Source organism: Spinacia oleracea, chromosome 3, assembly GCF_020520425.1.
Source record: "Spinacia oleracea cultivar Varoflay chromosome 3, BTI_SOV_V1, whole genome shotgun sequence".
NCBI classification, from domain to species: domain Eukaryota; kingdom Viridiplantae; phylum Streptophyta; class Magnoliopsida; order Caryophyllales; family Amaranthaceae; genus Spinacia; species Spinacia oleracea.
In genome coordinates, this window is record NC_079489.1 from 61,366,295 (window position 1) to 61,438,383 (window position 72,089).

At 38.6% G+C, this 72,089-nt stretch overlaps 1 protein-coding gene and 1 long non-coding RNA gene across 7 annotated transcripts; both read right to left on the reverse strand.

Annotated features, from left to right (window-relative positions):
* Window positions 1-19,053: 19,053 nt before the first annotated feature.
* Window positions 19,054-46,996, reverse strand: LOC110783210 (uncharacterized). Its single transcript, XM_056839170.1, has 4 exons — window positions 46,358-46,996; window positions 20,482-21,242; window positions 20,088-20,369; window positions 19,054-19,741 (listed from the first exon to the last, which is right to left on the reverse strand). The coding sequence occupies exons 1-4, from the start codon at window positions 46,994-46,996 to the stop codon at window positions 19,054-19,056; spliced, it is 2,370 nt and encodes a 789-aa protein (XP_056695148.1).
* Window positions 46,997-67,869: 20,873 nt separating this feature from the next.
* LOC130470363 (uncharacterized) lies at window positions 67,870-71,339 on the reverse strand. 6 transcript variants are annotated; one of them, XR_008930561.1, is made up of 6 exons: window positions 70,926-71,339; window positions 70,215-70,259; window positions 69,749-70,134; window positions 68,874-68,978; window positions 68,397-68,461; window positions 67,870-68,115 (listed from the first exon to the last, which is right to left on the reverse strand). It is a non-coding gene; the product is annotated as an uncharacterized lncRNA (long non-coding RNA). The 6 variants fall into 6 exon arrangements; XR_008930560.1 differs by having other exon boundaries at window positions 68,889-68,974; window positions 70,926-71,338; XR_008930557.1 differs by having other exon boundaries at window positions 68,889-68,978; window positions 70,926-71,337.
* Window positions 71,340-72,089: the final 750 nt, after the last annotated feature.

Here is a 72,089-nt window from a genome sequence, read left to right on the forward strand (position 1 = left end):
TATTTATGCACCTATAGGCTCATTGGGTCGTTATAGGTCATATTTAGGCTAAAATGACATTTTCGCTCCCAACTTTGAACTAAAGAACCTAAGGACTCATTTTAGACTATTAGGACATTGTCGTTAGTTTCTTGAATGTTAAAATGTGATATTTAATTTGTATTTAATCTAATGTTTAATTTAAATTTCTGTTTTTGTAAAGGTCTACACTCCGAGGATTGCGCCTTATGCGAGGAATTTGATGTGGTTCGTGAGCAATGGGCTAAGTTTTTTACCAGCAAGTATTTATTATTGGCTTTAGCGCGCTTGATCGAGTTGGTTTAGTTGTTATAGAATAAATTTTATATTAAAATGTATGTTTATGTTGAAATTGGAACATATATTTAAATGTAATATGTGCACTTTGGTTTTGGGATATATAGTATACAAAACTCCAGTTGTTGTTTTTATATTTGTTATACAGGTTGCGTTATTCTATTATTGTTTTGACAGGTTTCTATATTTGGTGCAAGGCACTCTAGGTATCCCTAAACAAAATTAGAATTTTCCCGCCAAAAGTGCTTTTTTGCAGCGTACATATATGTTGTACGCTGCAACAAGGGAAAAAAATTTCGCAAAAATTCAGACTTGTTGCAGCGTACAAATAAATGTACGCTGCAAAAAATTGAGTAATTCAGACTTGTTGCAGCGTACAAATAAATGTACGCTGCAAAAAGTTGGGTCTGTTGCAGCGGGCTTTTATATGTACGCTGCAACAAGTCCAAAATTTTGCCAATTTTTTGGCACTTGTTGCAGCGTACATCTAAAAGCCCGCTGCAACAAATCACTTTTTGCAGCGAACATGTACGCTGCAACAAGTTCAGACTTGTTGCAGGCCCCCCAGTTGCAGCATACGATGTACGCTGCAACAGGGGTCTAAAAGCCCGCTGCAATAAGGGTTTTTTCTACTAGTGTATAGACTGTATAATTGCTAATTCAACTTCTTGGGTATTAGATACAGGTTGTGGCTCACACTTATGTTCCAATCCACAGGGACTAAGAAGAAGTAGAAAGTTAAGCAAGGGTGAAGTCGACCTACGAGTAGGAAATGGAGCACGGATTGCTGCATTAGCTGTAGGAACTTACTATTTGTCGTTGCCCTCCGGCCTAGTTTTGGAACTGGAAGAATGTTTCCATGTTCCAAGTCTTACTAAAAACATCATTTCAGTTTCTTGCTTAGATGCTAAGGGATTTTCCTTTTTAATAAAAGACAATAGTTGTTCGTTTTATTTTAAAGAGATGTTTTATGGATCTGCTAGATTAGTCAATGGACTTTATTTATTAGATCACGACAAACAAGTATATAACATAAATACCAAAAAGGCCAAAAAGGATGATTCAGATCTCACCTATCCGTGGCATTGTCGATTAGGCCATATAAACTTGAAACGCTTAGAAAGACTTCAAAAGGAAGGAATTCTAGAACCATTTGACTTAGAGGATTATGGTAAATGCGAATCATGTTTACTTGGCAAAATGACAAAGCAACCTTTCTCTAAAGTTGGAGAAAGAGCAAATGAACTATTGGGTTTAATCCATACAGATGTATGTGGACCAATGAGTACAAATGCTAGAGGTGGTTTCAGCTACTTTATCACTTTCACTGATGACTTCAGTAGATATGGTTATGTCTACCTAATGAAGCATAAGTCTGAATCCTTTGACAAATTCAAGGAATTTCAGAGTGAAGTAGAGAATCAATTAGGCAAGAAGATTAAGGCACTGCGGTCTGATAGAGGCGGTGAATATCTGAGCTATGAATTTGATGACCATCTGAAAGAATGTGGAATTCTATCAGAATTGACTCCTCCTGGAACACCACAATGGAACGGTGTGTCGGAACGGAGGAACAGAACCTTGCTAGACATGGTCAGGTCAATGATGGGTCAGGCCAAACTTCCATTAGAATTTTGGGGACATGCACTAAATACAGCTGCACTCACTATAAATAGAGCTCCGTCTAAAGCTGTCGAAAAGACTCCATACGAATTATGGTTTGGAAAGCCTCCAAATGTGTCTTTTCTTAAGATTTGGGGATGTGAAGTATACGTCAAACGATTAATTTCAGACAAACTTCATCCAAAATCTGACAAATGTATCCTTGTGGGCTATCCAAAGGAAACAAAGGGGTATTACTTCTACAATACATCTGAGAACAAGGTGTTTGTTGCTCGAGATGGTGTCTTTTTGGAGAAAGATCACATTTCCAAAATGACAAGTGGGAGAAAAGTAGACCTCGAAGAAATTCGAGTCGAACAACAAACTCTAGAGAATGCTCAAGATGACATTCAGGATGAAACTCAGAGATCTTTAGAAGAATCTGGTGAGAATCATGGTCAATCTAGAAATGTTACCCCGCGTAGATCGCAAAGATATAGATCTCAACCGGAAAGGTACTTAGGTATTTTGACGAACGAGAGCTATGACGTTCTATTACTTGAAAGTGATGAACCTGCAACTTACAAACAAGCTATGACGAGCCCTAGCTCCAAGCAATGGCAAGAAGCCATGCAATCTGAATTAGACTCCATGTCTGAAAACCAAGTATGGGATCTGGTCGATTTGCCAGATGGCTACCAAGCCATTGGAAGCAAATGGGTTTTCAAACTGAAAAAGGACAAGGATGGGAAACTTGAAGTTTTCAAAGCTAGATTGGTTGCAAAAAGTTACAGGCAAGTCCACGGTGTGGATTACGATGAAACCTTTTCACCAGTTGCAATGCTAAAGTCTATTCGGATAATGTTAGCAATCGCTGCATATTACGATTACGAAATATGGCAGATGGATGTCAAAACTGCTTTCTTAAACGGCGTTTTAACAGAAACTGTGTTTATGACACAGCCTGAAGGTTTTGAGGATCCAAAGAATGCTAAAAAGGTATGCAAGCTAAAGAAGTCAATCTACGGATTGAAGCAGGCATCCAGGAGCTGGAATATACGTTTTGATGAAGCAGTAAGTGACTTTGGTTTCATCAAGAACGCAGACGAATCTTGTGTATACAAGAAGGTCAGTGGGAGAAAAATTGCTTTCCTAGTATTATATGTCGACGACATATTACTTATCGGAAATGACATTCCTATGTTGAACTCTGTCAAGATTTGGCTTGGGAAATGTTTTTCGATGAAGGATCTAGGAGAAGCACAGTACATATTGGGCACCAAGATTTACAGAGATAGATCTAAAAGGATGATTGGACTTAGTCAAAGCACTTATATCAATAAGGTGCTTGATAGGTTCAAGATGGCGGACTCCAAGCGAGGCTACCTACCCATGTCTCATGGAATGACTCTAAGCAAGACTCAGTGCCCAAAAACACTTGATGAGCGTAGACGAATGAATGGGATTCCATATGCATCATTGATTGGTTCAATAATGTATGCTATGATATGTACACGCCCGGATGTTGCGTACGCACTCAGTGCTACGAGTAGATACTAGTCAGACCCAGGAGAGGCGCATTGGACTGCTGCCAAGAACATTCTGAAGTACCTGAAAAGGCACAAAGATGACTTCCTGGTCTATGGTGGAGATGATGAATTAATTGTTAAAGGCTATACGGACGCAAGTTTCTAAACCGACAAAGATGATTTCAGATCACAGTCTGGGTTTGTCTTCTGCCTCAACGGAGGAGCAGTAAGCTGGAAAAGTGCTAAGCAAAGCACCATTGCGGATTCTACAACTGAAGCGGAGTACATTGCTGCACATGAAGCAGCAAAGGAAGCTATATGGCTAAGGAAGTTCATAGGAGAACTTGGTGTAGTCCCCTCCATTAAAGGACCAATAGCCCTGTATTGTGACAATAACGGAGCTATTGCACAGGCAAAGGAGCCTAGACACCACCAGAGATTCAAGCATGTACTTCGTAGATTTCACCTTCTACGAGAGTTCGTTGGAAGAAAAGAAGTCGAGATAAGCAAAATTGGAACTGATGACAACATATCAGATCCATTGACTAAACCTCTGCCGCAGGCGAAGCACAACTCGCACACTGCAGCTATGGGAATCAAGCATATTGGAGAATGGCTTTGATGTCTCTGTTTAATGTTTTAAAGTTTTAGAGTTTAAATCTTTGTAAAACATTATTGGTTAATCATTCACAATAAATGAAAAGAATTCATTTTTCCATTTAATTTGTGGTTTATTAAATGATGAGTCCCTTCAATTTGACGATATATTCAAGATAGACTGTTAGGACCAGTCCTGTGACTAAGAAATGTCTATCAAGTGAACTTGAATGTCAAAGGTTGAAAAAGGTCCCTGGTCGGAGTTTTCTATAAAATTGGACGCATAGAAAACGTTAGACGATTAGAATGCAAGATGACTAGTAGTTCTGTTTCTTGAACTATGTGGACATGGCAATGTCATAATCATTTGCATAGATACTTACTTTGGGAAGACTAGTATCGGACAAGACCTATGAAACTTTACTGTAAGAGATGAAAATCTGTCATAAGTAAATTTCATTAAAATTATTAGACACTAAATCCTCAATAACTGAGTGATTTGAGATTACTTGTTTGAGAACTGGTTGCTTTGACGTTGACCAACCGTCGCACCGTAAAAGGAGGCTATAAAGGCAACGCTCAGGTAATCACCTATCAAACGAAGTCTAATCTCAAGATCGCAAGATTGGGATTGTCCTCCCATAAATCAGGATGAGATGCTTAAAAGTTGTACAAGGCCACTCGGAGAGCTAGAAACTGTGAAATGCATGGCCGTGCTCGGATGAATCATAGGCTATGATTATCTGTCTATTTGATCAGTTGAACTCTGAAACCGAGGAACACCTCTGGACATAATAAGGATGACAACTCTTACCTTATGTTCAAGAGCAAGCATCGAGCGACAAAGGAATTAGGAAATGCACACTTGTCCCTAAGGACAAGTGGGAGACTGAAGGAAATAATGCCCTTGGTCCAAGTATGCATTCTATGTTAAGTCTAATAAATGCGGTTCAGTATTAATTAAACAAGTTAATAATTCAGTGAGATCAAATGAGCTGAATGCCTAGCTAGAGGCCGCTTCAGTTCAAGTGGAAGTAATGATATTAATCCACAGCTTACTCTTGACTGAACCCGTAGGGTCACACAAATAGTACGTAAACGGATCAAGTATTTAATGGCATTAGATACTCCATCTATGGATATTCGGAATCGACGGATCTTGGTTTCAGTGGGAGCTGAGATCGTCACAGGCAAGAAATTAATACTCCGGAAACGATGATATTGCCGGAAACGGAAATATGGATCGTATCGGAAATATAAATATTATCCAAGTCGTAGATGTTGCCGGAAACGGAAACATGGTACGTATCGGAAAATATTATCGGAAATGGAAATATTGCCAGAATCAGAAATATTGCCGGAAACAGAAATATTGTCAGAATCGGAAATATTATCGGAATCGGAAAATAATTCCGGAAACGGAAATATTAAATATTTGTTCGAAACGGAAATTAATTCCGGAATCGGAAATATTAAATATTGTTCGTATCGGAAATGAATTCCGGAATCGGGAATTTAATCGGAAGCGTATCGTACGAATTAGCATCGGACGAGGCCCGCTAGACGAAGGCCCAGCACGAAGCCAGGCCGTCGCCCAGCGAGCCAACGCACACCAGCGCACGCCAAGCCTCGACCAGGCCCAGCGCAAGGCCAGGCCCAGCCAAGGCCTTGGGCGCGCGCGCGGAGCACAGCAGTGGGCCGAGCGCTGTGCGCCTAGCGTGGGCCGCAAGGCTTGCGCGGGTGTACGGTGCTCGTGCATTGCTTGTGCGGGAATCCTGAAGCAATCAGGATTCAAAGTGTGATTAAATCCTAAAACTATTAGATAATGATTATTTAATTAGAGTCCTAGTAGGGTTATAATTAAATAAATTAGTATCCTAATAGGATTCCAAAACCCTTTCCATAACTCTATAAATAAGTGCCTAGGGTCACATATTTTCAGAGATTATTCAAGTATTCAAAGTGAGTTTTTGAGAGAAAATTCAGACACATTTCTTGACTATAAGTGCCGAAATTCTTTAGTACCTTAAGGGCGATTCTAGTTGGTCAATCTTAAGGCGGATCCGGACGTGCTGTGGACTATCTACGGAGGGACGACACTTGGAGTCCTAAAGACTTGTTCTTGTTCGGTTCGGGCGCAGCTAGGGAAGGCACGCAACAAAGAGCGTGCATCTAAATTATGCTATATGATTATGTGTAAATAATATGTATTCCTGGCTAAATGGTTTTTTCCGCATGATTTATGAATTGTCATATGTATCATAACCTAACAGTCCGAGTCTACGTGGACACTAGAAGAAGGAAATATTTTTGGGGAAACACTAGATTGAGAATTTTTTTTATTTTATACACTATTTTGGGAAATGGTTCCCTATTCCTAATAGGATTCGGAAATAAGAGTTACGTATTAATTAAAATCCTAACGAGCCTAGAGTTCGTAACGGGCCCAGATGCATTCCGTCATAAAATTGATACGCGCTAAAAGACTCGAATTAATCTCAAACTCTACGGATTTTAGGAATCCGAATCTGACAAAAAAACGGCCCAAACAGCAATTTCAACGCCCAGCCCTGGGTGCTGAAATTGCCTGGATCATATTTTCAACGCCCAGAGCTGGGCGCCAAAATCTTTGACGCCCAGCCCTGGGCGCTTAAAGTACCTGTGTACGTGTTTTTTCCTAATTCTTTGTGGATTAGAACTTTGCAATTCTATCTTTCCACGAACTCTTCCCTATAAATAGACCCCTAAATTCGACGTGAAAAGAACACACAACAACACACAATTATATTCTGAGTATTGACTCCAACCCTTAGCCTAAGCCTCTCGCTGCGAAATTGTTCACGCGTTCTGTCGCAAACGATCCATAAATCGAACAGAACGTATCCTGTCCCATAATTGAGATTCGTTAAATAAAAAGGAGAAATGGCAAAGTCAAAGTGGTTAGTTTTCTGAGAACCGTGACGCACCTCTCAAGGGTGCGTCGTAATGTGTCCCTTTTCGATGATTTAACTGCTTCCTTCGCCCTTTTTATGAACTGTTAAACTAACCTAATCTGATTGTTCTATCACGCCTAACAAATATAATATTTTTGAGAAATCGGATTATCATGCTAGGTCCCTTAATGCTATTTAAATCAGATAATCACGATCGAATTAGTATTATATGTTGCATATTGCTAAAATCAACTAAGATTAGTTTAATAGTTAACGCATGTCCCTTCAATTATTTATGCTGAGCTAGTAAGGATATCCTGCCTCTGGGGTTATCGACGAGCGAAGTACTCCTCTCGGTAGTTACAGTCCCCCGAACCCTCAATCTCTACCTTGCGGGTGTATATTGAGAGATCCCCACACCAGGGATCACAAGGGAACCTACGGTCGTCGTGGTCAAACATAATTGCACTCTCTTTATGTCACGATAACCGGATTTTGTCAGTTTTTCTCATTGTCGTTAAAAACTGAATGGCGACTCCTATATTACTAGTCAATTGGGTGTATACTCACAGGAAATCCAATTACACTTGATTGAATAAAAAGAATCGTCACACCCACGAGGGACGAGGTCACGCATTAGCCTCGCTCTTTTTCGACCCCCTCACAGTGGCGACTCCACTGGGGATAGTGAAGGAAATACTCGTGCTTGTAGGTAATCAAAATAGCCGAAGGGTGAAACGATCCTACCCCGCGTTTATTTCCCCATCAAGTTGGGACGACCTGAAAAATCAGCATATTAATGTGAACGGGCAGAACCGCATAACGAATCTCGGCTCCCTCGGGAGTTGGGACTAAGGATACCTTTTTTCGCCAATAGGGGGGTGCATACGCCGCGCATGTTTCCCACTCGGTACTTGTGCAGGTAGTACACCTATCCCGAACCCAATCGCTCGCCCATTAGGTCCCTCTCGCCTGCATGCCCCCTTGGCTTGCACTTGCGGGTTGGCCTCTTGAGCGAAATTCGTCTGTTGAAGACACTACCTCGACCGGGGCATGTGTTGGATCTACGATAGAAGCGGTACCAAGCCAGGCGCAAATAACTACCCATAGAAGCCTATCATAAACTACGTGACATATTTAATTTTCAAATCCATGTTTGTAATGTAGTTATGTGTAGCGAACTATGTGACTATGTTATGATTGTGCATACGAATAATGCTAGACAAACAATCCTAGAAAAACCAACGACCTTAAAAATTACCCAAACATTCATAAACCAATTGGCCAAAGAGTTATACCAAAATACGTGTTCCACAAACCCGAACGATCGCCACAAAAATAAGCGACGCTCGGGATGGCCTGTAACGAATCCCACAAACGCTGCACAACGCGTAAGGACATTATTAGGCAAGCACGCAAAATCGAAGTCGCATAAACAAAAGTAGACGCAAACAGAAAACGAGAACCAGCCAGGGACGCATTTTTAACGCCCCTGGCTGGGCGCCGAAATTTCTCACGCCCACTGCTGGGCGCTGAAGTTGCTGCCTGGCCTTTTGGTCAGGCACAACAGCCTCGGTGCCCGTGCATAAAAAATATACGTAGCAAAAAAAAAAAAAAAAACTTTTCGAAAAAAATTGCTGCGAGGGCGTATGAAAAGGCACTCGATTCTAAAAGCGACTAAAAAATAAAAATAAATAACTCTTTGTGTCGTTGTTAGGCCTCCTACGACGACAATGCTCGGCACCAAAACCGAACATGCTAATAACTATGAATGTCACATGGGCAAAGTATTCAAAAAATAATGTTCAAATAGAGTCTTCAAGAAAAATAATGTTCGAATAAAAAATAAATCCGAGTCTAGACTAGGCTATGCCAAAGTACAATCTAAATCCTAAGTCTTAGTTGTCTTATCCATAGAATCGGTCCCAATGCTTGGTGTCGGTCTGCAAGTTAAAAGGTTAAACCGTATTGAGTCTCCCCTCCTAACATTTAAATCAATAAGCACCCATATGTAATTGTCATCCCTTGCTAAGAATCCACGGCCCCAATACTCTCTCACCAATAAAAAGAATATACTATAGTATTTGCAAAATGGAAACAGTCACATTCTGGAAATCATCCCCCATAGTCGCACAACCCCAAAGTGAACCTAAGGTGTCAATACCATTGGCAAGAAAAATTAATGGCCTCAAGGCTTATAATCACATTGGGTCACGACTATCATAGTCCTCTCGAGTCACTCACTCCTTGAAATACTATTAAGTACGGACTAAAAGATTTTCCATGAATGCAACATGACCAACCATGAAAATACCCAAATCGGCATACCAATAGGGCTACCATTAGGGTAAAGCAATACACACTAAGAGAGAAGCCGCACTAATGATTCTAGTCTTGCAAAAATAAAAATTCGATCTCCCCAATTAACTACCTTGCCAACATTAAACAAAATGGCGCATGACAAATGAACACCCAAGGGTTAAAATCTAAAGTGTCAACCAACGAAAGTTATGGTCCAATTAGCCTGAGTCTGAGAGTTGCTTGGTCAAGTATAATAGGCTTACGCCACGTCATTATTTTGAGTCTAGGCCACCTCCTTGTATTCATACATGGGTTATAATCAGAAAGATTAATGAAAGTTTGAGTCTAAATCACAACTTCCAATTAAATCCCAGAAACTGGAATCTGAAAAGAAACAAAAAATTACTTTCGATGTAATTCTTTCGTTAAAATTCAATAAGGTAAAAACAACATTTTGAATCTACGCTATTTGCATATTTTAAGAAACGACTAAATACGCTTGCAATGTAAGACAATTTAAAGGTCCACCCTAGGCCTACTAAAATTAAAGGTCCACTATAGGCCTACCAAACGAGGCTCACTCAGTCTCGCCTCGTGACTCAAAGACCACAACCATCTACCTTTTAGCTCAAATTAAAAATTGAAGAATTTATGTTGGGGAGGAATCCCAAGAAAAAAGAAAGAAAAAATAGAAAGAGAAAAGGGAGAGCGAAAAGAGCAAGCCATGGAATACTTATCCCGTAGTGCAACATTTACCTAAGTAAACGAAGGAAAAGAATTGAGTCAACCAATCTAAATCATAAAATTCTACGATGTCTACCCTTTCCAATCCTTATGCTCTTAGACGCCTTCGCTCTGAGGTCCCTGTTCAGCTCATTTAACCTATCCATGTTTTCATTGCCATGACCCAAGAAACCATTACCTCGACTCTTGTTCTTGAACTCGTTGTCAACCGCAAACCACACACGGCCATTGACACGTGCGTCATACCCCTTATTTCCAAAACCTGCTCTTATACCACCATTAGCATAATGACCATATAACTTGTTTGGATACGCCCTGCTGATATACCCTTGAGCCGTCCCTATGCTACTCATTGGCCTTGATTGATGTAAACTCGTGACACTAGCCTGAGGCCGTAAAAAATGAATCCTAGCAGATGTAATCCTTATGCTTGACCAATACCTATACAAATTACCCTATCCCATTCAACCCATCTTTCAAGCCGTCTTGAGTCACAAATAAAGAAAACAAATGAAAAAAACATTCTACGCTTAACATAAAAAAATATATAAAAAATGTGAATAAAAAAAAAAGAACTTTGCAAAGCGCCTCTAAAGTTAGTCTAAAAAGAAAAAGAAGCATTTAGCGCACCAAAAAAGAACCCCCAGGAAACATTTCCAGCGCCCAGACCTGGGCGCCGAAATCTTTAGCGCCCCTGCCTGGGCGCCGAATCTCTCTGCTTGCCAAATTTTGTCCAGAAGTGCTCGTCATTTTATCCGCACATACACGGAAAAATAACGAACACTTGGAGGGGTACAACACGTATTCAGACATACGTACCACCAAAAAAAACATGTACTCAAAAAAAAATATAAAACAAATTTTTGGCTTACGGCAAGGCAGCAGATTAAAATAATAATAAACTTCACTTATTCTACCATTTCTAATAATATGTTTCCATCTCAGAACATACTTATCGAATTCGGCATTCTAAGAAACCATTTTCTAGGCTAAGAACTACGCAAGACCTGATTCCAAATTAAATCTATTTAAGGTGGATACGTAGGCAATCCATGATTCGGTCCAACCAATTTGCAAAAATATTAAAGCCTATAGAATAACAAGAATAAGAAATAGAGTCCCTTATTAAAATTTAATTACTTGCAATCCAAGTCGAAAGAAAAATTTAAATCAAAGGAATAATCCAAGTCATCAAAATGCAAAAATTAACGAGCATACATCGAAAAATAATAAGGGCACGTACCCTTGCCAGAAGGAGCACTCACACTCCTAGGCACTTAGCCAAGACTCAAAAGACCGCTTTGCCTCAATTGAATGGGGGCTAGCGCAAGCGTCCATGACCTCTAAAAAACTCGACTTGACCCTCCCTAAAGCAAACTAACTCACTTAAAGACTTTCTTTCACCACCAGACATAGTCGTTCGCTTGAAGACCTTCTTTCACCACTAGACACAGTCATAATCGCCAACAAGTAGTAAAGGCAGTAAGCTTGCAATAAAGAGAATTGTTCTACGGCATCGCCCCATCGTTTCTTCGAACTCAGGGCACCCGTTCATGGTAATTCAAATGCTTGCTAATCCCCTTTGAAAAAAAGAAACAGACATTGTGAATAGGACTTGGCACTTAACCAAGGCTCACCCTACTCAGACATATGACACGGGCATCTAAAATCGAAATCTGAAAACATTATTAATGGGAAGACATAACAGCAACTGGGGGCTAAAAATTGAAATGAAAGAGCTAGGGAAAGAACTAAGTATACCTTGACCTTTTGTGCGGACATACACCAAGTAAATCTAAGTCAATTTGAAAACGGTTTATATTCTCGCAATTCTGGATGGCCCTAAAAGCCTAAAGCATTCGCCAAACGGGCACAAGTATATCTTGACGCCTGCACCCTGGCTTCCAGCAAATCCTTAGACAGCATTCCAAAAATCGTAACAGTATTCACTCATGAAATCCTGTACGAACCCTTCTATAAGTCAACCTACTTAGGACACCTCGGATTGTACACAGTAGGACTCGGATTTTAAATAATTTTCAAATGATTTTTAAAGACTTCTTGAAACATAATAAAGTGTCGTTGGTTTAAGCTAAGTATGCGTTTATCTCGATGATTGCAAGTGAATCAAAAGATTTCTAAATATGGTTATAGGTAAAGAAAGGCACCTAGCTTTTGGCCAAGGCATACTCAAAACATGTGACTACCTCAACCATGGCAATGTCGCACAATACGACGTTTACAAGAAAGTAGCAAAATCACTACTCGAACGTACCCCGCACTAAACGAGTCTGGTTCAAACTATTCATGATCCATGTCACCATGAATGCATAAAGACGTATGCAAAGCATTATAGCACCAAGTCAATCCCGTAGCTACAATTGGGGGCTTGAGAAAAACACTCTAAAAATGCTCGAAATGACGATTTTATCGCAAATTCTCGACGCTAATGCTATACATACATCATAGGGGCACAATCCTAAGCTTTAATCGTGCAAAACGAACCTTAGAATGGCTACAACCCCTCCCAAATTCTAAAGCACTACTTAGAATATATAAAGTCACCCCACTAACAAGGGTCACTGAAAATCGCGAGTCACCAAAACTCCGATCAAACTACTGCACCTAACGCTCGCCCTATAAGCGCCTGTTACACAGTCTACCTCGTTCCAAGGCAAAAGCGAAAGAAAAATCAAGGATAAGAACCGTCAAAATATACCCAGAAATCATTTTCAACGCCCAGAGCTGGGCGCCGATATCTTTAACGCCCCAGCCTGGGCGCTGAATATCTCTGCTTGCTAAATATTGCCCTGATATAAAAACAAGAAAGAAACACCTATGAATCCTCGCATCGAACGAAGTAATAAGCCGTGCAAACCCACGCAGAAGGTGCTACACTTATTCGAGCACCTGAACAAGGCATGATGAAATACTCCAGTGCAAAAAAATAATAACGATATCCCAACACCTGGAGGAATGTTCTAAGACACGCCGTTAGGCCACACAAGCCTACGTTGCACCATAAGTTCAGCCGTCCCACGGTACAAGTCCAAAAAAGAGTAAGGCATATTGCACTAATGTAGGCACGACCAAGAGCACGTGTAAAAGAGGCAAAGACTACTTATCACCCAAATTCAAAATGCAAGCCACACGACTTCTACATTAAGGATTAAAGGTAGCAAAATATTACCTACCACGAAAGGGATAGCTCGCACCTACACGAGCGGAACCCCAAGGCATATTTCTCGAAAGAACCTACAAAAATCGTACGCCAAAAGGAAGCATCCCAACATGAATACTTGGGGGCTCCAAGCTACGAAACAACCATAACAAAATAAAAAATCTCGAAGCAAATGTTTGAACAATCGAAAGGGCACGATGTTTAAGCCCACTTCATGAATGGGCCTGAACCCTAGCAAGCCTCTAAGCAAACTATTCAAAATCAGTCATTGCTAAAAAAAAAAGTGATTCAAGTGAACTGATTAATGGACCGCACGCAACAGCCATTCAATGAACGCTTGTTCGCACATACATATCATCATTCACGAACGCGTTCAAAAGGAAAAATATATACAAGAGCGATCAAATTCTTACGCCTCAAGGTATGTTCATCGGGCCATATAGACTCGCCCAACTGTTGCAATAACTGTACGCCTTAAGAAGCAACAGTTCCTTAAAATAATCGCCCCAAAGCGACAAGCACCGTAGTCCACCAATCGGCTACGGCTTCTCAAGGAAATCATCACGTTCTAAAAATAAAGAAAAAACAAAAGAGAAGAGAATACATAGAACTTCCAAGTGAAATAAACGAATGAACAAGAGGCCGACTGTGTCATCCAAAGACCAGCCCAAACAACACTTTCAACGCCCCATCTGGGCGTGAATTATTTCAACGCCCCACCTGGGCGCCGAAAATGAACCCAGGCTCAAAAAAAAGGCCCTAACTTCTATTGGTCCCTACCGCATCCATTTGACTCAAAAATTACCGATTTCCTTACTGAAAGTCGCACCTCACGACTTCGTCAAGAATAGCACACCACTACAAAGATCGCTCGCACTTACGAGCACCATCCCAAAACACGATCAAGGACATTACAAAATGCGTATCCCCAAGGAACCTCTTTGACAAGAAATGACCGTCAAGCACGAGTGCTTGGGGGCTCGAAAGAAAATATATATTTCAAAAAAGGTATGCAAAGTTAAAACAAAATTCACAGACTACGCTGTACAAAGTCCCGTGTTTGGATGTCTCAAAAAAATGAAAAATAAACCGGTTTACGACCTCAAGACAAAGGTCGCCGTTGATACCTATACATAGTCCCCTAATCAAGGACCCAGGTAGTGGAAAAATTGAGCCGTAAGGACTAACTCAAAACCATAAAGGATGATGACCACAAGACAATGGTCCGTCTAAGCATGTTGTCAACCCACATTCAGGTTGCAACTAAATCCGAGCATCCCTCGAAAGAATTCGCTCCTGCAAGAATAAATGAAAAGAAATTCTCAAAAGAAATCACAAGAAAAGAAATAAAATAGGGACTTGCCCACCTCAATCGGGCAAGATCGCGGCACACGAATCCCAAATCAAAAAGACGAATTCAGGTTCGCTCACTTCCAGCGAGCGGGGCGTCCACTCTTAGCGGACAGGGCTCGCCCACCTTCAGCGGGCGGGGTCTGCGTCACTAGCCGCGCAGGTCCTCAGTTTTCGAAAGCAATAAAATCTTCAAATTTAAAATAGGCTCGCCATCTTCAGCCGGCGGGGTCTACGGCGCAAACCACGTAGGTCCTTATTTTCAAAAAAAAAAGCAAAATAAATTTCAAAATAGATTCGTCCACTTCTATCGGACGGGGTGTCCACCCTTAGCAGACAGGTTCGCCATCTTCAGCCGGCGGGGTCTACATCACAAACCGCGTAGGTCCTTATTTTCAAAACATCAAAACAGATTCGTCCACTTCTATCGGACGGGGCGTCCACCCTTAGCGGACAGGCTCGCCATCTTCAGCTGGCGGGGTCTGCGTCACTAACCGCGCAGGTCCTTAGTCGCTGCAGCGATAACTTTTGATGGATTTTCCTTTGTTTTACGTCCTATAAAAACAAGGGTGCTGGATTTTCCTTCGTTTTACGTCCTATAAAAACAAGGGGGTTTTCTCGTTTAGCTAGCCCTGAAAATGAGAATCTTTAAAAAAAAAAATTCCTCGTGATTGGGCTTGGCCAGGCCCAATTACACTTTATAGCTTTGATTTCGAAAAACTCTGTAGCTACTCCCAATGACAAAGTGAGGGAGTTTCTACGCACCTTTAGATTCTTCCAATGACAAAGTGAGGAAGTTTCTATACTATCAGTTGACAAATCCCAATGACACGTGAGGGATATGTCGACACTTCAAGTGATGACCCTTAAGTCTAATGTTATCACTCGGGGGCTCGTGAGACCCTCGCAAAACAGGTCACATACACCATGGCTTGTGTGACGCACGCCGTCTAATACTTTGACCATCGTCTTACTCCAAGACTCAGTCAAAGTGGGGGCTAACTGTAGACACCTACTTTTGTCCCCATTCCCGAAAGGGAAAGGTTCGATGATGAAGACGTAAAACCTCCACTTGACAACGCATCTCCTATAAAATAAACGAATCTCGATTCCCCTTTTCATTTCACCCGAAACCTGCTATTTATGAAAACCTGCTAAAAATAGTAACTGTCGTAAAGGGTAGCTTCTAAAAGTGGCAAATCATAAAAGATAGAAACCTGTCAGAATTAGGTGTTGCACTCCAACATAAATCCTAAATGAGATAGAAAACTGCGAGAATCCTATTCCTAATAGGATTCGGAAATAAGAGTTACGTATTAATTAAAATCCTAACGAGCCTAGAGTTCGTAACAGGCCCAGACGCATTCCGTCATAAAATTGATACGCGCTAAAAGACTCGAATTAATCTCAAACTCTACGGATTTCAGGAATCCGAATATGACAAAGAAACGGCCCAAACAGCAATTTCAACGCCCAGCCCTGGGCGCTGAAATTGCCTGGATCATATTTTCAACGCCCAGAGCTGGGCGCCGAAATCTTTGACGCCCAGCCCTGGGCGCTGAAAATACCTGGGTACGTGTTTTTTCCTAATTCTTTGTGGATTAGAACTTTGCAATTCTATCTTTCCACGAACTCTTCCCTATAAATAGACCCCTAAATTCGACGTGAAAAGAACACACAACAACACACAATTATATTCTGAGTATTGACTCCAACCCTTAGCCTAAGCCTCTCGCTGCGAAATTGTTCACGCGTTCTGTCGCAATCGATCCATAAATCGAACAAAACGTATCCTGTCCCATAATTGAGATTCGTTAAATAAAAAGGAGAAATAGCAAAGTCAAAGTGGTTAGTTTTCTGAGAACCGTGATGCACCTCTCAAGGGTGCGTCGTAATGTGTCCCTTTTCGATGATTTAACTGCTTCCTTCGCCCTTTTTATGAACTGTTAAACTAACCTAATCTGATTGTTCTATCAAGCCTAACAAATATAATATTTTTGGGAAATCGGATTATCATGCTAGGTCCCTTAATGCTATTTAAATCAGATAATCACGATCGAATTAGTATTATATTTTGCATATTGCTAAAATCAACTCAGATTAGTTTAATAGTTAACGCATGTCCCTTCAATTATTTATGCTGAGCTAGTAAGGATATCCTGCCTCTAGAGTTATCGACGAGCGAAGTACTCCTCTCGGTAGTTACAGTCCCCCGAATCCTCAATCTCTACCTTGCGGGTGTATATTGAGAGATCCCCACACCAGGGATCACAAGGGAACCTACGGCCGTCGTGGTCAAACATAATTGCACTCCCTTTATGTCACGATAACCGGGTTTTGTTAGTTTTTCTCATTGTCGTTAAAAACTGAATGGCGACTCCTATATTACTAGTCAATTGGGTGTATACTCACAGGAAATCCAATTACACTTGATTGAATAAAAAGAATCGTCACACCCACGAGGGACGAGGTCACGCATTAGCCTCGCGCTTTTTCGACCCCCTCACAATAGCCTATACAAACGTTGCATAGTATCTACGAATGCATACATCTTCAAGTTGTGATTGGAATCTTTCACTTGAAACTTATCCTACACGCCAAAATAATATATACATATTATAAAAGAACTAAAGTTGTTTCTATGGCAGAGCAAGTCCTACGCAATAGTTATAAGCATCATTTTACAAGTAACAAAGATGGAAAACTTCATCAAATTGGGTGTATGTGTAACTTGAAGATAATAAGAGTTCACATATAGTACTAGATGTTTTAAACAAATATACCTGAATCTCCTTCCACATACTGTCACCAGCGACAGATAAAGCTTCCTGCCAATTCTTCACATTCAATGGAGCTTTAGTCCTCACTACACAACCACACTCATTCACCAAATGTCGTGCATTTTCTCCAATAGCTCGATCAATTTCATCCGGAATGTCAACCATTAGTTTTGAGCCTTTTCCTTTGATTTTCATATCGACCACAATACTCTTATACTTCCCTCTATTACCTCTTGCCCTCGTGTCACTTGTAGCTAATAGCGTTCAATGAATGAAATACATTACCTCATTTATTCCTAGGATCACATATTCACAATCCAAATTTAAAATTAACACCAAAAACTTTCTGTTTACCTTCATTTACACTCGAGCTCCTGTTTGTGTTTCCTTGTTGATCCTCTACATCATGATTAACGTTTCCTTCCCTAGGAAGAGGATCTGCAGCTTCAGTCACTTGCAATGACGTAGCCACCCTAGCAACTAGTTTAGTCATCCTCTTTCTTTTACCGAGTATACCTACAACCATATGTACGTACATCTATGAGCTAAAACAAAGTTAATAAAGTTATTTCATGATTTCTTGCTTCTAGTCAACGTATGGTAGAAGTTGTTTTGGTTTAAAGTTAGACATTTTGGTATGCATGCAATACATATTTCTTTACGTGTCGGTTGTTTTTGTTTTAGCTTAGAGATGAACGTTAGCATAAAAAGTATATAGTCTTAATACTTTACAATCAGATAAAGAAAGAAAAATTGGAGTAACATACTTTCATTCCTCTCATCATTCACAAAACCTTGAGATTGACAATCAATGTCTTGCTCTTCTTGATGCTCTTCTTGAACAGACTCTTGATGAGTTTGTTCGTCACGAACTTGCAATTCTTCAGCTTGTTGTGAACTCAAAATCGGTTGCTCTACTTCTCTTTCCAACGTGCAGTATGTGGCTCGTTGTCTTTCTAGATCTGTATTGGTATTGAGAGTTAAACAAACCATACAACCAGCCATTATGCAACAACAAAAATAGAAGTATATACACACACGTGTATATATATATATATATATATATATATATATATATATATATATATATATATATATATCCTTACTTCTTGCCGCCATTTCAATAGTCTCTCTATCATATCGAGTTGATGGAACATTTTGCACTCTTTTAGTAAGTGCAGATTTTGTCATTGTTGTTCCTGATTTAATACACAAGCCCGAAACCCAAATTCAGTGTGCAACGTGGAATGTAAGTAATCTCATGATTTGACGAAAAGATAGATAGAAAAAAACTAAATTACCTTTCCCAAACAATTGACCCCCCTCTTTTGTATTATAAGTGTTGTGTCGAGAAGATCGGATGATAGTCTGAAGTTGTCCAAGTGCAATAACATTACCACGATTGCTAGGGTTTTTGCCTCCTCCTCTTCCAACCATATTTTAAGTGATTGCTACCTCAACCAAAAGAGCTACACAGTGCATAAATTTGGTTAATATTTTCAAATGTGCTTCACAAGTTAAAGACTAATAATAAAAACCAATAACAATATATGGAATAATCAGAAATGCAATATACAAGTGCAATCATTAGATTTCTAAGCTCTTAACTCTAGTTGGTCAAGAAAAACCAATAACAATTACTTAGAACAATTGTCGACCTTGTCCATTGATATTAACTGCAACATTAAAACAACAGAAAATAATATGATTTTCCTTTCTTATCAATAAGAATTAAATGACTCTTCGTCTTCACTTGAATGCTCAAACTCTTCAATTTCACCATCATTGATGAAGTCATCATCTAACATGGTTTCCCCGATCAGGTTTTTAACCATTTCCACAATTTTTTTATCGCGTTTGATCACAAAATAATTTGTAGCTAATGATTCTAGTGAGAAATTGGTATCCACATGATTAATACTTTGCTCTTCAACACTAGCCTCCACCTCAACTAGTTGATATGCATCTTCTGTATCCAAATCTTGCTTATCCCCGTCATCACTTGGCATATTATAGAAATCCCTTGGTTGAGCCTTTATAACGAATTGCCAATCTTCATGTTGTGGATCTTGTATATAAAATGCTTGCTCCACTTGTGATTCCAGAACAAACACTTCATCTGTCTTTAAAGATTTCGTCTTATTCACACTAGTGAATCCATATTCATCTACTTTATACCCTCTACCATGGTGTCCTACATCAAACCATCTACATTTGAAAGCAAAAACACGGTTTCCTCCTGGATAATGCAACTCAAATATATCATTTAAAACGCCATAGTATTCTTTATCCGAAGAGTCATCCCCTCGAACCATCACTCCACAATTTTGAGTTTTTCTATTTTCTGAGCGATCAAGTGTGTGAAACCTATAACCATTTACAATGTATCCGTTATAACGCCTCACAACTCTTGAAGGACCACAAACCAGATTATACAAATCATTATCAACACATCAATTTACATTCATTTTTCGCACCTAAGAAAAAGAGGTTTTAAAAAAATTATTGGTAATCTAATATTATAACCCAAATTATAAAAACAATTGTAAAAAAAGGAAAAAAATAAAACATACTCGATTAAGTATCCATTTGGAAAATTGTGCTTTATGCCTTTTTTCTATATTTCTTGGTCATTCTCTCTGTAATTCCAACTTGTGCTCTCTATAAAAATGAGGTTGAAACATGTTTATTATACTTAATTCAAAATTATTCATTAATTAAACAGAATAACTACAGAAAAATCATGAGAACTTACTCAACAAACTCGAGAAGCTCATCGCAATTATGGAGAATATAGGAATGTAATTGATCGCTCTCCTCAAAAGATAGATGTGCAGGAACACCCTTTCCAAGACAACGTCCTAGTGGTCTAAATACCTCGAGATTTGATCCTGAAGTACCCTCATCATCAACCTCTAAGTCATCGTTTCTTGCTTTACGATTGAACTTAGTGTCAATATCACTCATGTATCTTGAGCAAAATGTTAAACATTCCTCAGCAAGATAACCTTTAGCAATACAACCTTCTGGATGTGCTCTGTTACGGACATATACTTTTAACGTTAGGAGGTACCTAATGAAAATGAAGTACTTTTTTTTAAGTGATCGCATTAAAAGTTTATTACAGAATTCATAAAAAAATTATATACCTCTCAACAGGATACATCCAACGGTAACAAACTGGTCCGGCGATCTTTGCCTCAGCTGCCAAGTGTACAACTAAATGCACCATGACATCAAAAAATGCCGGTGGAAAAACCATCTCTAGCTTGCACAATGTGTATGGAATTTTTTTCTCAAGAGCTTCCAGTTGTTCAACAGTTATGGTCTTTGAGCACAAGTTTCTAAAGAATGAACTTAACTCAACCAGAGGCTCGTACACATGTTTCGGCAAGAAACCACGAGTCACAAGGGGAAGCAACTGCTCAATGAACACATGATGATCATGGCTCTTCATGTATGAAATCTTTTGGCCATTATCTTTGACACAACGAGATATATTCGATAAATATCCATCCGGGGATTTTATTTTAGCAAGCATATCACATATTGCAGCCTTGGCAGTTGAACTCAGAGAGTAGCATGCAACGGGCACACGTACTTTATCACCATCCAACATAGGGTGCAACTCATCCCTGACTTTCATCTTCATCAAATCTATTCTAGCCTTTGTGGTATCTTTGTTCTTGCCTTTTATACTCATCAAGGTACCCAGAATATTCTCAGAGACATTTTTCTCAATGTGCATTACATCTAAGTTGTGGCGGATTTTTAACTTACTCCAATAAGGCAAGTCAAAGAAAATGCTTTTTTTGTGCCAACCATACAAACTGTTAAAGGCATTTCTTTTTCTTTTTGTTGCAGCCTTTCCAAACTTATCTTGTACAAAACGAGATAAGTGTTCAAGCACCTGATCCCCATTCAAAGGTATTGGTGTAGACACCTACTTTTGTCCCCATTCCCGAAAGGGAAGGTTCGATGATGAGAACATAAATCTCCACTTGGCAACGCATCTCCTATAAAATAACGAATCTCGATCACCCCTTTTCATTTCACCCGAACCTGCTATTTATAGAAACCTGCTAAAAATAGTAAATGCCGTAACGGGTAGTTGCTAAAAGTGGCAAGACATAAAAGATAGAAACCTGTCAGAATTAGGTGTTGCACTCCGACATAGATCCTAAAAGAGATAGAATTTGCAAGAGGAATCCTATTCCTAGTATAATTCGAAAATAAGAGTTACGTATTAATTAAAATCCTAACGAGCCTAGAGTTCGTAACGGGCCCAGACGCATTCCGTCATAAAGTTAATACGCGCTAAAAGACTTGGATAAGTCTCAAAGACTCCGTATTCCACGAGTCCAAATCTGACAAGGAAATTCGGCCAAGACCCTATTTTCAACGCCTGGCTCTGGGCGCCGAAATCTTCGGCGCCCAGCCCTGGGCGCTGAAATTACCTGGGTACTTATTCTCTCCTAATTCTTCTTGGATTAGATCTCTAAAATTCTATCTTTCCACGAACTCTTCCCTATAAATACAGCCCCAAATTCAACGTGAACACAACACACAATTCATATTCTGAGTATTGACTCCCACCCCTAAGCCTAAGCCTCACGCTACGAAATTGATCCCGCGTTCTGTCGCAATCGATCCAAAAATCGAAAAGAACGTATCCTGTCCCTTGTAGCTAAAGAATTTAGCCCGGAAACTTGAGATTCGTTAAATAAAAGGAGAAATAGCAAAGCCAAAGTGGTTAGTTTTCTAAGAACCGTGACGCACCTCTTAAGGGTGCGTCGTAATGTGTCCCTTCGCATGATTTAATCGCTTTCCTCGCCCTTTTATAAAACTGTTAAACTATTAAATCTGATTGTTCTATCACGCCTAACAAAGATAATATCTCGGGAAATTGAACTATCATGCTAGGTCCCTTAAATCAATCTAAACAAGATAATCACGATCAATCTAGTATTATGTGTTGCATATTATTAAAATCAATTCAGATTAGTTTAATAGTTAACGCATGTCCCTTCAATTATTTATGATGAGCTAGTACTCCTCTCAGTAGTTACAGTCCCCCGAACCCTCAATCTCTACGTTGCGGGTGTACGTTGAGAGATCCCCACACCAAGGATCACAAGGGAACCTACGGCCGTCGTGGTCAAACATAATTGCACTCCATTTATGTCACGATAACCGAGTTTTGTCAGTTTTTCTCATTTTCGTTAAAAACCGAATGGCGACTCCTATATTACTAGTCAATTGGGTGTAAACTCACAGGAAATCCAATTACACTTGATTTGACAAAAAGAAACGTCACACCCACGAGGGACGAGGTCACGCATTAGCCTCGTGCTTTTTCGACCCCCTCACAGTGGCGACTCCACTGGGGATAGTGAGGGAAATACTCGTGCTCGTAGGTAATCAAAATAGCGAAGGGTGAAACGATCCTACCTCGCGTTTATTTCCCCATCAAGTTGGGACGACCTAAAAATTAGCATATTAATGTGAACGGACAGAACCGCATAACGAATCTTGGCTCCCTTGGGATGTTTCATCTCGGGAGTTGGGACTAAGGATACCCATCGCCAACCGGGGGGTGCATACGCTACAAATGTTGTCCACTCGGCACTTTCGCTAGTAGTACACCCGTCCCAAAACCAATCGATCGCCCACTAGGTCCCTCTCATTGGTGCATGCCCCCTTGGCTTACATCGTGATTGGCCTCTTGGGCGAAATTCGTCTGTTGAAGGCACTACCTCGACCGGGGCATGTGTTGGATTTGCAATAGAAGCGGTACCGAGCCGGCGCAAATACTACCCATAGAATCCTATCATAAACTACATGACATATTATTATTTTGCCTCATGATGTAATGTTAGTTATGTGTAGCGAATTATGTGATTGTGTGTGACAAATAATGCTAGAAAACCAACGACCTTAAAAGTTGCCCAAACATTCATAAACCAATTGGCCGAAGAGTTATACCAAAATACGTGTTCCGCAAACCCGGACGATCGCCTCAAAAAAAAGCGACGCTCGGGATGGCCCGTAACGAATCCCACAAACGCTGCACAACGCGTAAAGGACGTTATTAGGCAAGCACGCAAAATCAAAGTCGCATAAACGAAAGATATACGCAAACGAAAGACGAGGACCAGCCAGGGACGCATTTTCAACGCCCCTGGCTGGGCGCTGAAATTGCTGCCTGGCCTTTTGGTCAGGCACAGCAGCCTCGGCGCCCGCGCATAAAAAAATACGTAGCAAAAAAAAACTTTTCATAAAAAAAATTGTTGCGAGGGCGTATGAAAAGGCACTCGATTCTAAAAGCGACTAAAAAAATAGTAATAAATAACTCTTCGTGTCGTTGTTAGGCCTCCTACGACGACAATGTTCGGCACCAAAACCGAGCATGCTAATAACTATGAATTTCACACGGGCAAGTGTTTCGAAAATCCAAAGAATGACCAAGGAAAAAACCAAAAAGTGTACCAACAAAGGAGAGAATAAAAAAAAACCAATAGAGAGAGTCAAAAGTCTAGACTAAGTAATGCTTAAAACTTTGGGGCCTAAACTTTAGCTTATCTTATGCATAGGGCTGGTCCTGCCACTTGGTGCCGATCTGAAAAACAAAGGTTAGTGCGTCTCGAAGCTACATCACCAACGCAAGGTTTAGTAACTCCAAGCTCCGTCCGTCATTCCCCCTTTCAAGGATCTCCGCTCCCCCAACCTCGATTCGCACCCTCAAACATGTCCATCGAAGAATTGCGAGACCGGATGGTCCAAATGACCCAACTCCTGAGCCAACTGAAAATGGAAAACGAAGCCTTAGCAGCTGCGCAAGCCAAAAACGACCTCGACAACGAGAAGAGGATTGAAAAAATGGTTCTACAGCAAACCATGGGGAGCAAGTACTTCTCCCTCGATCCTGAACCTTTTCCTTGCAAACTACCAGAAAAGTTTAGTTCATCTAACTTACCGAAATTCAAAGCCACGGACAATCCCCGTGATCATCTCTTGAGCTTCGTGAATGCCATGAACTTGAAAGGCGTGGACAAGTCCATGTATTTACCTGCCTTTCCTTTGTCCTTGGAACATGTGCCGCTCAAATGGTACTACCACCAGGACCCTAAGCTCTTCCCCACTTGGGAGGACTTTGTCAATGTCTTCATCAAGCAATACTCGTCGAACATGTATTTTCAAGTCACTATGCGCGAGCTGGAAGTCCTCTTCCAAAAGAAAAATGAAGGTTTCACAACCTACTTTGCTAGATGGAGGGACCAAGCGGCCCAACTAATCAATAGGCCTCCCGAGACAGAATTAGTCCAAAAACTCATTGACAACCTGGACCCGGCTTACAGACAACACCTTAGGTACCTGGGCCTTGACACTTTCAAAAGATTTTATGATGTGGGAATAAAGATCGAGGATGATCTCGCGAAAACAATACAAAGCAAGCCCGCATACAAAAGTAACACCTACAACAGGGGCCACACATCCCAAGCCCAAGAAGTCCATGCCGTAGAGGAGACCCCAGCCCGGAGAAGCCCTGGAAGATGGGTCCGAGATCGAAAGTTTGCCCCACTCGGGTCGACTTTGGTACAAGCCTTCGAAAGACTAACTAATCAAGGAAAATTGAAGCCTATAGGCCCCACCCGTGACCCTCCTGTCAAAAGTAAATATTGGGTCGAAGGTACTTACTGCACATTCCATCAAGGAAATGGGCATGACACTAAAAACTGCTAGAATCTAAAAAACAAAATCCAGGACATGATAGAGGATGAAGTAATACCTCTCCCTAACGTTGGCAAACCCAACAACAACAAGAGCCCACTCGGCTCTTGTCACATCTCTCTCGACCAACCAGAAAATAAGAACTTCGACCCTACGGTGTACATTACACCTCAAGGTGCACCACTCGTTGTGGTCCCTATGGATCGAATCGAGAGAGAAGTGTGCGGTGTGTGGGATGATGATGCTGAAGATGTCTACCTATCTCAAGTAGCGGGCCAGGACCTCTTTACCGAAACTTGACCCGAGTATACTCTCATTGACACCACCCCTCAGGAGCCCGAAGTCGACAATCTCACCCGATCCGGAAGGATATACCATCCGGATATTCGCCCACCTCCCATGGACGATATCCCAGTCAGACAGACTCCTGAGAATGGACGGCACACCACCGTCGCAGAAGTCATTGAAAATCATGTCTTGAAGCAACTAAAAAGAACTAAGGCCGAGATTACCATCTGGGATCTGATCAAGGGGAAAACTAGGTCGTTACTAGTCTCTCCTAATCAAACAAATTACCTAAACTAACCACTAAACACAAGTAAAGAGGCAAGTAAGGGTCGAAATCCACAAGGACTACGGTGCGCTAGTTTACGCTAATGGGAACGATAAGCTAGGTCGAAACGGGGTTTTGGAAAATCCTAATAGACTAAAACTAATTAAACTAAACTAAGAAACCAAAAGTAAACGAGATTAAGGAATGGGTCAAACAACAACAAATCATGGAATGGACATAAAAGAGCTAAAAACGGGGAAGATTCACAAGCACTACATGAATAGGCGTTGAATTCACAAATAGCTCCAACTATCTCCCGACGTGCGAGCAATTTCCCTAAGAATCAAACATGAACTCCCGTTCTACACTATCATCCTGGGGTAAGTTAAAGTCCAATTCAACCAAATAGTCAAGTTTAGGTCTTTAATCCCTTTCCAACCCAACTAGACTACTCCAATCAATCATGGAACACTTAATTGATCAAGTTAAATGCAACATGTATCGGAAATGCTTAAACATGTAATAATTTAATCATGAAAATCCCTAATTCTAATCACAAACACACAAACCAATCAATGTTGAGTTTTCACCAAACCCTAATCAATAAGCTACTCCATAATCCTAAAAATATGAAATTTAACGAAATTAACAACTAAAAACATGATTCTAAACATTAATAACAACTAATCTAAACATGAATCATTAAACTAAACAAAAACAATTAAACTAAATAAAACAAAATAAATCAAGCAATAAATGAAGAAATAAATGAGGAGAGAGTAAGAAATTGCTCATTGATTAATTGGTTGATCATCAAAACTAAATTGTCACACTTGAATTCAAAAGCCCCAATTTTCATTGATTATCTCTCGTTTTCTCTCTCTAAAAGCTAAACCCTAAACCCTACGAAAAAGAAGAACTAAACTAATTATTTACATGGTAATGAAGTTGGTTCCCCCAAAATGGGTATTTTATACTACTCTAATTAAAAGGGGAAAAGAAGAAAAGAAAAAGAAAATCTATATCTAAAAAAAGGAATTAAAAGAAAAGAGAAAAAGAAAAGGAAGATAAAAGGAATTAAAAGAAAAGAGAAAAAGAACCCCAAAAATAAACAATCAGCCCCTCCTCTACTCTCACCACACCCGTAGCTTTTTCCAAATCCCCCAAAAAATGAAAAAATAAATCAGACACCCTCCTCCTTCCTTTTGATAAAAATGGGGTTTTTTCCCCTGCTATTCGCGTGTATCATCTTCAATCATCATACTCCATCATTCATTTTCACCGTCGATCATCATCTTTTATCATCATACACGACCATCATCGTCCATCCCCGTCGCCGTCATCATCATCAACGGCTCCATTTCGCTGCTCGATTTCTAATCAATCAAATCGCAGCCTCCAATGTCAAAACGCATCGCAGCCATTGAGCCTCATTAATTCCGTACAACATTTTCGCGTTCAAATGTTCGAACGAACACAATTGAGGTTCGGATGGACTAAATTGCTGTTTGGGCGAACTCTGTTGATGTTCGACCGAACCTCATACAATCAGGAAGTCAGGAACTCTAAATTTTGGGTTCGGTCGAACATAAATACGGGTTCGGACGAACCCAATTCCTCTGTTTTTGCTCTGTATTTTACTCTGTTTTGGGATGTTTTGCTGCTACCTTTCATGTTGTTGCGTGATGATAGTGTAGGGTTGGAGATGATGACGGTGTTGGTGGAGTTGTTGGTGTAGGAGTGAGGTGGCAGGAGAGAGTAGTTGGGAGATGAAGGTGGTTGCAGGCTGGAGTGAGAGAGGAGAGGTGGTGTAGGATAAGGTTGATGTGTAGTGTACGTTAGGAGATAGGGGCTGCATCTTGCAGGCTTCTTGATTGTCCTTTAAAGCCGGAATTGACTTGTGTTGACCATGTATAATGTTATTGGCTCATCCTCATATTCCGAAACAAAACACGCTCACCTACACAATTACAATAAAACACGGAGAGAATCACAAAATAAAAATAGAAACAAAAATAAATAAATAAATAAATAAATAATAATAATAATAATAATAATAATAATAATAAAAGAACAAAAACAGAAATAGAAATGGAAAATTAATAACGAAAAACTAAAATATATAAAATTATCGAAACAAAGAAAAATAAATAAATTAAGAAAATAAGACCTAAAAACTAATAAAAATTGCTAATTAAACTAAACTAAGTTATAAACATTCAAAATAAGAAATTAAGGAAAATAAAGATAAAAATATTAAAAATAGAATAAAACGACTCAAATTATGCCTAAATTCTACCCTATGAGCGACATAAATGTCACTCATCAAGATCTCATGTGTACTTCAAAGGAGCATCGCGAAAAACTTATTGGCTCACTTGACCTCATCTCAGTCCCTACGGATATCACACCTGACTCGTTGGTTAGCCACGTCATGAGAGATGTTGAGGAAAAAACAATAGTTTTTACTAACAAAGACTTACCTAAAGAAGGAGGCGCCCACAATAAAGATCTCTATCTAGTGGTTGGATGCAAAGGACAAAACATTCCCCTAGCGCTCGTAGATAATGGTTCGGCAGTTAATGTTTTCTCATTGCGAACCGCCCATTGCTTGGGATTAGGAAACGATGACTTCCAAACCTCCACGCAAGGAGTACGAGCTTATGATTACTCTCGAAGGCCTGTGTTGGGAAAAATCAACCTTACAATACAAACCGGGCCTGTGGCACGCACCACGGAGTTTCAAATAATCGACATCAAGCCCACTTTCAACCTCCTCTTAGGGCGACCTTGGCTCCATGACTTAGGAGGTGTGGCTTCTACCTTGCACCAAATGGTTAAACTTAACCATAACGGGGTAATTCTGGAAATCCGCGCCCCTCCTCTCGACATCAGTTGTACCATGGTTGGAACGGCCGAAACTGCAGACGACCTTTACGGTTTTCAAATGGAAGAAGCCATCCAGTTCATCGAGGACTATGATCCGGCATTCCTAGACCCACACGCATCCCGAATCATCCCTAAAATGCTGTTAGCTCAAGGTTATTTCCCAGGAACCCCATTGGGCATAAGAAAGAAGGATGCACGTTCCATCCTCTACCCGACAAATATACTCCCTTTGGCCTAGGCTATGAAACAACGGAGGAAGATATTGCTGACCGCTTGTCTAGGCTATGCCTTAACTCAGCTAAGGACAAACAAACCACCTTCCTTCCCCCGTATCAAAGAACTCTTAACGGAATGTTCGTTCGGGAAGGAGAAGAACACCCATGCTGTGATTTCCCTGAACCCTTCGTTCAGGATGGTTTGCTAAAACCCGGATTTGAAATTTTCCATGACTGTCATACCTTGGATGAGGCACCTCACCTCACCAAGAGCAAAACAGCTGAAATATTGGACGACCAGGCTCTATGGACATTGTTTAACGAATCGAGGCCTATGGAGGACGAGACTGTGATGACTACCCTAGCTTTACAAGATGAAGGTTTCGATCCAACCCGGTTAATCTCTCCTTCATCAACACTAGAAGAAGCCGAGAACGGATGGGTGAAGACGTGTCAGTGGGTCAACACAAAGGGAATAGAATTCAAGATGAGTACCGGCGAAGGACCAAAGTTTTACGAGACTAAACCCAAGGCTTGAGCCATAGAGAGAACCTTAGTAAAGAAAAACGCCTAGTAGTTCTTTAGATTGATAAAAAAAAAGGCTTTAGATGGTCCTAAGACCCCTTAGAATATAGGCAAATTTTATTTCAGTATGTTTTCCTTACTTTCCAAATTAATAAAGGCGTAAGATTTCTCCTAAAAACTTTTATTCTAACACTAAATAAGCACCAAACGCACTTGCAAATACAAAAACAAAGAAGCAGCCTACTCTAGGCCCAATAAGCAAGGCCCACTCGGTCTTGAAATCGTGACATCGAAATCAATACCCTAAAACCCACAAAGTGAACCCCACTATCATATTGCCAAAACATAAGGGTCTAACCCATGCAACCCAAAGAAATAAAAAAGGAAATCAAACCCAAACAATGCAAATGTTGCTAAAAAAAAATTCATAAAATAATAAACGCCGCCCCCCACGTCAACGCGCACCTCGGCCCACTCAAAAGCCTACACAAAGATCTTCATATCTTCCGCACACTAACCTCATTCTCAAAACCGTTTCGAGTCATGAATAGAAAAAATTAATCCGGACAAAAATGCGACTCACGCTAACAGTCAAAAAAGCCTCCGAAATAGCGTCAAAATTGATTTCAATACGAGTAAAAAAGTAAAAAAAAAAGAGAAAAGAAATAAATACAAGAACATGTGAAGCAAAGCATCGAAAAAAGACCGCCCAGAAATCATGTTCAACGCCCAGGGATGGGCGCCGAAATCTTTGACGCCGCAGCCTGGGCGTTGAAACTCTCTGCCTGCCAAATTTTGCCCAGAAGTGCTCGTCATTTTATCCGCACATAACGGAAAAATAACGAACACTTGGGGGGTACAGCACGTATTCAGATATGCGTACCAAAAAATAGCCATACAGCACGTATTCAGATATGCGTACCGAAAAATAGCCGTACAAAAAAAAACAAAAAAAACACATGGAATTTCATTTTTATGTGCAGATACACCGCTTACGGCAAAAAAACAGCAGATTAAAATAATGATGAAACTACACTCATTTCACCGATCAAATAATATGTTTCCACCTCAGAGCATATCTATTAAATTCGGCATCCTAGAATTTATTCTAGCTAGAACTACGCGCGACCTGATTCTAAGTTAAAATTATTTAACAAAGATACGTAGGCAATCCTATTTGTGGATTCGGTCCAATCAAGTAAAAAATATACACGTTGTGCAAAAGTGTTAGACATGAGCAAATATATAAAAAAATGAAAAAGAGGAGAAGCAAAAAATGAAAGTAAAAATAAAATACGCCTTTATTAAAAAATGATAAGAAAGAAAACAAAAGTGCTAAGGAATGAAAAACAAACACAACTGAAATAAATAAAGGCACCTACACCCTAGCAAGAACTACACTACTCTAGTTCTTCCGGATCATCAAATAAAGTCTTGTAGAGCGCAATGTTCGCGGGGTCCACCTCCACAGGTTTCTGCGCTGCCCCTATATCAATCTCCATAAGAACCGGCTCCTGGACACTAACTTCCAAAGATGCCAAGGCCTCAGAAACATTATCAGTTTGAACAGTTATAGCCCGCTCACCCTCAAGGGCACAAACAATGGTGGGGGAAGGATTATCAACATCAACTGGATTAGTCACTGGTTCTACTAGCGGCTGAGCTTTCCTAACCCATAGATTGTTCCGGCGACAATCTCAGCGAGAGCTTGCATTTATTTTAGCAACGGCAGGCCCCTTCATGTTAGGCATCTTCTTAGGCCTAGAACTGGAACGGGGAGGAACTTCCTTTCGCTTTCGATCAGGACGAGCTTTCACAGTCTTAATACCATGGGTGCGAGGATTGGCAGAATCACGGCCCTCATACCTAACCCGAATACGAGGTATTAAAAGCTCAGCTGGCTCACCATTTCGAGCCTCGGTCCTCCCAGCTTTATCATCGGAACTCATCCACAACTTGTAGTTTTCGGAAAGACCCACAAAACCATTTGTAGCCACAGCCCAACGCGGGAGACCATCATAATACTTAGCCCATGCTTGAACCCGTGCTTGTGAAAAGGCCGCTACTTTAGGTGGTACTGTATCAGAAAATGGGATAGTCTGCCTTAAGCCGTATTGACGCATGACTCGGTAAGGAAAGATATAAATGGGCCGAGATAGCCCCAGCAAAGATACATAAACCGACACATCAGAACCCCCTGTCATAGTGAAGGAAATAGTGCCCTTGGTCCAAGTATGCATATAATATTAAGTCTAATAAGTGCGGTTCAGTATTAATTAACAAGTTAATAATTCAGTGAGATCAAGTGAGCTGAATGCCTGACTAGAGGCCGCTTCAGTTCAAGTGGAATTAATTATATTAATCCACAGCTTACTCTTGACTGAACCCGTAGGGTCACACAAATAGTACGTAAATGGATCAAGTATTTAATGGCATTAAATACTCCATCTATGGATATTCGGAATCGACGGATCTTGGTTTCAGTGGGAGCTGAGATCGTCACAGGCAAGAAATGAATACTCCGGAAACGATGATATTGCCGGAAACGGAAATATGGATCGTATCGAAAATATAAATATTATCCAAGTCGTAGATGTTGCCGGAAACGGAAACATGGTACGTATCGGAAAATATTATCGGAAATGGAAATATTGCCGGAATCGGAAATATTGCCGGAAACGGAAATATTGTCAGAATCGGAAATATTATCGGAATCGGAAAATAATTCCGGAAACGGAAATATTAAATATTTGTTCGAAACGGAAATTAATTCCGGAATCGGAAATATTAAATGTTGTTCGTATCGAAAATGAATTCCGGAATCGGGAATTTAATCGGAAGCGTATCGTACGAATTAGCATCGGACGAGGCCCGCTAGACGAAGGCCCAGCACGAAGCCAGGCCATCGCCCAGCGAGCCGCACGCAGCAACGCACGCCTCGACCAGGCCCAGCGCAAGGCCAGGCCCAGCCAAGGGCGCGCGCGCACGCAGCACCGCACATGGGTTGTGCGCTTGTCGTGGGCCGCAAGGCCTGCGCGGGTGCACGGCTTGTACGATGCGTGTGCGGGAAATCCTAATCCTATTAGGATTCGTGCGAAGATTAAAATCCTAATCCTATTAGATTTGCTTTGTTATTTAGAGTCCTAATAAAGTTCTAATTAACAAATCCACATCCTAGTAGGATTACAATTCCTTTTCCATACCTCTATAAATAAGGGCCTAGGGTCATTATTTGTATACACGATTCAAGTATTCAAAGTGATTTTTGAGAGCAAAAATTCAGTCATATAATTGCCTACAATAGCCGAAAATTCTAAGTACCTTAATGGCGATTCTAGTTGGTCAAGCTTAAGGCGGATCCGGACGTGCTGTGGACTATCTACGGAGGGACGACATTTGGAGTCCTAAAGACTTGTTCTTGTTCGGTTCGGGCGCAGCTAGGGAAGGCACGCAACAAAGTGTATGCATCTAAACTATGCTAAATGATTATGTGTAAATAATATGCTTTCCTGGCTTTATGGTTTTTCCGCATGATTTATGAATTGTCATATGTATCATAACCTAACAGTGGTATCAGAGCCTCTTATTATTTTCATAATCTAAATTGCATAAACATGGTTAAATATTAAAAATTTGCAAGAATTAAAAGGGGTGATTAATTTTCGTAATTGTTAATTAATTGCAAATTGCGTTTATTTAATTATACGTACGCAGTTTTTCGGCAGTTTCTTCGTTACTCATCCAAATCGAGTGATTTTTTTGTCAATTCCGCATGTAAAAGGCATTCTAAAATTTTGACAAAAAAATATTTTTCGGCCGAACCCAGAATTCTCAAATTCGAAGCCTAACTGTGACTTTTTGGAGGTTTTAGTTTTTCGAATGCAAAATTTCGTAAATTTAAGATGTTAAATTAAATATTTGCGATTATTGTTGATAAATCTTGAATTTTTGATTGACCTACTGTATATGTTTAACAAGTTTGAATGCCTAGCCTTGTTAATTATGCAATCTAATTTGTAATTATGATTAATTTGTTGAAAATTGGAAAAATTTAGAATTAATTTGATTTTCATAATTAGTTATAATTTAATTAGATACCTATGATTAAAAACCACCATAAAAATTGTAAATTTATGTTAAATTTTAAATTTTTATGACCTAGACTTGAATCCATGTTAATCGGAAATCAATTAAATAATAAATTTTCGATTTTTCGCCCTAAAATTATGAAATTAATATTATTTATTAATTTGTCATTAATTTTGAATATAAAATTTTAATTTTTATGCGACTCGCTCATATAACTTGCACGCACAAAGCAATGGACGCTACGTGTAACCCTAAAGGGGTGTTGTATAGTGCGGGCATGCGACGACGAGCAAGGGAGCTCGTCGCCCATGCGGTACGAATGCAGCGAGCAAGGGCATGGTGCACGAGCACAAGGCAGCAACCCTGCCTTGTGTCGTGGGCTGTGAGCAATGGGCGTGTGGGCAGGGGCGAGAGCAAGGCACGAGCAGTCGCGTGTGGGCAGCAAGCGTGCTGCGCCATAGCGCGCACTGCCTCGCGCAAGCATGCGGAGCCTCGCGCGCAGCGAGCGCAAGTTCGCGTGCCACGAGCGCTACGCACAGCGTCGATGGCTCGCGCGCAGCGAGCGCCAGCTCGCATACTGCTGCCTCGTGCGATGAGCGCAAGCTCGCGTGCGGGAAAGGCAGGCGCGCAGCGAGCGATGGCTCGCATAAATCGAGCGCTGGGGCGCGCAGCGAGCGATGGCTCGCGTGCATCGAGCGCTGGCGCGCGCAGCGAGCACCAGCTCGCGTGTTCGATTGATGCCTTGCGATGGTGAGCAGCAGCGATGCGCAAAGCGCATGGGCTGCGCGTACATGGCCAGCGATGGCTGTGTGCGTGTGGCCCATGGGTGTGCGTTGCGTGGGATTGTTGCGTTGCGATTAGATCGTTTTGAAATTTTAATTTGAAATTTTCAGTTTACGTAATTTTAATTAATTTTAAAATTAATAATTTAAATTATTTTCTTGGATTTTAATTTTGAATATTGTAATTATAATAAATTTTATTTATTCTAATTATTTTACTAAAATTAAAATCATGAATTAATTTAAATACGACTGAAATTAAATTAAATTTTGGATTCAATTATAAATTTATATGAGCTTTAAATTTTAATTAAATTTGTATGTTTCCGGTTAGACTAGAAATACATTTTTATGTTTAAAATTAGTAAAGCATATGAATTTATTGGTTTAAGTGGGAGCTCTTTTTAGTCATATACTCTTGATAAGGTCTACAAATCCTTAAGGTTAAAACAACTTGATTAGAATTAATAAGGACTGAATAATTTGTAGATTATTGGTGCCCTTGATTAATTGCTGCAAATGTTTATGTGATGCATAATGTGTTTTACTAACCAGCTGTGTGGGCCATTCATGATAATGAATGGGTGAATGGTATATATTGTATATGTACTATTTTGCAGGTTATGAAGTGACTAGTATGGCCCAAATAGGATAGAAAATATGGTCTGCGAACCATTAATTTGAATGTAATTGGTCTAAAGTACCAAAATTGTTTTTCAATTCAAATATGGTCTGCGTACCATCAAATAGTTGTAATTAGTTTAATTATAGCTTATCCTATTTGAAGAAAATGGTGCCTCCCACGGAGATTTTCGAGACGGACTTTGAAGTTGAAGCTTCAAGATGAAGTCGGGCCATACTAGATCACATTTATCTTATGCATATTTATTGCTTTTAAATATGTCTTAAAATGCATGAGATCAAAGCTTGATTATGTTGCATGATTAAGGATTTTAGTTCACTTAAAATCTAACCAACATAGTAAGAGCCTTAAGTTCCAAACTTAAAAATTGAGTTTAAAGGTGCCATGCCAAAATATACACTTGCTTGGATATCCTTTACATCAATCTAGTAATAGTTTTCGCTCAGCGAGGTGTTACTTATTGGTCCTAAAGGGGCAAGGTACACAAATAATTGTGAGTACATGTTAGTTTTGGTGAAACTCAACGATATAAGTAAGGAGTCCTTTTATGTCGTGGCAAAATCGATAGGTTTACCTAATAAGTTCTTAGACGTGCCTATCAACCAAGAATGGTTTCTAGACTATTAGCAAAAGGCTTTTGCTTACCTAAGATGTTTTAGGATTAAGTCGACAAACTGTGCTTAGTTCTTCAATGATTTTAGGATCTTGGAATCATTTTATTCACACCTGCCGGAACACATAACTCGAATAAAATGCTAATGACTTGTTTAAATTGCATGATTGCTTTAATTTTCAAGTTATTATTCATGATAAATGTTTAGACTTTGCATGCTTCAATGTATGTTTTAATTATTGTTTATAATTGAATATCTTGCACTTCAATAAATCCTTTTAGAAAGGTAACAGTAAATTTCCTCGATTGGTAGTGAATCCAAGAACGATTCACGGAAATGAGAGAAAGTGAGCAATTTAAAATGTACGTTTCTTATATCGACTTTTATGGTTGTTTTCGAGTATCAAAGTCGAATGGCAAACCGATTGGTGCTTGTGAATTCAAAATACAATGTAGTTTTGAGATCATAAAGCATTGAGTTTAAACGCTCAGCTTTACCAATGGTTAACAACCTAAAATCCTTTTTCCATTTAATTCTCGAATGAGTCTAGTTCCTAGACATTCGAATAGATCGATGCTTAGAGAACTTTAGAAGCTTCTGGTAAGATCATCTAGTTGAAACAGAATATTCAACATAAATTAAATGGTAAGAACCTTGTTGGAGTGACATTGGACATGTCTAACAAAGTATAAAAGTCAACACTAAAGAAATCCATTCTTAAGACTATAAGAAAGGGTACAAGAAATAGGAAAACGAGGAACAAATGAAAGGAATTTACGATTCCGTTTCTACCTATAAGTTTATGTTTAAAGAGAAGTGACCTAGCAATCAAACTTCCTTGGTATCATATACCGCTTGAGGTTCTTACTTCGGTAATAACTCAAACAATGGAAGCTAGGATACACTAATGACCTACAAGTGGGAAATGAAGCATGGCAATGCTACATTAGTTGTAGGGTCATCTAGTTTGTTTTTAAGTCCTTTCAAAGGCTGGAACTTAATGGTTATTTTGTTCCATAATCAACATACCTAAATTTCTGTTTTCAAACACAGAAAGACTCACATTCAAGAAAAACAAAAACAATGTTTGTTTGTTTATTTGAATGAAATGGTCAATTACAGGTTGAGTCAATATGCTTGATTAAAACAAACAACTCTTTAAAGAACTTTACTAGGTTCAAATCAACCCCTTGATTTGAGTTCCACTAATCTTTGGCATTGTTGCTTAGACCATATCAACAAGTTAACATTCACAAGCTCTATTTTAATGGACTTTTGAAAGTTGGTTGATTTCTAGATCAACTTAAGACAAGCTAGTCTTACTTGTTGAAAGTAACAAAGAATATGAACTATTGTTAGAACGCCTAGACGATAGAGTTCAAAGCTAAAGAAAGGTTTTATGACTTTATTATTTCACATGGATTTGAGTGAATATAGGTTTATTTACTCAAATGTGATATAAGTTGAAACTATTTGGCTAGTTCAAAGATTCAGAAGTATAAATCCACTTGGCAAGAAATCATAAAGATCTAGGTTAGATCATGTTGATGATTACTTGAGACCAAATATGATCATCAATGATTGTGTGTTGTAATTTCACAATCTAGGTCCATAAGATATGGCATATCTTAGTTGGAATAATCGAAGTCAATTAGTACTTGATTCGATCAATGATGGATCATAAAGACTTTTCCTATAATTTCTAAAACAAAATGCTCAACTACCACCAAACTAAACCAAATTCGTCAAAGCTATTGAAAAGTAATTTCAGAATAACTTTTCATAAAATATATCTAGAGAGTTGCAAAACTCAGTGGGAGCTTAGTGTTTGTTGTTCAACAAACTAAGGCCCCAAGTATAGATATATGTTTCATTGTGATTTATTCAAATGAGACACAAGGGTATTGTTTCTACCACGAATTTTTGAGAACATAATGTTTGTTTGCTCGAAATGATGTCCTTTTGGAGATTCGTTTCCAAAATGACAAGTGGGAGAAAATAGACCTCGAAAGTCTTCGAGGCGAACAACAAACATAGACGGACATTCCGAAGGATTTTCGAAGTTCTTTAGAAAATCCGAACACGTATTCTTTAAGGACTTTAGAAGTGGCTTTAAAGAATAGACATCTCTTAGAAGACTTTACAAGTGCTTCAAGGAGAACAGAATATTCAAAGGACTTTCAAGTGGCTATTGATATTCTATTGTTTGATGTTCCATACCCAAGTAGGCATAGAATTCAAATCACTGAAACTATGAGATTCTTCTATTAGATAGTGAAGAAACATGGAGTTCAGGTCACTGAAACTATGCAATTCTTCTATTAGATAGTGAAGAAACCTACAACTTACAGTCAAACTATTATCATGTAGATTAATTAGTTTGTGACCTGTAAGAAAGCTATGACGAAACCCAGATTCCCTAAAATGGTTAGAGGCCATATATAGACTCAAATGTTTTAGATGGTTAAAGGCCATAAAACATAACCAATGTTTTGATGACAAAATTGAAAATTTGTTGATTTGCAAGAATAGTTTCACACCTATTGGTTGCAAGTTTGTTTTAAGGATAAAAACCATCAAACATGGAATTGTGTTCACACACAAAGCTAGATTAGTTGCTAAAGGTTACAAGCAAATTCATGGCATGGATTGTGTTGAAACCTCATGCATAATCGTAATGCTCAAGTCTATAACTCAAGCAATGATTGCATATTGGTACATATGACAATTGGATGACAAAACGTATTCCTCAATCAAATGTTGGAAGAAAACTATGTACATGGCATGTCATAGGATTTGTGGATCCAAATAAATGCTTGAAAAGGAATGCTAACTTATGAAATCTAAGTACAGATTTAAGCAAGCAATTGGGAATTGGAACTGTATTTTAGTGAAGCTAATAAGCATTTTAGTTTCATAAAATATACATGATTCTTATAGATATATAAGAAGTTTAGTGGGAGTACGTAAAACTTATTTGGTCCTATGTGTATCACACATATCTCTCTTTTGTGAAATAACATTCAAATGCTAATGACTTAGGTTTGAAATTATTCATCAATGATGGACCAAGGCGAAACTTAGTACATACTGGGTATTAAGATCTATTTACAAAGATCTTATGATATTGTTTAGTAATGGCATTTACTAAATCAAACACGAAAGACTCCATTGGAGATATTCGATCCGTATGAATAAATCTAAGTAATAAATGTTTGAACTATGTATAAGCATTTACTAAGTTAAACATCAAAGAATCTAATAAGATTCTTCACCTATATTATATGTCAAAGAATTTAGTTGGATTCAGTATCTACTGTAACTGAATGAGCTAAAGTTACATGAATAGAATTCAATTGAGAATTATTCTGCAAAAGAATTTATCATGTATATAATATAATATGAGGATCGCCAAAAACGTATCGTATGACTTTAGGCATGACGAACATATACCAATCTCTATTGATCTAAGTGAAGATCAACTAGATTGAGATCAAGAACACTTATGGTACTTGAAAAGGTACATAGGAATAGTTCTTGATTCAAGGAAATAAAGATATGCTAAATATTGATGCTACACGCATAAACACTGGCAAAGGATCAAGCAAGACCCTTTGGAGTTAACCATTGACAAGGACGAGCTAAAGAGCATCGTGTTTTGAAATGGCAACATGGATTGAAGACCATGAGTTGTTGCGTGGGAAATTAAAATAATAATTTCTATGTTCAAAGATATAGTTGGAGAGTCTTCCACATATCTGTGAACTGCTTGGATAAGTAGATCCAAACAAAGCATCACTAGCAACCTATACAGTTGAAGTAAAAGTAATTATTGCCTAAGAAGCAATAAAATAGAGTTGTTTATATGAGTTCTTCATTGAACTTGGGAAGATCACATGTATGTTGACTTAATGGTTCTTCATTGCAAAATGCGTAGAACCACTAATGTAGCAAGAAAGACTAGATCACAAAATAAACATACTCAAAAGTTCTTATCATCATATCTCGAAGAACATTCGATGAAAAGGATGTTAAGATTGGCAAAGCGTGATAACTAAACCTATGCAACAAGTGAGAAGCAACACTCACGTTGTAGCACTGGAAATCAAGCATAGCTTTGAATTCCATGAACTGTTTTAAAGATGGGTTTGAGGCCCATGGTTGTAAAACAATGGGGTTGAACATTTATCATATATGAAATGTATTTTCATATTCCATTTAATCTTGGTTTAGTATTAAATGATGAGTCCCTTCAATTTGGCGATATATTCAAGATAGACTGTCAGGACCAGTCCTGTGACTAAGAAATGTCTATCAAGTGAACTTGAATGTCAAAGGTTGAAAATGGTCCCTAGTCGGAGTTTTCTATAAAATTGAACGCATAGAAAACGTTAGACGATTAGAATGCAAGATGACTAGTAGTTCTGTTTCTTGAACTATGTGGACATGGAAATGTCATAATCATTTGCATAGATACTTACTTTGGGAAGACTAGTATCGGACAAGACCTATGAAACTTTACTGTAAGAGATGAAAATCTGTCATAAGTAAATTTGATTAAAATTATTACACACTAAATCCTCAATACCTAAGTGATTTGAGATTACTTGTTTGAGAACTGGTTGCTTTGACGTTGACCAACCGTCGCACCGTAAAAGGAGGCTATAAAGGCAACGCTCAGGTAATCACCTATCAAACGAAGTCTAATCTCAAGATCGCAAGATTGGGATTGTCCTCCCATAAATCGGGATGAGATGCTTAAAAGTTGTACAAGGCCACTCGGAGAGCTAGAAACTGTGAAATGCATGGCCGTGCTCGGATGAATCATATGCTATGATTATCTGTTTATTTGATCAGTTGAACTCTGAAACCGAGGAACACCTCTGGACATAATAAGGATGACAACTCTTACCTTATGTTCAAGAGCAAGCATCGAGCGACAAAGGAATTAGGAAATGCACACTTGTCCCTAAGGACAAGTGGGAGACTGAAGGAAATAGTGCCCTTGGTCCAAGTATGCATATAATATTAAGTCTAATAAATGCGGTTCAGTATTAATTAACAAGTTAATAATTCAGTGAGATCAAGTGAGCTGAATGCCTGACTAGAGGCCGCTTCAGTTCAAGTGGAATTAATTATATTAATCCACAGCTTACTCTTGACTGAACCCGTAGGGTCACACAAATAGTACGTAAACGGATCAAGTATTTAATGGCATTAAATACTCCATCTATGGATATTCGGAATCGACGGATCTTGGTTTCAGTGGGAGCTGAGATCGTCACAGGCAAGAAATGAATACTCCGGAAACGATGATATTGCCGGAAACGGAAATATGGATCGTATCGGAAATATAAATTTTATCCAAGTCGTAGATGTTGCCGGAAACGGAAACATGGTACGTATCGGAAAATATTATAGGAAATGGAAATATTGCCGGAATCGGAAATATTGCCGGAAACGGAAATATTGTCAGAATCGGAAATATTATCGGAATCGGAAAATAATTCCGGAAACGGAAATATTAAATATTTGTTCGAAACGGAAATTAATTCCGGAATCGGAAATATTAAATGTTGTTCGTAACGGAAATGAATTCCGGAATCGGGAATTTAATCGGAAGCGTATCGTACGAATTAGCATCGGACGAGGCCCGCTAGACGAAGGCCCAGCACAAAGCCAGGCCATCGCCCAGCGAGCCGCACGCAGCAACGCACGCCTCGACCAGGCCCAGCGCAAGGCCAGGCCCAGCCAAGGGCGCGCGCGCACGCAGCACCGCACATGGGTTGTGCGCTTGTCGTGGGCCGCAAGGCCTGCGCGGGTGCACGGCTTGTACGATGCGTGTGCGGGAAATCCTAATCCTACTAGGATTCGTGCGAAGATTAAAATCCTAATCCTATTAGATTTGCTTTGTTATTTAGAGTCCTAATAAAGTTCTAATTAACAAATCCACATCCTAGTAGGATTACAATTCCTTTTCCATACCTCTATAAATAAGGGCCTAGGGTCATTATTTGTATACACGATTCAAGTATTCAAAGTGATTTTTGAGAGCAAAAATTAAGTCATATAATTGCCTACAATAGCCGAAAATTCTAAGTACCTTAATGGCGATTCTAGTTGGTCAAGCTTAAGGCGGATCCGGACGTGTTGTGGACTATCTACGGAGGGACGACATTTGGAGTCCTAAAGACTTGTTCTTGTTCGGTTCGGGCGCAGATAGGGAAGGCACGCAACAAAGTGTATGCATCTAAACTATGCTAAATGATTATGTGTAAATAATATGCTTTCCTGGCTTTATGGTTTTTCCGCATGATTTATGAATTGTCATATGTATCATAACCTAACACATAGTAGTCAAATTCCACCACGGTACCACCCACTTAATAGAACAGATACCATGAGTAAAAAAGGAAGCCCACTCGGCCTCGTCCTGGCCTCGGTGCAAATACTTTCGATTACCCAAGGCTATAGGGCGATAATGTTTAGGATCGGCAGGAGTTTCTAAAAGTCTAAGTCGTTCCATGAGCCAAATATACAGAAAGAAGGGGTACAATCAGATCAAAAAATAATAAATAAACAAACGAAACCTGGGGCGCAGTTTCAACGCCCAGGACCAGGCGCCAAAAATTCTAACGCCCAGCCCTGGGCGCTGAAAATCAGCTCCAGGCAGGACGAACGAAAAAAATATAAAAAATATGTGTGCGCAAAAGAAAGATCGATTACCTGCAGCAATAGGGGGCTTCCCTTAAAATATTCAGATTTGGCATTCTTCTTCAGCTCACCCGCACTCAACAAAGTCTCGGCAACAACCAACGGCATAATAGAATAGCAACTTTCCATCTGGCTAATCAAGGGGATCAACCTTATGTCACCGAACTCGCCATTGTTATTCGACAGCAAATAATGATTCAACAAACAAAATACAAGGGCTCGAATGTTCAATTTCTGTTCGGTCATATTTTTACTAGGTCTAAAGTGATGTTTTACAAGCTTTGCCAAATTAACCTCATCACCCACAACAATCTCAGCAAGCATGTTAGTATCTAGTCCTAGGAAAGCCCCTATGGTTGTTTTACCCTCTTCAAATGGTGCCAGGGGTGGCAGGAGTAGCATTAGTAGGATAACCAAGGATCGCAACAAATTCATCTGGCAAAGGACATATTTCATTGCCCCGAAAGACAAAAACATGGTGATCAGAATCCCAAAAGCTCAGGGATGCACACAGAAAGTTATAATCAATATTAATTTGTTGTAAGCCTAAAAGTGCCTCTAAGTAGTATCCTTTCAACAAAGCCTTTTCTGTAGGAGTAAGGGCTCTTAGCCAACGCCTGACAGCTCGTTGGAGGGAGAAGGGAGGAATCGACATGACAAAAGCAAGGAAGAATTAAAGCTAAGTAATTACGAGAGAAAGGAAGATTGAGAGTGATAGAAAAGAAGGCCGTATCTAACCCCTATATATACCTGAAGACATCAAGTGACATCCTGATCCCATTCGCAAACGCGTCAAGAAATCCGAAAACCAAAAATTGCCAGGATAAAACTTTCAGCGCCCACGGCTGGGCGCCGAAATGATTAACGCCTAGCCTTGGGCGCCGAAAATGCAGCCCAAGGCCCGGATCTCGCAAAACGCGGAACAGGAAAGGACTTAAAACCGTGTTGGTAGACACGAGGCCCTATTGAAATCAAGATCAAGCCCAAAAGCACCATTAGCACCCAAATAGTGAAAATGAATAAAACTTGTCGAAACTTAGACTCGTCTCAAGGAATATATATGTGTACATTTTTCAAAACAAATATAAGCAAAATAAATATCAAGGTCATTCTTCGAAACACCAAAAAATATTATTAAGTCGTTGGTTTCTCAAATAAAAAAATGTTTGTTTGTCAAAGGATTAATCCGGGCCAAGCTAAACCTGATATTATTGAAAAATAAACTGTCGCCCGGAAAACGAAGTCGCACTCCACGACTTCGTCAAAATAGCATACCACTATAAAGGTCGCTCGCACATACGAGCACGAACCGAAACATGGTTAAAAGACGTTATAAAATACGTACCTTTCTTGACAAGAAATGACCGTCAAGCCCGAACGCTTGGGGGCTCGAAAGAAAATATATACTCCAATGAAGAGTGTGCGAAGTTAAAATCATATCCCTGGACTACGCTATACACAGTCCCGTGTTTGGATAATCTCAAAGAGAAGAACGGATTTCGACCTCAGAATAAAGGTCGCCGTTGATACTTGTACATGGTCCTCTGGTCAAAAACCAAGAGGTGGCAAAATTGAGCCGTAAAGACTAGCTCAAAACCATGAAAGAAGATGACCACAAGACAATGGTCCGTCTAAACACGTTGTCAACCCACATTCAGGTTGCAACTAAATCCGAGCATCCCTCGAAAGAATTCTCTCCTACAAGAATGAATAAAAGGAAATTCTCAAAAAATCACGATGAACAAAAGAAATAGGAACTTGCCCATCTTCAGCGGGCAAGATCGCGTCACGAACCACGCGAGTTCCCAATTGAAAAAACGAATTCAGGGACGTCCACCCTCAGTGGACAGGGCTCGCCCACCTTCAGCGGGCGGGGTCTGCGTCACTAGCCGCGCAGGTCCTCAGTGTTCAAAAAATCTTCAAAACAAAAAAAAACAGGCTCGCCATCTTCAGCCGGCGGGGTCTACGTCACAAACCGCGTAGGTCCTTATTTTCAAAACAACACAAACAAATTTCAAAATAGATTCGTCCACTCCTATCGGACGGGGTGTCCACCCTTAGCGGACAGGCTCGCCATCTTCAGCCGGCAGGGTCTACGTCACAAACCGCGTAGGTCCTTATTTTAAAAAAAAACAAACAGATTTCGAAACAGATTCGTCCACTTCTATCGGACGGGGCGTCCACCCTCAGCGGACAGGCTCGCCATCTTTAGCCGGCGGGGTCTGCGCCACTAACCGCGCAGGTCCTTAGTCGCCGTAGCGATAACTTTTTTCGGTTTTCCCTTTTTCCAAAAATAAAGGATCGGTTTTCCCTTTTTCCAAAAATTAAAGGATTGGTTTTCCGTTTTTCCAAAAAAGAACGATGTGCTGGATTTTCCTTCGTTTTATGTCCCATAAAAACAAGGGGGTTTTCTCGTTTAGCTAACCCTGAAAATGAGAATCTTTAAAAACATTTTTACCTCGTGATTGGGCTTGGCCAGGCCCAATTACACTTTATAGCTTTGATTTCGAAAACATCTGTAGCTACTTCCAATGAAAAAGTGAGGGAGTTTCTACACATCTTTAGATACTTCCAATGAGAAAGTGAGGGAGTTTCTATACTATCCGTTGACAAATCCCAATGACACGTGAGGGATATGTCGACACTTCAAGTGATGACCCTTAAGTCAAATGTTATCACTAGGGGGCTCGTGAGACCCTCGCAAAATAAGTCACATACACTATGGCTTGTGTGACGCACTCCGTCCAGTACTTTGATCATTGTCTCATCCCGAGACTCAGTCAAAGTGGGGGCTAACTGTAGACACCTACTTTTGTCCCCATTCCCGAAAGGGAAGGTTTGATGATGAGAACATAATTCTCCACTTGGCAACGCATCTCCTATAAAATAACGAATCTCGATCACCCCTTTTCATTTTACCTGAACCTGCTATTTATAGAAACCTGCTAAAAATAGTAACTGCCGTAACGGGTAGTTGCTAAAAGTGGCAAGACATAAAAGATAGAAACCTGTCAGAATTAGGTGTTGCACTCCGACATAGATCCTAAAAGAGATAGAATTTGCAAGAGGAATCCTATTCCTAGTATAATTTGAAAATAAGAATTACGTATTAATTAAAATCCTAACGAGCCTAGAGTTCGTAACGGGCCCAGACGCATTCCGTCATAAAGTTAATACGCGCTAAAAGACTCGGATAAGTCTCAAAGACTCCGTATTCCACGAGTCCAAATCTGACAAGGAAATTCGGCCCAGGCCCTATTTTCAACGCCTGGCTCTGGGCGCCGAAATCTTCGGCGCCCAGCCCTGGGCGCTGAAATTACCTGGGTACGTATTCTCTCCTAATTCTTCTTGGATTAGATCTCTAAAATTCTATCTTTCCACGAACTCTTCCCTATAAATACAGCCCCAAATTCGACGTGAACACAACACACAATTCATATTCTGAGTATTGACTCCCACCCCTAAGTCTAAGCCTCACGCTACGAAATTGATCCCGCGTTCTGTCGCAATCGATCCAAAAATCGAACAGAACGTATCCTGTCCCTTGTAGCTAAAGAATTTAGCCCGGAAACTTGAGATTCGTTAAATAAAAGGAGAAATAGCAAAGCCAAAGTGGTTAGTTTTCTGAGAACCGTGGCGCACCTCTTAAGGGTGCGTCGTAATGTGTCCCTTCGCATGATTTAATCGCTTTCCTCGCCCTTTTATAAAATTGTTAAACTATTAAATCTGATTGTTCTGTCACGCCTAACAAAGATAATATCTCGGGAAATTGAACTATCATGCTAGGTCCCTTAAATCAATCTAAACAAGATAATCACGATCGATCTAGTATTATGTGTTGCATATTATTAAAATCAATTCAGATTAGTTTAATAGTTAACGCATGTCCCTTCAATTATTTATGTTGAGCTAGTAAGGATATCCTGCCTCTGGAGTTATCGAAGAGCGAGTACTCCTCTCGGTAGTTACAGTCCCCCGAACCCTCAATCTCTACCTTGCGGGTGTACGTTGAGAGATCCCCACACCAGGGATCACAAGGGAACCTACGACCGTCGTGGTCAAACATAATTGCACTCCCTTTATGTCACGATAACCGGGTTTTGTCAGTTTTTCTCATTGTCGTTAAAAACTGAATGGCGACTCCTATATTACTAGTCAATTGGGTGTAAACTCACAGGAAATCCAATTACACTTGATTTGACAAAAAGAAATGTCACGCCCACGAGGGACGAGGTCACGCATTAGCCTCGTGCTTTTTCGACCCCCTCACAATTGGGGCACGCCTTTTATCCTTTTTATTGTTGAAGGAACGAGCATCTTTTCTCCACTCATGGTTAAGCGGAAGCCAACATCGATGATCTAAATATCCACCCTTATTCAACAAAGATGTGTATTTTGTCTCCTTATGGCAGCAAGGGCATCCAAAACGACCTTTAGTGGTCCATCCAGACAAATCTCCATAAACGGGAAAGTCGTTGATAGTCCACAAAACCGCCGCATGCATTTTGAAATTCTCCTTAGAAAAAGCATCATATGTTTCAACCCCTACCTCCCAAAGCTCTTTGAGTTCTTCAATTAGAGGTTGCAGGTATACATCAATGTTTCTTCCAGGACTAGAAGGTCCAGGTATAAGTAAAGATAACATGAATGAATGAGGTTTCATACACATCCACGGAGGAAAATTGTATGGAATAAGAACAACTGGCCAAATACTATGTTGTGAATTATCAAAAGGTTGAAACCCATCACTGGCTAATCCAAGCCTTACATTGCGTGATTCTCCAGCGAATGCAGTGTACTCATCATCAAATGACTTCCAAGCTAATGAGTCACAAGGATGCCTCATTATATTATCTTTAAACTTATCTTCTTTGTGCCATTGCATATCTTCAGCCGTCTTTCTGGACATGTAACACCCCGACAATTCTCTCTTTTCTAAAATAACCTTTTTATATAAAACGTAGAGAATTATCAAGGCATTATCGCCCGTGTGAAAACGTAACGACTTATTCAGAATTTTGCAGCGGAAAACATAAAACTAACTTTAGGTTTATAAATAATCGATTACAGGTTTAATCCCAAAAACCAATCAACGAAAATAAGGATATATAAATAGTACGACAAGTTTAAAGTCCAAATTAACAAACCAAGTCACTTAGCAAAACAAAACTAAATACAAGCTCTCTAATCCCGATCCCCATGATGCATCATCTTCAAACCTGTAGATGGGCAATGCTTATTGATCCTTAGAGACTGCTCACCAAAAATGGGTCATCACAGGATCAATAAGTCATAGCCATGATCAACACACACAAACAAAGCACGTAATCAGCAAAGCTGAGTACTACATACTAAAAACAATAATAATCCTAACATGATGCTATTGAACGAACAAACCTAACATGGTACTAATAAAACACGAGTAAGGGCAGACAAAACATGTTAATTTGACGACCACACTTTACAAGACAAGGCTAGACTGGACTAGACTTTTATAACAATAACATTATTTTAATTGAAATAATCAATGGACCGAGTTGCTACTAGAAACTTCTTCTTCTTCACTAAGGAAGACGAGGTACGGGCGCGACTCCGTAAACCCCAATGACCTGCGATATCGAGGGACTTTTAAATAAAAATAGAACCGGTGATCAATCCGGCCCCAGAAAAAGTCATAGGCTACCCATGACCCCAACTCCTGATTGTCCGTCACTTTAGACGTGCACAGTCTAAAGCTATTGCTACTCATTTTCACTTTACACGACTTAACTTTTAATACTTGGTTATGACTCATCAAACATAAATATTATATTCAACAAGTAAACACAACTTCTTTTATCCTTGAATTAAACAAGTGATCACAACGTTCAACCAAGAGCCAATTCCAACTATTTTAATCCTTCCTTTATCCATATTTAAAAACCTTTATTAGGTATAAGGTTCAACTACCAAACAAGGTCCTCGGCCCTTATAAAGTAGTGAAAATCTAAAGAGGAACAACGATCAATAAAGATCTAAACCAATATTAAATACTATAAAGTTCCTCAAAACCAACATGCTTGCATCAATATTCCATGCTAACATGATTCAATTCTTATAAATAAAGTTCTATGCTCAGCGCATTAATTCAACGACATTGAACATGAAATTCCAACATAAACAAGTTCATAAATATATTCATCATATTCTCAATACAACACACATCCAAGCACACAGGTATGTACGTACCTTGTGTAAACAAACTGATAGGCCACTTTAACGAATTCAAAAGTCGCCTACAAAGAATTCTCCGCCTAAAAACAACCAATAAAATTCCCCAATCAATATCCAACCATTTACAGCAATACTGAAGTACTCTAAATACACCCTAAACATATTTTGAACCATCCCAAATATCGAAACTTAACTAAATAACCTCCAAGCATAATAACTATTAAACTAATGATCCCAAAACGTTCTAAATTCCAATAAAACATCCCCTTTAAAATTTCCAGCAATATAAAATAATTTCAAACGTCCACAAAACGTAATCAACATTCTTAAAATCATAAAAATAATATCTTTAATAATATATAATCATTCTATTATGATTTTAGAATATTAAATCCTTAAAAATCCATGCTTTAATAATTAAATTCCTTATTTCAATTCAATTACATAATCTGAAAATTAAATTTATTATTTAAACATAGTATATAATCTGAAAATATAATATAATTATAATAACTTATAATTTATATTCAAGGAGCATGAATTAAATTAATAAAACTTCATTAAAACCCTAACTTAAACGCAATTAACAAATCTGAAAATGATTACATTAATTTCAACAACATATAATCTGAAATTTCATAACTTAATCATAAAAATCATAAATTTAATTCAAGAAACATAAATTAAATTAATAAACATAATTCAAATAATTAGTTACTTAGGATTTAAGAAATAACCAAAAGGAGAGGAGAAGAGACAGCGGCCGGCGGTCAGAGCGTGGCAGCGACGGCACTGGGCGGCGGCACTGGTGCTGCGCACGGTGGTTGCTGGTGGTTGGCGGGGTGGCGCTGCACTTGGTTGCTGCGTGTTCGAGCTAAGCACAGAAGAGAGTGCGTGCGTGCGTGGAGGAGGAAGGAGGGACGAAGATTGCTGCTGTGCGTGGAGGAGATGGACGGCGGCGCGACAGCAGCAGGGCGTCGCGGTGGATGCGCAACTGGTGGCTGCGTGTACTGTTGGTGGTTGAGAGGGGCACGAACAGGGAGGAAGGAGTGCTGGTGTTTGCAAGGAGAAGGGTTTTGTGATGTCTTGCACGTGAAAGAATAGGGGTTGATTTTCACGTGAATCAGTTTTGGGTGGGGGTTTGGGTTCTATTTTTTTTTGGGTTTTAATGGTTTGGGCTTTACCCAATTGGGCTTGGAGTAGGATTTGGGTTGTTGAATAAAAAATGGTTAGGATTGCTTCCTAATTTCAATGGAACGGAATTTCGTAATTCGAATTCGTTTTAACTTAAAATTCTAAAATCATTTTCAATTTCGTAAATCGTTGAAAATATTAAAATGTAATAAATAAATATACGTTAATTGTATATTTATTACTCAAAATTCATAAATTCTATTTAAATATAAATAATATACGTTAAAATATATTAATAAAATTTATAAATTTACGGGAGATTACAATCTACCCCTCTTAAAAGAAGTTTCGTCCCGAAACTTGACACGAAATTTCCCACATTTTCCCCAAAAGCTTTTAACTTATTCTCACTAGAGAAGTACTTGTGCCACCTATGTGCACTCTTTTGCCAACTCAAAGCTGTTTGTGTTACTAATGAACACCTTTTCTCATGCGGAGAGTCTATTTGCTTTGCCTAAACTTGTAAAATATGCTAAAATAAGCATAAAAAATGCATAAAAGTGCCATAAAATAGGTAAAAAGCGCGAATTTCTATCGCATTCTACCCCCCTTAAAGAAAACGAGTTACGCCCTCGTAACTCACCTCAGGGAATAGCTAACCAAAATTCTCTTTCGACGAATTCCATCCTCAAAATTCATATTTCACTAAAACTACTAAATTTAGACTTTTCACAACAGATGACGAAACAAAAGAACAAGTCACCACGAATTAAATAATGCTTAACTTGCGCGGAGTTAACAGAAAAGTACCAGAATCTATATCGGCAGATCGTTCATCCTCATTCTGATTCATCATGTACAACTTTCCTGGAGCCTTATTCGGGTTGTTGTTATCGTTTGCAGGCTTATTATAGTTCTCTTGATTGTTTTGTGCCCCTCCAGGCTTTGAATTTTGACCTCCAGACTGGTTAAACCTCACTTGGTTTCCACCTCCATTACTATTTTGTTCCTTTCTGTGCTTAGTGAAGCACTCATACTCCCTATGCCCCCTTTTCTGACAATAGTTGCAGGTCACTAATTCTCCTTTGCAGTTCTTACTAGGGTGATTGTTACTGCACATCTTGCAATGATGCACTCTCTCAAATGGGTTCGAGTTGTTGTGGTGCCCCTGATTGTTTCCTCCTTGGAAATTTCCATTTCCATTCCCATTTCCGTTTCTATTCCTTTTAAAGTTTTCTTGGTTACCCCCAGTATTAAAATCTTTTCTCTTTTCCCCAATTACCAAAGTTTTCTTGTCCTTTCTAGACTGCAGACCATAAATATGAGCAGCTCTCCCATACACTATGTCTAAGGATGTAAAAGTTTCTCCACCTAATCCCAATTGAATTTCATCAGTCAGCCCTTGCTCGAACCTTTGAGCTTTCAGCTCCTCCGTAGCTACAACCTCAGGTGCAAACCTCGATAAAGCTATAGACTTGCTATAGTATTCAGCAATAGTCATATTCCCCATCCTAAGGTTGATAAACTCCTGCGCTTTCTGCTTTCTCATAAAAGGAGGATAAAACTTCCCCCTCAAGGCAACTATGAATGAATCCCAATTGAATCCCTCAACAGCACTTAGTCTATTTCCATTTTCCTTCCACCAAAGGTCGGCCTCATCTTTCAGGTAAAGGACAGCTTGACTTACTCTCATACCCCCAGGGCAACTCACAGCCTCAAATAGTTTCTCAAATTCCCTAATCCAGTTTTCCAGGAAGGTAGGATCTGCCTGCCCCTTGAAATACGGTGGCTTAACCTTAGAAAGTCTTTCAAACATTTACCCTGCAGAATTAGGGCGCTCAGTTCTCTCCTGGGTTAGCTTTTCCGCCAAGAGGCGAATCGCAGCAGCTAGATCGTTGTTGTTGGCCATTCTAGAACGCGACCTGCAATTAGTATATTCTACTTTAGGTTTGAAACATCACTTATACGTTATCCCATACAATTTAATACTTGAATTGACCATAAAAATCGCCTCAACCAACAATGTTCACATTAATACACATCATTTACGAAGGCACGACAATCGTTTACGAAGGTGCAACGATCGTCTACAAGATGCAATAATCATTGGAAAATAATCATCCTCAATAATTCACGAAAGACATTTACACACTACACATAAGGCATAACATTTTGAATCATATTGGTCATGAGGGTCTAGATTGGCCCTCACTTCCTTTATGTACTCAAATCATTTAATATTTTTGTGGCAATTGAATTGATCCACAATTCACACTGAGTATGCAACCAATAGGAAGATTAATCCACGACGTACTACCTAGAGGTTGGGGTATTATGAAATCCTCAAAATAGAATAAAGAACAATTCCTTGAAAACTTTAACTTTTATTGCTAACTCCATAGAGGTTTATTACATCCTTGAAAATAATAAAGAATATTTCAAAGTTCAATAAACTTAAACCTTAAACAGTTGTAGCTTTGCTACTTATTCTTTAAAACATAAAAGAGCTAATTAACTATTTATGACTTCAAATATTTGTGGCCTTTTGCCTATCCATTGCTCCTGAAACTTGAGGAGTGAAATTTAGATCTCAAAATCATCGAACTCTTCTTCAGGGTCTTCATCGGGGTCTTCCTCAGGGTTTGCATCTTCACCCATGTCTTCATCTTGATTAGGCTCACTTGCCATCTCCTGTTCACTTTCGAGCTCTGCATCCGAATCACTAGAGATCTCAATGGTTGGCTCATGAGCCGCTGGGTTAGGATTCTCTGCCTCAACACCTACATTCTCATTCTCTACAGCTACATCATTTTCCTCTAGGTCATTATTTACACTAATTCCCATAGGTTCTTCTGTAACTGAATCCCCAACATGACTCCCTACGATTTTACCGTCTCTAAACCCATTTTCTGCCACTTCAATAATGGTGGTCAGAATTTCTGAATCATATTTCCATCTACCATCCCGAGTTCCATACTTAGCCAAGTTTGGAGTTCCATTATCAGAATGCATGTCTTTAAACTTTTCTTTGAGTTCTAGGTATGGAAATTTGTTAGGTAAGCAATTAATGATAGTGGCTGCTATGATATCCTTTCTCATTAGGATAGGTTGCCCTTGAACTTTAGCATAATATTCACATCCAAACACAATTTTCTTCACGTAAATATCAGGGGTTTCTATATCAAGTTTCTCGAAGGATCCTATGTTGGTATACTTGGAAAGAAACATTTTATTCCTGAAATAAACAATTCCATGCCTCACTAACGATTTTCCAACCAAATCATAAATAAAGTTCAATAATGCAATAAGTTTGGTGGAAGCAAACAATTCTTTATGCACATTTAAATGTAACATTAAACAATTAGCACACGCACGTACATAACAATCAATTTCTTGTGCTAGCATTGACTAGCTACTAATGCACATATAATTCTATCTTATATGCCCTTCTTATACTACCCATCTCTCATAAACGAAAGCATTAGAATCATTTATATAACGAAATACGAGAACGAAAATATAATAAAATTATAACATAGAATAATAACATAAATAGAATATAAAATAAATAAAGTGAAATAAGTTAAGAAAATGCGTAGCGAATAAATTCGAGAATAAAGTTATTAATTCGAAAAGATTTATATTTCCTAATTAACGAATTCTAACTCTTGAAACAACTTTAAAAAAAATTTGGACTCCTTTTTTTAAAAAAAAAATGTATTCATATTATTTTTATGTATTTGTTTGAATAATAAATAATAAGAAAAATAAAAATGTCGAAAGTATCACTTTAACTTGGAAAAATAATTTGATTTCGAACGTAAATAAGGAATATCGTATACTTTCAAACAAGATAAAAGGAAATCGGCCCCCCAAAAAAAAAGTACCAATTTTTGAACACTATAATACGTAGAATCTCGATTTTTAAGAAATTTATTTTAAATAACTAGATAGTTAGGCGCCTAAAAATTTATTAAAGTAAAACCTTAGCTTCTAGATACCACTTTGTAACACCCCGACAATTCTCTCTTTTCTAAAATAAACTTTTTATATAAAACGTAGAGAATTATCAAGGCATTATCGCCCGTGTGAAAACGTAACGGCTTATTCAGAATTTTGCAGCGGAAAACATAAAACTAACTTTAGGTTTATAAATAATCGATTACAGGTTTAATCCCAAAAACCAATCAACGAAAATAAGGATATATAAATAGTACGACAAGTTTAAAGTCCAAATTAACAAACCAAGTCACTTAGCAAAACAAAACTAAATACAAGCTCTCTAATCCCGATCTCCATGATGCATCATCTTCAAACCTGTAGATGGGCAATGCTTATTGATCCTTAGAGACTGCTCACCAAAAATGGGTCATCACAGGATCAATAAGGCATAGCCATGATCAACACACACAAACAAAGCACGTAATCAGCAAAGCTGAGTACTACATACTAAAACAATAATAATCCTAACATGATGCTATTGAACGAACAAACCTAACATGGTACTAAAAAAACACGAGTAAGGGCAGACAAAACATGTTAATTTGACGACCACACTTTACAAGACTAGGCTAGACTGGACTAGACTTTTATAACAATAACATTATTTTAATTGAAATAGTCAATGGACCGAGTTGCTACTAGAAACTTCTTCTTCTTCACTAAGGAAGACGAGGTACGGGCGCGACTCCGTAAACCCCAATGACCTGCGATATCGAGGGACTTTTAAATAAAAATAGAACCGGTGATCAATCCGGCCCCAGAAAAAGTCATAGGCTACCCATGACCCCAACTCCTGATTGTCCGTCACTTTAGACGTGCACAGTCTAAAGCTATTGCTACTCATTTTCACTTTACATGACTTAACTTTTAATACTTGGTTATGACTCATCAAACATAAATATTATATTCAACAAGTAACACAACTTCTTTTATCCTTGAATTAAACAAGTGATCACAACGTTCAACCAAGAGCCAATTCCAACTATTTTAATCCTTCCTTTATCCATATTTAAAAACCTTTATTAGGTATAAGGTTCAACTACCAAACAAGGTCCTCGGCCCTTATAAAGTAGTGAAAATCTAAAGAGGAACAACGATCAATAAAGATCTAAACCAATATTAAATACTATAAAGTTCCTCAAAACCAACATGCTTGCATCAATATTCCATGCTAACATGATTCAATTCTTATAAATAAAGTTCTATGCTCAGCGCATTAATTCAACGTCATTGAACATGAAATTCCAACATAAACAAGTTCATAAATATATTCATCATATTCTCAATACAACACACATCCAAGCACACAGGTATGTACGTACCTTGTGTAAACAAACTGATAGGCCACTTTAACGAATTCAAAAGTCGCCTACAAAGAATTCTCCGCCTAAAAACAACCAATAAAATTCCCCAATCAATATCCAACCATTTACAGCAATACTGAAGTACTCTAAATACACCCTAAACATATTTTGAACCATCCCAAATATCGAAACTTAACTAAATAACCTCCAAGCATAATAACTATTAAACTAATGATCCCAAAACGTTCTAAATTCCAATAAAACATCCCCTTTAAAATTTCCAGCAATATAAAATAATTTCAAACGTCCACAAAACGTAATCAACATTCTTAAAATCATAAAAATAATAGCTTTAATAATATATAATCATTCTATTATGATTTTAGAATATTAAATCCTTAAAAATCCATGCTTTAATAATTAAATTCCTTATTTCAATTCAATTACATAATCTGAAAATTAAATTTATTATTTAAACATAGTATATAATCTGAAAATATAATATAATTATAATAACTTATAATTTATATTCAAGGAGCATGAATTAAATTAATAAAACTTCATTAAAACCCTAACTTAAACGCAATTAACAAATCTGAAAATGATTACATTAATTTCAACAACATATAATCTGAAATTTCATAACTTAATCATAAAAATCATAAATTTAATTCAAGAAACATAAATTAAATTAATAAACATAATTAAAATAATTAGTTACTTAGGATTTAAGAAATAACCAAAAGGAGAGGAGAAGAGACAGCGGCCGGCGGTCAGAGCGTGGCAGCGACGGCACTGGGCGGCGGCACTGGTGCTGCGTACGGTGGTTGCTGGTGGTTGGCGGGGTGGCGCTGCACTTGGTTGCTGCGTGTTCGAGCAAGAAGCACAGAAGAGAGTGCGTGCGTGCGTGGAGGAGGAAGGAGGGACGAAGATTGCTGCTGTGCGTGGAGGAGATGGACGGCGGCGCGACAGCAGCAGGGCGTCGCGGTGGATGCGCAACTGGTGGCTGCGTGTACTGTTGGTGGTTGAGAGGGGCACGAACAGGGAGGAAGGAGTGCTGGTGTTTGCAAGGAGAAGGGTTTTGTGAGGTCTTGCACGTGAAAGAATAGGGGTTGATTATCACGTGAATCAGTTTTGGGTGGGGGTTTGGGTTCTTTTTTTTGGGTTTTAATGGTTTGGGCTTTACCCAATTGGGCTAGGAGTAGGATTTGGGTTGTTGAATCAAAAATGGTTAGGATTGCTTCCTAATTTCAATGGAACAGAATTTCGTAATTCGAATTCGTTTTAACTTAAAATTCTAAAATCATTTTCAATTTAGTAAATCATTTTCAGTCCACTTACCGAGGACCTTGAAATGAAGTTGTTGTACTATATATGACAATTTAGACATTGTTTCTCCATTCACTGTCAATGGCTCTTGATACTCTTTTAAGAGCCTGTAAAACTTTAGTGCATCTGCATTAGGTTCATGAGGCGTCTGATTGTTGTTGATTGTTTGCTCATCCCCACCTATATCCATACCCGCCAAGCCACAAGCATCTTGTAACATGGCAAATCCGCTATCATCATTATCAAAGTCAGGGTCATGTTCCTCGTCACTTATATGATCTGATGTTTCTCCGTGAAATTCCCATCAAGTGTACTTGTCATACATTCCACGCTTAAGCAAGTCAAATCTCACATGAGATTTTCTTTTAAAAAATATATTACGACAACAATTGCAAGGACACCTTATAGTGGCAGTTTCTCTTTCCTCTTCTCTGACATTAGAGAGATATTTATATATTCAGGTTCTTTACTTTGAGCCATGCCTTATTCAAAACCATCTCCTAGTTTAAATAACAAACCAAAATTATCAAGAAACCTAAGTCAAAAAATATTATAAAGAATGAAAAGTGACAACAATTACGAATAGGAATATCAACAAATGCATAACCTGACAAGCCCAAAGCCAGAAAATGAAAAGGGAAAACATAAGAAGCTTTATAATAGAAGAACCCGTTTTATTATCTTCACCGCACATGTATTATGTATTATGTATTATATTAGGGTAGGTCATACTAAAAGTTTTTAAAAATTAATAATTGCTGACATAGACATAGGGTATATTAGAAACCATTGTTAGAATTGGAATGACAACGATACCTATCTCTTGAAGAGTTGAAGAGTGAAGACTCCTCCGGCAATTCTTTATTCTTCTACTGTAATTTTTCTCTATGGTCAATTCAATGATGGTCAATTCAATGTCTGAGTACACAAAGATCATATTTACGTCAAATCTATGAGTATGACATAAAGAAAGTTTCAACAAGACAAAGCTTGCAAACAATGCTAACAACAATCCAATGGCTATTAGCCTAAACGTTGTAGATTGAATTGCAAAACATATATTTATACTGCACACATTACAAATTAGAAACCAACACAATTGTAGTCAGGGATTCTAAGCAAATTGATCTGGTTAATGATACGACATCTCTGATTAAACATTAATTATACACCAACCATCCATTGTAAAAACAACATTAATTGTGGAAATAGAAATGAGAGGGAAGTTTAAGTCTACAATAATTTCAAGTAAATGATACAAAATTATTTAAGATATTAGAAAAAAGCCAAATTCAATTCCAATACAAAGATATTTAAGATATTAGCTGCACACACCTAAAACATCCCACTCTTTGCATATACAGGCTGCACACACCTAAAACATCCCACTCTTTGCATAAATAGGCTGCACACACCAGGGAGCAAAGCCTACACCCTATAGCAGAAACAAGCAGCAGTTGTGCAGTTGCACCAGCACAAAAACCTGCAGAAAGATGAGCAGCAGCGGCCAAACAACACAGAAAACACGCAGCCAAAACTGCAACCAACAAACACCTAAACAGCAGCCAAAAAGCAGGAATCACTACTACAAAAATTGGAATATGAAACGTCAAATAGAGTACGGTTAAGTGCATTAAGCGTTTTCTAGTATTATTAAGGACGGTTGGGTCCTCCAACCGTTATGTAAGTTAGATAATAGAAAACACCTATCTAAGATAAGCGTTTCTATGCTTTTACTGTTTTACCACTAAAAAAATTATTAAGTTAATAATAAGTTTAATAGGAATACAAGACGATTAACATTCAAGCCGTTAAGTAAATTTTACCCAAAAATAATCTCAAAAAGTAAAATATTCTTTGTTTGAAAATATAAAACATGTTGATCTGAATTTCCAGTCACAACTACCACATTTGTTATGCATTTTGTTTTTTAATTTAACTTTAACCTTTTTAAATTAAATAATATATACCCTCAATCGAAAAATCCCTAACCCTTAAAATCCAGATTCCAGTTCCATAATTTTTAACAGGAGAACACCCAATTTGATATGAGTATCAACCTTTTCTCCTTTCTATTTCAACAGTACTCTTTGCCCTTTTTTTTAGTAGTGAATAAGCAGACGAAGCACCAACAGAAAGTACAACTAGAAGAAGCATAAACCAGCAGGCACCAGTATCAGACCCTAAGGAACAAAACAAGATTAACTTTTTAATAGAACATTATTAAGTTTGACATGATTAGCTAACCTCCTACTAACTATGGTAAATTCAGGAAAAGTATATACGGAGTGCTACATTAATTAACCTCTATATACTATAATCAAGGTCAAGTGTAATACCTCGTATTTTTATAATATTTATAAGTATATTTTATTATATTTATAAAGCATTTTACGATTTATTAACATTTAAATAATATTTAAATACATTTTATTTAATTTATTTAACTAATTAGAATATTTATTATTTTAATTAATTACGAAACGAATTTAATTCTTGAGTCGGGAAATTAAATGAGTTGCAAATGATTTTTAAAGCTTCGGGTTTTAAATAAAAAGTCCAATTCGTTTTATTAAACGAGCCCAATCAAAAGAGTTTAATTTAAATACTAAGCTAGCCCAAATCATTTATTTCCTAAGCCCAACCCAAATCCCCTAAGCCTAGCCCATCAAGGGATTAGGGAGCCTATAAATAGGACTCCTCCATCATTAAATGATCCCCTAAAATTCATAAACCCTATTTTTGCTTTGCTTGCCCAACACTCCTCTTTCCCTCTCCTCTTTTTGCTCGGCTCGTCCGCACGCACGCAGCCCCGTGCTCGCGCTGCTGTGCTCTCGTGCTGCTCGGCCTCACGCCCAGCGCTGCACTCCCTCGCTCCCTCGCCCTCTCGCTCGTGCCCTCGCGCACAGCGCCCAACACCTCCCTCGCTCTCTCTCGCTCGTGCCCTCGCGCACAGCGCTGCACTCCCTCTCGCTCTCGCCCAACACCCTCGCCTTCACTCGCTCAGCATCCCCCGCGCACAACGCCCAGCCCGCGCGCGGCTGCTGCTGCCTCGTCCCCACGTCGCTGCGCGCACACCCGCACACGAATTGTGCGTGCGGGTGTGTGTGTGTGTTGTTCGTGTTCGTTCTTGTTCAATTTTCGCCCAATCACTTTAAATTCGTGGTTGTTCTATGCTATAGGCCGGATTGGTATAATTCTCTTCTTCCTTACATATTCTATTTAAATTCCGTATTTTAAATTATTAGATTAATATTGTTTTGAGTAATTAAAATGTTGGGAACAGGTTATGAATACCGTGGTTTGAGGATTTGCGTGTTGTGATTCATTAGGTTTGTTTTAATTATTAAAGGATGAATTTTCAGATTTGTTTATTGAATAAAGCATTGATTTTTATGATAATAAACTAGTGTTATTAGGATTTTCAAGTTAGGGTTTTAACCTAGACCTAATGAGTCAATTGATTAGCATAATTAGGTGATGATTTTAATTATGATAGTCAATTATATTTTCAGATTTAAATAAAGGTTTAAAGTGTCGATTTTTATTGATTTAAAGGCGGAAAAAAGTATGTTTTACTAGGGATTGATTTTGCAAATTGAGACGATTTTATTATTGAAAAACGATTGAATTCTAAAGTTTAAAGGAGGTTTTAAATTTTATAAAGTTGCTGGAAATTTAATGAACATGGAAATAATTTAAGTTTCATTATTTTGATGATAGGAGGTGATTTCTAGTTGAGTGCTCGTTATTGCAAAGTGGCCCCTACGCTTAGGTATTCAAGGTACGTACAAGTCTAGGGCGACCACACCTTTTGTCAATGACATTACATGATTGTTGTTGATGTAAATTAAATTATGTGGAATCATGTTTATTTTGGTGAACGAGCATGTGATTGGTGATGTTGGATTTATTGGATTAACTGTTGAACAAGCATGTTGAAATTATTATGAGCATGGATTTCATTGTCAATCATGTCGTTCAATATTTATGCATGTATGGTTTATTTCACATGCAAGGGATGGATTATTTATTTATATGCTATTGTACGGGATGTCTAGCATACCTTGAGCCAATTATTCGTACTTCGTTGTACTACTTATATTACCACGTGTGAAGGGTTAGCTCACGTAAGCCACCGCACATGTAGGGTTCAGTTGGGAATATTATGTATGAAATGAATTAGGATTTGTCGTGCAAGGGCACAACCCTTATGTTAATGTGCATGATGTGGAGTCTCACCTTGGTGAGGAGGAACATGGTAGTAATATCACAAGTGTCTTGCCTTGTTGATCACAAGTCCTAAAGCATTTAAAATAAGATTGTTTTGGTTGTTGTTTATTAATTGTATGTGTGCATGTTGGTGAGTCTTGAGTTCGCCTTTAATAAAGCATTAATAAACGTAAAGTGCAACCAGAACAAGCTTAAAAACTCTTGGAACGTATATACCTTGAGTATGAACAATGGGGGGAGTCTTGCCGGAAAGCTCGTACTCCTACTAATGATACAAGACGTTGTTTAATTTATATTATGTGCAGGAATTCCGTCGGTATGGCCTGATTTTATTATTATATATTTGGTGTATGGTTGGCTCCCATCACCTTTTCCCTTTGTGGATTATTCTTTTGGCCCGTTCGAAACTTATTCTAATTAAATTGTGAGTCAAGAGTCGAGTCAAGTGTCGAGTCTTGTATTCATGATTGGTTGTCAATTATTATATGGCTTTTGCATGTTGATTAGTACTTAGTGAGTGATGCATGTTTTAGTTTCATTTCACTCTATTCTTGTAAGTACTCAGCTTTTGCTGACTACGTGCTTTGTGTGTTTTGGTCATGGCCTTTGCCTTAATGACCCTATGATGATCTATCATTTGCACTTGCATTGATGGGGAGTAGAATAAAATAGCAGGTTGGTAGATCGGAATCATGTGGCTTGGGATGATCGAGAGAGTTACATGTTTTCGTATTTTGAACTATTTAACTTTACTTAATTATGTTTGAAATGTTTGAATTATTTATACTTTGGGTTTTGGGCCATTATGATTCCAAATTGTAGGAGGCCTCAATATTTCATTAATTATGTTTTTAAAAGTTAGTTGACATTTAATTCCGCTGCGTAATTCTGGTAATAGCCTTAACCGTTATCACGGTGGCGGTAATACTTTAGTAATTCCTTTATTTTAAGTTGGAAAATGGTTTTATAAAAGCAAGGAATTATTAGGGTGTTACAAAGTGGTATCAGAGCCAGGTTTCATTCCTTCTTTGTAGTAAACAATACTACAAAGTGGTAATCGGAGACTAATGCGGAACTTTAGGATTTTTAAATATCATTTTCCTAAAGTCAAAACGTATTATTTTGAGTACTCAATATTTTAAAGGTCAAATATCAATTATTTTGGGTCGTTTGAAATGAGTTGAAAAGTTGGATTATTACGTAAAATTAATTAATTTTTCCGAAATTTTTTTTTATGGAATTTATATTTTAATTTTTCGGATTTCCTTTATTTTTTTTAAATTATCCGAAATTTATTTATTTATTTATTTATTTATTTAATTAATTAATAATTCTTATTAATTTTCGATTTTAATTTAATTAATTTCAACTAAGTTAGGAGTTATTTCTTAATTAATTTTGAAAATTAAAATTATTTTCAAGTGAGGAATGGGTAGATTAAGAAGGGCATATTAGTCTAAGAATGCATATTATGTGACAATCTGATTTATTAAGTGCCATGTATATGTTCTAACCATGTTTTATGTTGCTTTATGTGATTAATTGCATCATATTTCATGTTGAGCATATATTTGTGCATTGAAATTGTATGGCTCCACGAACTATTTATTGTATCCTTTTGGGGTTGGAATTTCTATGGAAACGCGTTAGTAAGACTTTTGAGTTGTGAATTTTCAGGAATTAAGGATGCTACCTTCTAAGTTCACCAGTCTAGGATACTTAGAGAAGATGGATAATGAGACTCCTCGCACGTATGTTCAGAAGATCGTGTTTGCTTGTGACTATTTGGCTTCGACCAAGAATATGCCCCACCTTAGGCACAAAGATATGATGGCTAGTATGGTTATACATTGTTTACCCCATAAGAACCCTTACATAGACCTCAAGAACAAGTTCAGTGACATGCATTTTGGTGATGGTACCCCTAATTGGTACAAATATGGGACTAGTGATGGTAGGTGGAAGTATGATTCTGAGGTTCTTGCTACTATCTTAGAGGTTGCGGAAAATAGCTATGAGGATGGGAAGTACTCTGCGGGTCTAGGTATGGGCTATGAAGGAATAGAAAGTGATGGTGAGGATGGCATGATCCATGATGAGCAAGCTAGTGAGGTTGAGGAGGATAGTGATGATGATGTGGTAGAGATTGAAAATCCTAACCCTATAGTTCCTGAACCCACCATTGAGATATCCAGTGGATCTGAAGATGAGTTTGAAGAGAATAATGTGGTTGATGGTGAGCCACGGCAAAATGATGAGGCTATGGATGAAGACTCGGATCCGGAAGAAGACTTGGATGATCCTAATGATCAAGACTTTACTCCAGAGAAATACAAGGAAAGAAATGATCGTCGTGATGACGTTAGTCTCTAGAGAAATGTAATCCTTAGTTTTATTTTTCGTTGATTAATAAAGTGGCAAAGCTACCATTTATGGTTTTAGTTTTATCATAGTTGGAGAATAAATGCTATGGCATTAGTGGATGTAAGACTTATTCATTGGAGTTTTAATAAAAGAATAGAATTTCCTTTTTCGTTATCCTTTAAGTTCAATTCTCAATCCTAAGTCTTGTGGGTATCGCAAAGGGATTACTTGTTATTTCTTCAATGAAATTTTATGTGCAAGGTGGTTTAGTAGCAATCATCTAAATTTACTTGCATCGAATAGTGGGGTGAGAAGGCCCAAGAATGGCGCCAACTCTTCCCCTAGGTTGCGCCTAAATGTGTTCTTGTTGTGAGTAGGTTCGTTGTTGAACTAGTGCCTTAGTAATGTCATGTCCAACCAATATTAAAGTTAGCCTTTTTATTTATTCAGGAGAAGGGATATGGCTAACCAAGAGATTTCTGAAGTGGTTAGACAACTAGTTGAGGTAGTTCGAGACCTAGCTCAAACTAGAGCCAACTCAGTGCATGATCCGGCTGGGGAAATGTTTAAGAAAATAGCTCAAAGCAAGCCTCCACTCTATAGCGGAGAGATTGAACCCAGTGTGCTTGAGAACTGGTTGAGAGAGTTTGATAAGCTCATTGTAGCTGTGAATTGCCCCGAAAACCTTAGGGTGAATAGTGTCGTGTACTACCTAAGAGGTGAAGCTGATTTATGGTGGCAACGATGTGAAAATACCCTTAGAGCCACACCTAACTTTGGATGGGAAGCATTCAAAACTGCACTAAGGAACAAGTTTTACCCACATTATCTGAAGAAGCAAAAGGCGCAGGAGTTCATTGAACTCAAAATGGGAGGTCTGTCTGTGACGGAATACTATTCTAAGTTTATAGAGCTGTCTAGGTTTGCACCTGAAGTGGTGGCAACGGAAGAGCTCAGGGCTCAAAGATTTGAGAATGGTTTGACCATGGACTTACAGCTGTTGTTGTCTGGAGAGACCTTTACCTCATTAGACACCCTGTACGGAAAAGCTGCTCACCTGTATGGGCTACAGCTAAGGAAGAATGGTAGTGCTGAAAAGAGAAAGGATGGTGGAAGCTCGAATCAAGGGAATAACCATCGGAATCAGGGGAATTTTATGAAGCACAAAGGAAATGGGAATTTCCAGTTTAGGGCTAACAATGGTGGTAATCGCAACAACCAAGGTGGTGGAAATCAGTCTGGAAGGAATGGAGTACGGACCTACGACTGTAGGCGCTGTAACATGAATCACCCTGGAAAGGATTGTGATGGAAATTTGGTGACTTGTAGATTCTGTCAGAAGTTAGGCCATGGGGAGTATGAATGCTATTCTAAGAATGGAAAGCCTAACCAAGGTAACCACCGAGGCAATAACCGGAACAATCAGAACCGGAATGGGGGAAATGGAGGTGGAAACCAAAGGAACTACCAAGGTGGTAACAATGGCAATAACAATGGCAATAGCAATGGCAATCACCAGAACCATGGAAAGCCTGGAGGGAACCAACAGCAGAATGGGAACCGAAACAACAATGGGAACACCAATGGAGGTGGCTATAACAAAGGAGTTGCCCAAGGAAAGTTGAATGTGATATCTAGGCAAGAAGCGGAGACTTCCTCTGACGTCATAGCGGGTACTTTTTCTATTAATTCCGTTTTACTTAAAGTTCTATTTGATTCTGGTGCGACTTATTCTTTTATATCAGTAGATGCTTTGGGGAAACTAGGGTTGAAAGAGCCTAAAACAATTGAAGTACCTATAGTCATACCTACTGGTAGTATTGTGAAGTGTACCAAAATTCATAGAGATGTGCCTTTTACCATAGCCAAGACCGTGTTCTTATCTAACCTAATCGAATTTGAGTTAGGAGAGCTAGATGTAATTCTAGGGATGGATTGGTTGGCCAAGTTCAAAGCCAAAATAGATTGTGAGAAGCAGAAGGTTCACTTGAGGACTAGCCTAAGAAAAGTAGTGTCATATCGTCGTTTTGGTAAGCCTAAGAACATAGGAATCATCACGGCAATGGAACTCGTGAAGATAGTCAGTAAAGGGAACCCAACCTTCTTATGTAATGTGAGGAACCTAGAGCATGTGATCAAGGATCAGCCTGAGGATATTGCAGTAGTCAATGAATTCCTTGATGTATTTCCAGAAGAGATCCCGGGGATGCCTCCCAATCGACCTATCGACTTTACCATAGATTTAGTGCCTGGAACCGCCCCTATTTCAAAAGCACCTTATCGAATGGCTCCAGCAGAAATGAATGAGTTAAAAAGCCAACTAGAGGATCTATTGGAGAAAGGTTACATTAGGCCAAGTGCATCGCCGTGGGGAGCACCAGTGTTGTTTGTGAAGAAAAAGGATGGAAGTATGAGGCTCTGTATAGACTACAGGGAGCTCAATAAGGTCACGATCAAGAACAAGTATCCATTACCTAGGATAGAAGACCTATTTGACCAACTGAAGGGAGCTGGAATCTTTTCGAAGATCGATTTGCGTTCGGGTTATCATCAATTGAGAATCGCTGATCACGATATACCAAAGACCGCATTCAGGACTAGATACGGACATTATGAGTTCACTGTTATGCCTTTTGGGTTAACCAATGCCCCTGCAATATTTATGGACTTAATGAACCTTGTATTCCATGCCTATTTGGACAAGTTTGTAGTGGTTTTCATAGATGACATCCTAGTGTATTCAAAGAGTGAAGAAGATCACGCAGAACACTTGAGATCGGTGTTGAGTACCTTGAGAGATAACCAGTTGTATGCCAAGTTCTCAAAGTGTGAGTTTTGGTTGGAAAGAGTTGCATTTTTGGGACATTTTGTGTCAAAAGAAGGAGTGGAAGTTGACCCTGCTAAGATCAAAGCTGTTAGTGAATGGCCTACACCCAAGAGTGTGACTGACATTCGTAGTTTTCTGGGATTAGCTGGCTACTATAGGCGCTTTGTGCAAGACTTCTCTAGGATAGCCAAGCCCATGACTACCTTGATGAAGAAGGAAGCAAAGTTTGAATGGAGTGACCAGTGTGAGGAAACATTCCAAGCCTTAAAGACGCGATTGACAACCGCGCCAGTATTAACCTTACCAGATGAGAGTGGTGCATATGACGTGTATAGTGATGCCTCTAAGAATGGTTTAGGGTGTGTATTGATGCAGAACAGGAAGGTTATTGCGTATGCGTCAAGGCAATTGAAGCCATATGAATCCAATTACCCTACCCATGATTTAGAGCTGGCTGCTATAGTGTTTGCATTGAAGATATGGAGACACTATCTGTACGGTGTGAAGTGTAGGATATTTACGGACCACGAAAGTTTGAAGTACATCTTCACATAGAAGGATTTGAATATGCGCCAACGAAGGTGGTTGGAGTTAATTCAGGACTATGATTTGGATATCCAGTACCATGAGGGAAAAGCCAATGTAGTTGCGGATTCCTTGAGTAGGAAATCAAGTCATAGTGTTAATGCGTTAGTCGTTGCTAACGAGCTGTGTAAGGACATGCAGCGTTTGAACCTTGAAATAGTAAGTGGTGAAAGCCTTGTGGGAATAATGAACGCCTTAACCATCCCGCCGTCGATATTTGATGAGATTAGGGAGAATCAGGCTGGTGATGTAAAGTTGGAGCGAATCAAGGAAAAGATTTCGCAGGGTAAGGAGTTAGATTTCCGAATCCATGATGATGGAAGTTTGAGGTACAAAGGCAGGTGGTGCGTACCTCAAAAGTGTGGAGAATTGAAGGAGAAATTGATGAAAGAAGGGCATAATACGCCATATTCTGTGCACCCAGGTGGTGACAAGTTGTATAAGGACTTGAAAAAGGTCTATTGGTGGCCAAGGATGAAGAACGAAGTGGCTGAATTTGTGGCTAGATGTCTGACTCGTCAGAAAGTTAAGATTGAGCATAGGAGACCTCAAGGGAAGGTCCAACTGAAGGAAATAGTGCCCTTGGTCCAAGTATGCATATAATATTAAGTCTAATAAATGCGGTTCAGTATTAATTAACAAGTTAATAATTCAGTGAGATCAAGTGAGCTGAATGTCTGACTAGAGGCCGCTTCAGTTCAAGTGGAATTAATTATATTAATCCACAGCTTACTATTGACTGAACCCGTAGGGTCACACAAATAGTACGTAAACGGATCAAGTATTTAATGGCATTAAATACTCCATCTATGGATATTCGGAATCGACGGATCTTGGTTTCAGTGGGAGCTGAGATCGTCACAGGCAAGAAATGAATACTCCGGAAACGATGATATTGCTGGAAACGGAAATATGGATCGTATCGGAAATATAAATATTATCCAAGTCGTAGATGTTGCCGGAAACAGAAACATGGTACGTATCGGAAAATATTATCGGAAATGGAAATATTGCCGGAATTGGAAATATTGCCGGAAACGGAAATATTGTCAGAATCGGAAATATTATCGGAATCGGAAAATAATTCCGGAAACGGAAATATTAAATATTTGTTCGGAACGGAAATTAATTCCGGAATCGAAAATATTAACTATTGTTCGTATCCACTACTACATTTCTTATCAGATGCAACGCCTAAAATCGTTGCATTAGGCATCAAAATCCGTCGCATTAGACCTAATGCGACGACAAATGACCCTTGCATCCGGTGGCGTTGCATTAGGCCTAATGCGACGATCAGTGACCTAATGCAACGGGAAATTAATACCGTCGCATTAGATAAACATCTAATGCGACGGTCCTTAGATGGGGTGTCACATTAGTTATTTAGCTAATGCGACGGGCTTTTTAGCTAATGCGACGGTAACTTTAGCTAATGCGACGGTTATTTTAGCTAATGTGACGGGTATTTTAGCTAATGCGACGAATATCTACGATGGCTTAATGAAATAATGCAACGCCTTTTTCCCTAACGCAACGGTAATTTATTGTCAAAAAAATCTGTTGGGCACCTAATGCAACGGGTTCATTTATTGGTAATAATAATAATAATGATAATAACAAAAACAATAATATTAATAATAATAATAATAATAATAATAATAATAATAATAATAATAATGATTATTATTATTATTATTATTATTATTATTATTATTATAATAATAATTATTATTATTATTATTATTATTATTATTATTATTATTATTATTATAATAATTTAAGAAAGGATGCCAATAGCAAAATATTTTCATTGACTTAAATAGTAATATTAAAATATTGGTGCCCATAGGACACATGCATTACAAAATAGTTATTCACTAATTAATTTACTGTTTTTAATGGAAAAAATACATAAAATCCATAAAAACAAATTCAACATTACTAGAAATCACAAAATGACCCAAAAACAAACAAGAGCCTCCACCGTCTCATTTGCTAGATCTATATTTCTTCTCCATTTAGCTCATCATGCTCCTGCAAGTTTAAATCGTGAATAGCCACAAGTTAAAATGGTACACTAACTAAAACACGATAAATAATATAATAACCTACATATTTACTCAAATAAACACATGAAATTTCACACACAAAAAAAAGCAATACCTAGATACGACTAAAATTACTACAAGTACGTTTAGTGTAACTACTACTACATATCAAATTTAAATTTTATCTAACATCTTGAATTAATACATGATATATATGAGATGCAACAAGATACTAAACACTACCAACACAAGTCACAAAAAACTTACATCACAGTGACAATCCTGTCATCCATTTGCTGAAACATGAAGGTCATCACAATGAGAGTTTGAACCTTTAAAAACCAGAAAATGGAATATATGTAGGTTAGTACGGAGACAAAACGATAAAAATAAACGTTCAAGTTCGGTCAGTTCTAGCATTCAGCTATCACATTCTTAGTTCAAATTACAACATCGGTATGATAATTCCAGAAAATATTGCATTCAACCGCAAAACATCAAGAAAAGCTCGCAGTCATAACAAAAAAAAGGAAAGAGAGACTTGAAAGGGCCTGAAATGTCAAAGCTCGCAGTCATCAAGAAAAGCTCTTAACGCGATAGTAACCTTCTCCAAAAATATATGATATAGCAAAAATATAGTTTAGAGACTCCCGAAACAAAATCCATATACTCAAAAAAATATGATTAAGCAGAGAGAGGGGTTATAGTTTAATATAGAGGAGTGGAGAATCTGAGGTGCGCTACCTCCAAAAGAAATACCTAAAGGATCATTATTCCCTCCTGCAAATGTTTCAGATCAAGAGCGCTTGCAAAAGCAACATCTGAATCATAACCTTCTCCAAGCCCTTCCTTGAGTTTTGAAAGCAAAAGTTCAAAGCATTAGAATGACAAAAATATATTTAGATGCAATATGCACATCTCTATATAATGAAGATGAGCTTGCTGGCACAAATTCCTAAAGTACACAGAATATACAGAAATTTGAGAGGAGACGGAATAGAGAGAAATGACAGACGACACTTGAGTTTTTTAGGGATAACGTGGAACAATTATTTTAATGGTTTTGTCTTAGAGGAGTACGTATTTAAATTTTGAAGATTAAAGTTTGAAGGGATTACAGTTATCTTAATGGTTTTGGCAGGATTGCACAGAATTGTTCAATTGGGATTCGGAGGCCTCACATAAGCCACTGACATTTTTATTATTATATAAGATTGCAACTTTCAAACGAAAATCAAAAGGTGCATTACAATGACTAGTATGAAAACCGCTATAATTCAAACACAATTTGATCAACTTTGTGTCCTCTGACGTTTTTTATTCAGTTCTCATCAATAAACAAACAAAATTAGATCATTCACTTAGTTCACTTCAAACTTCACAGTTCACTATTATATTATTATTGCTAAATTAAAATAACAAAACTAAGCAGCAACGACAGTCGAGTTTGGATGAGCTTTGACCATCCCACGGACTCCTTGCTATAATATGCCTATGATGCCTATCATTACAGTGGCAGTTCAAATGCAAGCCAGACTAAAAGATTCGTGTACTATGAGAAATAGCTATTCACACAATGCCTTGATAAATCCATTTAAAGGTATAACATATAATCTGACCTGATATTCTGGTTGATACCAATTTCACGTATCCAGAATTAGACCTGTAGTCCAAAATCCCTCATGGGTGAAAAAGTCTAGACAACAGCATATGCAGACAGCAGTCAGCAGCATAGACAACAGATATAAGACTTTAGCAAAAAAAAAGAGTAGTTTCAGAATACTGATTAATAATTTCTTAATCTCAAATCTAAAATCAAGGGAGGATACTATGTTGGTGCTCGAATGCTCGATAATCAATTAATCAATCATGTTGGCCATACTGCTGTCCGGGTCATCAAATCACAGTAAGTGCCAGCCTAGAATTGGCTTCTGTGCGAGTTTCTCAGCTGTAATTTAGAATTTTTCCAGGGAAGTTCGTCACTGGAGAATCAGCAGACGCCGTACTGCATTGTCAGAACGTAACAATCAAAACAATATGAGAGTAAAGGCAGTTGAGGAACTATTTTCAAATAGATAGGCTCACCATTTGTCCACAAAAACCATTGAACGCAATTAACAGTTAGCAAAGCTGCAGAAGCCAGGAAGAAAATTCAGTCGTCGGACCATAACAAACTAAAATCTAAATGAGCAGCAGAGCATAGAAGCGTGATTGTATAGGCAGAGATGCAGTTACGATGTCAAAATTAGGAGAGAAAAGAAAAACAGCACGAGGGACGAAGGAAAATCAGGATTATGATCTACCCTACTAAAAGAAATGCTAAGAGCCTATCAATTTCAGTTTTCATTTTTTGTTAATGGGATTTTAAAAGCTGTATGATGAGTGTAAATTTTTTAACATGAACTTAACATTAGTTATCAATTCATTGTTCAGCCTGTGATACATTACTTGTTAAATGTTCAAAATTCATGTAAGTAATGTTTTGTACATTTAACAAATATTCCCAAATATAACACAATTGAAAGTAGCCCTAAGTTATAGGCTAGAAACTCATGTCTGTTTAATTTCATCTTAGGACCATTTTTGCTTCCAACGTCAAAATTTATTAAAACTAAATCAAATATTTCAAATTTACAGAATATCTTCCAATAATCAACAATGAACAATTTCAAGAAATGTTTAATTTTGCTTCCCAAGAAAGGGGGAAAACAGAACAAATATAGAACCAAACCCTCACAAAATTATCCAAATTCATACTATTAATACACAAATCTGAATTGTGAATCAATTACTTACCGTGAATATTAGCGGATCGTTTAAGTAAAATTTCTCCTCTGAACTTGATTGAATTATTATTGCAAAGCCCCAATTCAACCCTACTACTCGATGCATAGACTATTTCGAGCAGCAATTAAGCGATGTGAGAGAGAATTCTCGCAGCCAATTCCTACACCTTACAAAAAATATGATTAAGCTCGGACCTAGTTGCGAATTGCAGACAAAATCGTTAGATCTTGCGACAATTTGGTTGAAACCCTAACTTTGTAAAGCCTGTTCGCTCTCAGTCTCTCTCCTCTCTAATTTTCGGTAGTGGAAATGTTCTAGAATAAGGAAAGTGTTTGTGTGTTTTTTGTAATTTTTTCTTTTCTTTTAAAATTTTCGGAACAATTCAAGTGGGCTTGGTTTTAAAATTTTCGGAAACAGTGGAGGGAATAAAGTAAATGGTAGGCGCAGAAATATATTCGTTAACACAACCGTTGCATTAGCCTAATATGCCATTGCATTTGACCCTCTATTGCAACGGCTAAGACAAACCGTTGCATTAGCCCGAATGTCTGAACTGCTATGTAAGGCACCGTTGCATTAGCCCTTTCTATTGCAACGGTTCTCATTAAAGTGTTGCATTAGCCTTTTCTAGACCGTTGCATCTGATCGGAAATAAATTATGGAATCGGGAATTTAATCGAAATCGTATCGCACGAATTAGCATCGGACGAGGCCTGCCAGACGAAGGCCCAGCACGAAGCCGGGCCATCGCCCAGCAAGCCATGCGCGCCACACGAGCAGCCAAGGCCACGCCAGGCCCAGCGCAAGGCCAGGCCTAGCAGGCCGTGGCAGTACGCGCAGTGGGCTGCGAGCATTGCTGCAGCTCGCGTGGGCTTGTAGCTCGCGTGGGTCGAGCGACCGTGTGGGCTGTGCGCGGGCATGGCCTGCACGCTTGCGGGTCATGCTCGTGTAGAGTTTGTGTTCACATACGAAACCTAAAGTGTTTAGGATTTGTTTAATGATTAAATTCTTAATCCTAAAAGATAAATTAATTAGATAAGAATTCTACTAGGATTCTAATTTAATTAATTCGTATCCTAGTAGGATTCGATTACTTATTCCATGGTCTATAAATATGAGTTAAGGGCTCATAATTTATATCGAGTATTCAAGTATTCAAGGTGATTTTGAGAG

Excerpts from the sequence above, each read along its gene's own strand:
- LOC110783210 (XM_056839170.1), bottom strand. The coding sequence starts at position 46,996 with ATGTCCAGAAAGACGGCTGAAGATATGCAATGGCACAAAGAAGATAAG. Across the intron at positions 20,370-20,481 it reads TGGATGTATCCTGTTGAGAG|AGCACATCCAGAAGGTTGTA; the intron begins GTATATAATTTT and ends TGTCCGTAACAG. Across the intron at positions 19,742-20,087 it reads GAGCTTCTCGAGTTTGTTGA|AGTTGTGAGGCGTTATAACG; the intron begins GTAAGTTCTCAT and ends TGGTCCTTCAAG.